Source organism: Sander vitreus, chromosome 7 (assembly GCF_031162955.1).
Source record: "Sander vitreus isolate 19-12246 chromosome 7, sanVit1, whole genome shotgun sequence".
NCBI lineage: Eukaryota > Metazoa > Chordata > Actinopteri > Perciformes > Percidae > Sander > Sander vitreus.
In genome coordinates this window covers 31,367,676-31,439,764 of record NC_135861.1, presented here as the reverse complement: position 1 = coordinate 31,439,764, position 72,089 = coordinate 31,367,676, and the positions used below count along the sequence as shown (strand labels likewise).

The 72,089-nt window shown below is 41.9% G+C and overlaps 2 protein-coding genes and 1 long non-coding RNA gene across 4 annotated transcripts in view; 1 reads left to right on the top strand and 2 right to left on the bottom strand.

Moving 5' to 3' along the window:
* The window catches only part of dedd (death effector domain containing), a 35,754-nt gene extending 27,067 nt beyond the window's left edge, over positions 1 to 8,687 (bottom strand). Inside the window, exons 1-2 of one of the 2 annotated variants that reach the window (XM_078255916.1) lie at positions 8,359 to 8,687; positions 446 to 1,083 (exon numbers count right to left, since the gene is read on the bottom strand). In XM_078255916.1, the coding sequence (XP_078112042.1) occupies positions 446 to 1,010 (565 nt within the window). In that variant the 5' untranslated portion in view covers positions 1,011 to 1,083; positions 8,359 to 8,687. Of the gene's footprint in view, positions 1 to 445; positions 1,084 to 5,610; positions 5,693 to 8,358 lie in introns of those variants that run through there. The other variant, XM_078255915.1, reaches the window with a different exon arrangement.
* A 16,396-nt stretch (positions 8,688 to 25,083) lies between these two features.
* LOC144521364 (uncharacterized) lies at positions 25,084 to 29,302 on the top strand. Its single transcript, XR_013502303.1, has 2 exons — positions 25,084 to 25,241; positions 25,950 to 29,302. It is a non-coding gene; the product is annotated as an uncharacterized LOC144521364 (long non-coding RNA).
* Positions 27,781 to 44,654, bottom strand: efhd2 (EF-hand domain family, member D2). Its single transcript, XM_078255914.1, has 4 exons — positions 44,048 to 44,654; positions 36,148 to 36,295; positions 35,920 to 36,054; positions 27,781 to 31,114 (listed from the first exon to the last, which is right to left on the bottom strand). The coding sequence occupies exons 1-4, from the start codon at positions 44,332 to 44,334 to the stop codon at positions 30,983 to 30,985; spliced, it is 702 nt and encodes a 233-aa protein (XP_078112040.1). The 5' UTR covers positions 44,335 to 44,654; the 3' UTR covers positions 27,781 to 30,982.
* Between the last annotated feature and the right edge of the window lie 27,435 nt (positions 44,655 to 72,089).

The window sequence follows — 72,089 nt, the reverse complement described above, 5'->3', positions numbered from 1 at the left end:
TGGTGGTACTAGATGGGTGGAACCTCTCCTGCACAATGTTTGACCTGGTATTAAGCCTTGTTTTTTTATTATGTGTCATTTAACTAAACTGACTTAACTTTTATAGCCCCCCTCATAGCTTACTTACTAGGTCCAGACAGCATGCACATTTATTTATTCACTTATTTTAATTTGGGCAGGTATTAGGTATGCATCTCCATATTGATTAAACTATGTTTAATTTTGGTTTATATCAATAAACTTGGATTTACTGAGCAGTTTTAAATCTGGATTTACTCATTTTAAACCTAGTTTTGCTTAACTTTGATTAGAATGTATCTTAAATTATTCCCAAAGAAATCTAGACTATCCTTTAATAAGAGTAATACATTTAAACCAACCTGTCAATTATTAAATATGTATTTAATGTCTGGTGTAAACATAGTGATGACACTGCATTACTCACCAGCCTGCCGTTTTCTGAGTGTGACATAAGGCAATAGGTCATGGCGGGTGATAATCCTTAAAAGCTGGAGAACGTGTCGAAAGTTAGTCTCATCACAGCGACCCTGGCGCTCTAGCGCCAGCAGGAAATCCCTTCCACTCCTGATGCCGCCACGCTCATACTCATCAATCACGTCAACAAACAGGAACGACAGTACCCTGACATCCCGATGGGTTAGCTGGGCTCCAACTATGTCAAACATGCGGTGAAGAGAGTACAGCCCATGGGAGTTGTCCACTGCTTCCTCAGGCCACGGCTCAAAGCCCCCATCTCTTCTGGACAAGCTTGAGTTGGTGCAGGAGGAAGAGACGTTTCTGTTGGCCACCTCCCCACTGGCTGCTGCCACAGCGGAGGAGCCCGGCCTGCCTGTCAGAGCTCTGGGATCAAGAGGCCCAGCAGTTGCACTGCTCTGACTCGAGTCCAGCTGATTGTCCTGAATGTGAGGCCGGGCCTGCTGAGCAGAGGAGTTCTGGGCAAGCTGGGGAGGAATAACAGCATTTGGAAGCTGTGGCTGCTGTGATGTCATCTCAGCCCGATGATGAAAAGGGATGCTTGAATCCCTGCAACTCCTGCTGTCTTCCTCTGCTCCAGTTGATAAACTATGTACAGAGAGTGAGAGATCACATATAATATTATATCATGTATATCATTTTAGACCAAGCGATTTTACCATCAGTTGCCATCATCATTTATCAATAACCAACAACATACAACTGCAAACACCTGTAGGATTTCCCAGCTTATTATAGTGGAGGTCAGCCACCTCTGCTAACGTCAGAAAATACAATTATTTTTTCCATTAAATAAAACATTCAGAAAAACAGAACAGAGCCTCAACATAACACAGTCATGGTCATTTAATGGAGGAACTGTGTAGGGTTGAGTAGTATCACAAAATATACTGTAGCTTAGTTTCCATCCACACATTTTTATGCAAATTAAGTAATATTGAATGAAAAATGCCTTACGTAAACAGTAAAATTCAATTGAATTTCATAAATATCGACACAAAGTTTATACATTCGATCTTATCGGATTTGCTCTTAATCGGTAAACAGCTTTAGACTTAAACACTGATGGAAATGTCATTTACTGAATAAATAATGAATTTTAGGTCATGTTATGGTTGCAACACCATAAAACCAAGAAGAGTAAGTTTTAGGTAATTTCCGCTACGTAGGCTATTTCCGCTTTCTTTGCAGACATGGCGGGTGTCAACAAAGACAGATATACATTAAGTGGAAGAACGAAGACTGTTTTAATTTAATTTACGAGCGAAATATAACAGCTATTTTAGATAGCAAAAATCGAAGAAATGCCATAATTTATCAAGAACTCGTGAAGGAAATGGCCAGCAAAGGTTAAGACAAGCCGTGGGGCGTCCTCCGGAGTAAATGGAAGGCAATTCGCAGTGGTGCCATCGTAACTTTATTGGCTTCTAATATTAACAGCTCAGGTATGATATCACGTTATCGTTCTCATTTACAACTTTGAGGAACGCATTAAGCATTGATCAAACGCATATCACCTGGCTGTACGTCATTTAATGTTTGAATCTTGTCCATTTTAGCCAAGACTTCCACTATTCCACTTCTACGATGAGTAACAGAGCAATAATGAGGGAGAAGGTACAGAGTCTACAGGTATTTAAATAAAGATTATTTTCCAAATTCATGTTTCAAGTGTGAGTGAATGCATTGTTTGTTGTCACAAACTGCTACACAATACCGTTTTTAAAAATGTGGTGTAGCTTTAACCCACTGTACTGAAAATCGCTTGAGGTTTAGACTGGGCTGGCCCCTTACAGATGACAATACAATTGTCTGCATTATTGTCTACAACACAATCACTACACCAGGGTTTCTGCTATATATCCTTCAGTTGTTTATGAAAAGTCATAAAGTCGTAATTACACGACTCTGCAGAGCCGTCTGCTCTACTGAAGTCAAGCGAACAGTAATCCTCTCTCTCTCCCCTTTGAGGGTGAGCAACTGGAACAGTGACAGGACGTCATCTCTCGCGAAGTCATGGCAATCAAATAAACTCCTAAATAAACTCCTCAGGCAGAGTGACAAACAGCGACGAAAGCCGCAACATGAAAACCGCAATCACACGTGAAATATGACAGCTACAGTATATTGGAAAATAGTGTTGTGGACACTGAATTTGATGAATTTACTCTTTATCAGACCCCAGATGAGACAAGAAGCTAACGTTAGCGAACCCTGCGGTCCCTCTGCATCTGACTCCCCGCTGCAGGCAACGTTAATACAGTGTGGAACAGGAGGGCAATGGCTCACCACATCTGGTGCAAGGGACGGGCCAAAACACAACAGGTCAAATGTTGTCTTGGTCATCCAAAAACGCTTCAACCAAAGGGTTTCCGTGAAGTGTCTCTGAACCACGATCTCCAGGAACTGTTCTTTCGTTCCCACATCACAGGCCACATCGCTATACCAATTTGACCGCATAACAGCGTGACTTGAGCATGTGTGCTTCTCCCAGGAAATTTTGAGCATCAAAGACATTTTCTGCATTCTGATCATTTATAGGCACCCATTTATGGTGAAAACTTCTTCATGTCATCAAAACACAAAATGTTGGTGGCAGGTAACAATTAAAAAAATATAAAAATATATGCAGTAAGGGGGCTTTTCACATCAGGGACCTTGCCTGGATCCAACTACACGTGACTCCAAAGTCCTGTTTGTTTTATTAATTTGAACAGGGTTGACAGTAACTTTTTTCCCAAGGAGCTTTTGCTCCTAAATTGAAAAATGTAGTGACTTTTAAGTGACTTACATAAAGTAACTGCTATTACTGTTAGGGTTGGATACCGAGACCCGGTGCTAGTATGTCCCTGGTGCCTAAACGACCTGTATCTACTGGACCGAACAGCAATGCGGATTTCTGTGCCGCGGCAATGCCTGCGCTACTCTCTGATGCTACGAAACGGACGTAACAGGCAACAGAAGCATCGCTGCACGTGGTGTTAGTTAACACTACACTTGGCAGCATGTAACGTTAACCTACAGTTGGCTAGTAGCTGGGTTAAACACGGTAAAAATGCTGACAGATAAACAGTGAAATTGTGACTATTTCACTGTAGAGGATTTCAACACCGGGACATACAACAGTGCAGCTGCCATTGTCAGAAATACAACACAGGCGTGCATTCACTTGAAACTGGTAAGCCTCATGGTGCATTTAAAGTAAACCCTTTTCCCATCTAGTGGTTGTTTTTGTTGTTTAACAGCAATTTACTGGTGAAATAAGTTATTGTTATAAGTTACTATCACATTATTAATAAATCATTCACTTTTGACCATATGGCCTTAGAAATAAACAAGTAATTCTTTAATGTTGCCAACTGTCGTTCAGTGCTCTACTTTTTATTTATTTATTTTAAATCAAAGTATCAGTTCAGGCACCGTTTACGATACCCAACGATACCTAACCCTAATTACTATTGTAGCTAATTTGTACAATAATACAATTGTGTTATGAATACAAAACGTTATGAAATGCACTGTATTCTACTTTGAAATACATTGTATTGATCAATAAATGTTCAGTGATGTTGAATATAGCCTACAGTAGTAGTGTAACGAACCACCCCTATGGTTCATGCATGTGAACTGTGGATTAATTACAAAGTTTAACTATCATAGTGTAAAACTAACTGCCGCTGTTACGTGAATGGGGTGCAGCAGAGTCCCTTTTGCAGCGGGACAACGTCACCTCTCAGCTTGTTTAGGGAGGCAATGCTGATGGGCGAACCTGTGATTTTCATGTGTACTCCAGTACAGCAGAGCGTTCAGGTCCAGTCAAAACAATGCAGCTTAGCTGGCTTATCCGTATGCTGCAGACTGAAAGTGGCAGAGTAATGCTTTGGACCTTCAGTAGTGGCTGCAGCAACTCAAACCCTGCCAGACCGGAGCTGCTGCCTGCTCTCCTCATTCACCAGGAGTTAGCTAGTAATATAAGCATATGTCATGGTGCCTCCGCCTCCACCGGGCAGCAGCTCTGGTCTCCTCTCCTCCCGGCGAAGTAGTTTCCTAGAGGCTGGGAGTGAAGCAGAGGGACCGCGGGGTGCGCTAATAATTACTAGCTAATGTAAGATAACAGCAAAATAAGCTTCCCCAGTGCTGGGTGCCAAAATACACAATATTGATTCATGATAACAATCATCCATATTGGGAGTTTACAAAGAGGGAGTGAAGGCAGCAGTGAAGCTATAGCCTTAGTCTGGCCTTTCAACATAAATTAAAACAAGCATTACTGTAGAATAACTATGAATTACTAGAGTGCAAATCCAACTAAATTAATTGAACTCATATTTGTAGATGCAGAATAGTATTTTTGTTTGTTGTTTGGATGAATCATTACAAAGTATATTTGATTAATAAATTAACAATTTGGAAAAGTTTTTTTCCCTCTTTTTTTTCCAGGGCCAGTAAAAATATACAAGGGGCCAATAAAACCCTGATCTACTGGCCTGAGGGGCCAGTGGGGAAAAAATGTTAAGTTGGACTCTATATAAGAGTATAACACGATTAAAAATAAAAAATTTAAAATAAAAAATCAACATTCAACAAAAATTCAGCAATATTACATTAGTTAGAGGGTCTGAATATCGGTTTTGATTATTTTTCGATTAATCATCCACCTCTAGCATGGACAGCGTGGTCACAACTTGATCTGGCTGCCTCCTGTTTTTAAAAGACTGTTTGCTATATGAGTTCTTTTCATGCCATGCCTACTAGGGCTGCACGATATGAGGAAATATGCGATATGCAAAATGTTGTTAAATATTGCAATAACATTACTACGTGAGATGAATAAACAGATACTAAAGTGCACACTTCTGTTGCTTTCAGTTTTCTGCTCAAATACAGCAAATTGCTTGTTGAATTTAAAATAATTTTCAACACTTTTATCGAACAAATTGAACATTAAATTAAATATGAAAGGCACCACTAAAAAAAAGGTGCAATAGCTTGTTTGCTAAGAGTCGGGTCGGGACTCCAACTTTAACACACTGACAACATTGTATTCAGAATATAAAATATTTTTATTGCACTTTTTAATGTGTGATTGTGTAAAGGTGCTCACGAGATACCAACCTTTCGTGAACTTGTGAATTTCGCCAGCCGTCTTCTCTCGTTTTCATGGAGACAGACGCTGTTTGCACAGAGGGGAGGGGCTGTGTGTGTGTAGCCTATGTGAGAGAGACGCGTGAGTGACTGCGTTTTGACGGTGTACAGAAACGATCATAGACTTCAGTGGTAGCAGCTCGCTATAGCCATTGCAAGTTTGCGGGTGCGGTAAACATTTTCGTGGTAAGAACGAGCTCTACCAAGGGAGACTTTGTTGTTACACTTAGGATTGTGGGTAGTGTAGTACTTCTCGACATGGCAAATGAAACATGTTTTTCTTAAAACAAGGTTGATTTCATACGGACTTCTAGCTTCTACAGGCGCATTAACCATAGTTTCACGATCTCACAGCTTGTTGTCAGTCTCCCTTGGATGATTTAGACATTATAGCTAATAATCAAAATCCTTATGGAGAATATAAATAGGATTTTTACTTCCAGAACCACCCTGTAGGTCGCTCATTAAACCGTAACACCGGTGTAAATCCGGTGTTAACCCAGTGTCAACCTGGTGTGACTGTTTGGTTAAGGGATTGTTTAATAATGGAACATCAAACATCTGAGAAACCCAATAAATGATAGAAAAAGAAACCCTGAGAATACTGTCACGTTTGACTGGAAGTGCACCACAAGAATAAAAAGGCATGGCAGAAATGGAATTAGTGAGGTAGAAATCGGTCAATCCAGTCTTACGCTCGACATTGATATTTAGTCACAACGTTAGACTGTCACTTTATCAACGCCACATCCACTTTGCTCATGAAGAACACACGGGGCAAAAATGCAATTATCAACACATGAAATCACCATTATCATCATAAGGCCGTTTGGACTACAATCTATCTAATAAATCGGGAAGCCTGTGTGTGTGTGTGTGTGTGTGTGTGTGTGTGTGTGTGTGTGTGTGTGTGTGTGTGGTCTGTCTTTGAAATATCTCACGTTCATCCAATCTACTTCACACTTGGTTTCCTGGGTACCCAATGAACTTGGGGTTTGGATTTTCAAGCATTTTGGACAGAATTGGATATTAAAAAACTGTGAATAAAACTAAACGGCTGAACAATAAAGTTGACGTTAACAAAAACAAACAGGCTGTTGACACGCTCTGTACAGCGCAATCATGTAATGCTGCTACCAACGTTACATGATTGCTGGATATACCAAGCAAAATAATGCTGGCTTTTTCATGTATATCCTTCACAATTAAAGCCCAGCTTAAATTCACTCAGAGCATTTTGTTAAGAGGACACTCAATAAAAAGCCATTTGCCAACACTAAATATAAAAAAAAAAAAAAGCCAGACACTTTATCGTATTAAATTGCTGTGAGCTGTACATTAACCACTTCTAAATAGAGGCAGAACATGACCTAATCTTGGATCTTCCTCCACAGCGCTGTGCAGATAGTAGGTTTGGCAATGCAAGACTATCTCGGAGCTGACCGGGCAAAGACAGCAGTTTTCATCAGACTCACCCTGGGTCGGGTTAATTAAGTGTGCTGCTAACTAATAACACTATTAACATTACTGTCTGCAAATTACCGCCGCTAATCAAATTCATTCTTCAACGTTAACAGTCAAGCCACTAAGCCTGTTTGGAAATGAACACCTCTGCTGAAGTGTTAAATTTGTTAACGATAATACGAGACAACACCGCCATCATTAAACGCTGACTGTGGCGATATCAACATGCAATATCGTTGACGAAAAAGAAACTAAAATGTAGTTGTACAAAAACTCCCAGTATTTGCATTGCATTGTCTTCCACCTTTTCTTTCCGCCCCCTCTGTCTCTCTCCACACACACACACACACACACACACACACACACACACACACACACACACACGAGGCCGGCAGAATGCGAGTCTGTCTCTGTACTTGATCCGGTTCTGGTGCTTGATTAAGCAGCTTTTTGCTGATTGGCTCTCATAACGGGCCGGATGGGTAAGCGCACTGCCATGAGTCCAAATTCTGAATCTGCAACGTTCTCTGTCAGGTAAATGTAGTAGTATAATGTCTTCCTCTGATGTAGACGTACACTGTAAGTCATTAGTAGGCTATACAGTGGAGTTGCATAGTAAGTGGTTTGGGGTCCTTCTGTAAGTCATTTTGGGGTTCAATTTGGTTCTGGAGAATGCTACAAACAGCAATACCACAGGCCAAGCAATCGGCCCCTTCCAAACAGGCACACTTTGTACGGGCACTGTACTAGTTTATAACGACAGCTAATGCTATATTAGTTAACTAAAACAATGTTTATAAAAACAACAGCCGAATCTTTGTAACAACAACGCTGCCACTTCAATAACTGTTGTGGAGACGGTTTCTATTGTAGACAAAACAAACCATCAAACCGACATAACATATCCAGCTGTAACAACTAGCTGGGTGCCTAATTGAAGTTAGCTAGCAAGCTAGCTAACGATAGCAAGATGTTGATATATAAAGGTGCACAATCGGACGGGAAACTGGTCCGTGTTTTGCTATTTGCGACTAAAAAGCTGAACATTTGTTACGGTAACGTTACAGTAACGTAAATCATATCCCTTTGATTAGCGTCTTGGTTTGTTGTGATTGCTCATCGCTAGCCTTAGTCCACGTTTGCTGTCATCGTTAACGTTACCAAAACTAACTTCTATAACGCAACAGCCACACGAAGCAGTCAGCAATCAAAACGACATATATAGCTAATTATACAACAATAACTTTACATTACCTCCTGTCCTTATGGATATTCCTGACGAGTCCGACACAATCACAGTTCGGTAACGTTAGGCAGCTAAAGCGAAGTTAGCCTCCCAGTGCTAATAGCACAGCAAAGCTTCTTTCAGGTCAGAAAACGATTTCGTTTAATTGTTATGATCGACTACACGATAACTGCTTAACAGATATGTTTCCTGTCTCTTGGTGTGCGGCACGACTTATTTCAGGCCAGACATTAGAGTTCGTTTCATGGTTTTGGTCCTCAAACTGACTTCATAGGAAAAATAAGCAGACAGTTTTCGTTCTTCGGCCAAAATGAAAGAACTTCCAGTTCACAGTGCTTCTTCTTCTTCTTCTTCTACTACTACTTCCGTCATCTTCTTTAAGGTTTATTGGCGGTTGGCAAACAACGATTTGGTGACTTACCGCCACCAACTGGTATGTGAGCTATGTCCCAATTCAGCGGCTGCAGCCTTTTTTTTGTCTTCAAAAAACTTTATTATTCAAGTAAAGATACAAAAATACCATGAAAACATTAAATGCATACATACAGACATGAACAAAAAGGGGTGAATGGAATTTACATTAAAGAGGTTGTAAGGCATTATAAATGTTCAGAGTCCGGATGGCTTTCTTATTTGTCAGTCCTTTTAAAGTTTTAAAATATAATTTCATGTCACTTTTAAATTGGTGAATATTTGGTTTTCTTTCTGACCATTTGCATTTATATATATGACATTTTCTAAATAAAATTAAAAGATTCAAGATGAAAACATGGCATTTATCCAAATCAATTTCTTCATAGTAAAAAATAATATCTCTACTTTGTAATTTTATCTTAGAGCCACACAATACATGAAATTCATTCTCAACATCAATCCAGAACAATCTGACATTCACAAAACAAATGTGCCATTGTCTCTGTGAAAACACCACAAAATATGCAGGATTCGGAAAGATAAGATTTATATTTCTTTAAGATTTGAGTTGTTGGGTAGATGCAATGGACAATTTTGAAATATAATTCATTAACTTTATTACTAATAACATATTTATTATAATAGGTCCAAATCAATCACCAATTGATATTCCCAAAGCGGTTATTCCAATTGTGTTTGCATCGAACAACTGTGGAGCAATGTGTCAAGCACACCCAAACAAATGGTAATAATTTTAAGTGGTGACAGTATTATTACTAGTAACAATGATAATGATGATAAAAAACAACAACAACAACAAAAGAAAACCTGGAGTTCCAGTCAAGCTCAGCAAAGTCAGGAAGTTAAGGCAGTAGTAGTAGTGGCAGGGTGAAGTGAGTTACTTCCTATTGTAACACCAATGGAAGAGGTTGCCCAGCAGGCTGAAGCCAATTTGTAAGGTTTTTTAATTATTTGTACTCACCTTTAAAGTCTCGGCTTAAATCCTTTTTAACTCAAATGGTCAAGGTCTCATGATTAATGACATACATGGATCACTTTTAATTTGAGTTATGGAAGGAGTAGCGCATGGACAGTTGAGAAAAAAGGGAAGCGACATTTAGTCTCAAGTACACAAGTAGATTGAGTCACTGCCTCGAGCATTACAGAAATAAATAAAAATAAACTGGCCTTACATACGCCACGCCTGGGTAACACAAACACCGGCTACCGCCGCAAAGAAAACAGCGGTCTGTGGTTAATTACCGGTCATAAAGCAGTCTGTCGGGGTGGAGGAAAGGATTAAAGAACTTTAGAGGAAAGAAAACAAGCACCTGCACTACCATATGGGTTGACTTACACTGTAACTATGGCGCAAAAGTGAACGTACCCTAATTACACTTAAAAAAGTCACAGCAGAGAGCTTCAGGTGAGCATGTCCGGGTGATATTTGGTCAGGTAGTGCTCTGCCAACACCGGGGAGGTGAAGATACGTCTGCCCTTTGGGAGGTCCAGGACCAGGTTGGTTGGATGAAGCAGCCTGAAGGAGATGGTTTTCTCGTGCAGCTTCTTCTTCAGCGGCGTGAAGGCTTATTCTTTTTTGGTAGAGAGTTGTGGACATATCCCTGAAGATCATGATAGTAGAACTGCCATACTGCAGTGATCTTTTCTTCCGTGCCATCCAATATCCAATCACTCCTTCTCGTGGCTGCCTGCATGTGCACTTTCCCTGGCCTCATGGCTGCAACTTGTGCTCTTTTCATCTACTCTATAACATAAAAAGGGGACAAAAAGGTTGTATTTTCTTTGTGCGTAGCTCAGGGCGAAGGACAGCAGTTTGGCATACTGAGGGAAAGCAGACCTGCTCTTCAGCACTTGGGCCCAAAGTTCACCTACAGGTGTATGTCGCCAGATTTGGCAAGACATCTTTCAGAGCACAATTTTCGTTGTAGAGCTCATCCATGTCGAGATCCTCATCCATCTGAAGGGCGGATACTGCTGTGGTCAATTGTCGGTAGCTGATGTCTTGTTTTTCCTTGAGGTTCAAACACTGGATGTTGAACAGGCGCCCAGTTTCGGAGAAATTGAACCATTTCTCAAGGTATTGCTCCGCGGTATCGTAGAAGCTGATGAATTCTCCACGGAGCCTGTCAACCCTCAGAGTAACAGAGGAGACAAAGACACAGTCAACTTTTGCTCAGAAGAAAGCATCTTTTTTGCACTGCTGGAGTTTGGTTCGGAGGCCGTTCATCAGCACATACACTTCAACTGAGGTGAGACTGTCACTCTCAAGACTCAGCACAGCACCAGAGAAAATCTTTAGAATATTTTGCCAGAAGAAGAGAGTGGCCTCCAGCTCGCTGCATTCGTCTTCCTCTCCATGCTCGTTACTCCGGAGCGCATCCCAGATGACAGCGACATCCCCAGCGACAAGAAATAGCTCTGCACAGATGACCAGGTGTTGATAAGTCTGTCAATTGCAGGGAGTAGGCTCAACCAGCGTGTCTGGACGTGGTGCAACAAGGTAAGGTACTCCATGTCAGCAAATTCAAACATTTCTTTGACGGTGGCAACTCTCTTGGCAGAACAGCTGAAATGATTGAATGATTTAATCACTATAGACTCAACATCTGTTTTCAGTACATTGCTGGCACGTTTTACTGCATTATGTATTATGTGAGTTGGGCAGTTTGCAGGCAGGATCTTGCTGTTGTGTTGTTTTAGATTTTGGGAAATGGAGTGTTTTCTGCCGTAATTCACAGCCGCATTGTCAGCTGAGAAGGCCGAGACGTTATGGATGCTGAGTTTGTGTTCTGCTAACTTCTGCAGTAAGGTTGCTGTGACAGCATCTGTGCTCTCGGCTGCCTGCTCAAAGAAATCCAGAACCCTGTTTTGGATGCCTTGCTCGGGGGTCCTGTGTTGGTCTGTACAGTTGTGCTGTTAGTTATATGTAGTTTGCTGCTAGCATGCAGCCTGACGTTTGAAATACCAAACTCCTTCCTACATACATTGCAAAACGCTTTGTTTGCATCGCGTAAAACTGCAGTAATCCAGGGGTATTTCCCTACCCAGTCCTCCCTGTACCTGCAGAAACGTTTTTGCTTTTTAGCTACGTGTTAATCTTGATCGGGTCCCGAGAAACCAGCCTCCATTCGCGCCTATAGTAGGGCCTACGTACTGTTGCAGCCAATGAGCAGCCGATGGGAGCTGGCTGCAGGACGACTCAATCACCATAAACATGTTTTTAATGTTCTATCAGACTATAACAGTAGTTATATTTTTTTTTAGTAAAAAAAAACAAAACTACTCGAGAGTCTGCTTATGAGACTTTGCTCTAATTTTCAGGACAATTAGGGCTGGATTTGGGGACTGTCCCGAATTTTTCGGGACGTCTGGTCACCCTACCTACGCCACCATCTTGCCCCTCCAACATTTTATTTCTTTCCCTACAACGTTAATGCCTTGAAAGTTCTCATTATACAAATGTAGGGCCATTACTTGCATTACTAAGAGAAACAAGAACGAGGCTGCAGGATCTCTTTACAGGCTTTACAGTATCAAAGGCTGTATATACGTCTATGAATCAAATGTAACTGTTGTCTGTTATGTAATCCTTATAGTCAATCAAATCTAAAATCAAACGAATATCAGAATCAGAATCAGCTTTATTGGCCAGGTTTGCGCAAACAAACAAGGAATTTGACTCTGGTTAATCTTTGCTCACAAAGTACAACACTCACTTAAAATATAACATAAGAATAAAAACAGAAAGGACCGTAACAAATATAAGAAATATAAAAATATATTTATATTTTATATATATATTATTGCCTTCCTTGCATAAATCCAGACTGGCAGTCATCTATAATTGTGTCTAGAAATGCCTTGAGTCTTTGTTACACCCTGAGAGATAGTTGGTGGAAGTTTGCCAACGTCTATAGCCTCTCTGAAAACGTATAGTAAAAATTCAGAAATATAATCTTGAAATACCTTGTAAAATTCATCAGTGAGGCCATCATTACCTGGGGCTTTATTATCTTTCAGTTTACTAATATTCTTTTTTAATTCATAGAGTGACAGCGCTTGATCACAGATGTCTTTTTGAGTTTGGTCAATACCTTGGCCTAATATGTTATAGAGATGAAAAAATGTGATGTGTAACGACTGCCATTTTGCTTGGAATACAATTTTTTATAAAATTCTGCACCCTGTACTAAATATTGATTGAAACATTTTCCAACTCAGATTGTAATTCAGTTAACTTATTGATATCTGTTTGAGACATATTGTCTTTTTAATAAATAGAAATTATATTTGTGTGAATGCTGAGCATTCACAGTATTGTTATCCGATTCTTTATTCTTCAACTTTCTTTGGTCGCCTCTAACTTCTGCATACTTTCAGCTACAAAAAACATTCAAATATCAAAATGTTCAGCTCTTTAAGCACATGATGGGACTTATTTGTTCTGCTGTTTATACTTAATAAAATATAAGTTTTTTAATGAGGGCAGGCTTCAAATCCTCTTCTATTTCAAAATGCTACTCCTACTTCATACTTTCACCTACAGACACCAATCAAACTTTAAACCAGTCACAAAAACTTCAGCTATTTGGCTCTATCTCAGCAGTTTGATATATTTAATAGTTTTTGTGAAAATTAAGTTTAAGTTTAGTGTTCCTTTCAGGAAGTTTAAAATGGGTGTGACTTACAGTGGGTGATGTCATCGCTAGAGCACGGAGCCTTTAAAGAAATCATCTTAGTCCCTTCTCTATAACTTGCTCTCACGTCCATAATTTTTTCTTGTCATACAACATATATACATCAAAACGTAGGTTAGCTTGTCTACTTTTTAGCCAATGTGCTCATGTACAGTGGGGAGAACAAGTATTCGATACACTGGCGATTTTGCAGGTTTTCCCACTTACAAAGCATGTAGAAGTCTGTAATTTTTATCATAGGTACTCTTCAATTGTGAGTGACAACAAAAATCCAGAAAATCACATTGTATGATTTTTAAGTAATTAATTTGCATTTTATTGCATGACATAAGTATTTGATACATCAGAAAAGCAGAACTTTATATTTGGTACAGAAACCTTTGTTTGCAATTACAGAGATCATACATTTCCTGTAGTTCTTGACCAGGTTTGCACACACTGCAGCAGGGATTTTGGCCCACTCCTGCATACAGACCTTCTCCAGATCCTTCAGGTTTCGGGGCTGTCGCTGGGCAATACGGACTTTCAGCTCCAAAGATTTTCTATTGGGTTCAGGTCTGGAGACTGGCTAGGCCACTCCAGGACCTTGAGATGCTTCTTACGGAGCCACTCCTTAGTTGCCCTGGCTGTGTGTTTCAGGTCGTTGTCATGCTGGAAGACCCAGCCATGACCCATCTTCAATGCTCTTACTGAGGGAAGGAGGTTATTGGCCAAGATCTCGCGATACATGGCCCCATCTATCCTCCCCTCAATACGGTGCAGTCCTCCTGTCCCCTTTGCAGAAAAGCAGCCCCAAAGAATGATGTTTCCACCTCCATGCTTCACGGTTGGGATGGTGTTCTTGGGCTTGTACTCATCCTTCGTCTTCCTCCAAACACGGCAAGTGGAGTTTAGACCAAAAAGCTCTATTTTTGTCTCATCAGACCACATGACCTTCTCCCATTCCTCCTCTGGATCATGCAGATGGTCATTGGCAAACTTCAGACGGGCCTGGACATGCGCTGGCTTGAGCAGGGGGACCTTGCGTGCGCTGCAGGATTTTAATCCATGATAGCGTAGTGTGTTACTAATGGTTTTCTTTGAGACTGTGGTCCCAGCTCTCTTCTGGTCATTGACCAGGTCCTGCTGTGTAGTTCTGGGCTGATCCCTCACCTTCCTCATGATCATTGCTGCCCCACGAGGTGAGATCTTGCATGGAGCCCCAGACCAAGGGAGATTGACCATCATCTTGAACTTCTTCCATTTTCTAATAATTGCGCCAACCTTCTCACCAAGCTGCTTGCCTATTGTCCTGTAGCCCATCCCAGCCTTGTGCAGGTCTACAATTTTATCCCTGATGTCCTTACACAGCTCTCTGGTCTTGGCCATTGTGGAGAGGTTGGAGTCTGTTTGATTGAGTGTGTGGACAGGTGTCTTTTATACAGGTAACAAGTTCAAACAGGTGCAGTTAATACAGGTAATGAGTAGAGAACAGGAGGGCTTCTTAAAGAAAAACTAACGGGTCTGTGAGAGCCGGAATTCTTACTGGTTGGTAGGTGATCAAATACTTATGTCATGCAATAAAATGCTAATTAATTATTTAAAAATCATACAATGTGATTTTCTGGATTTTTGTTTTATATTCTGTCTCTCACAGTTGAAGTGTACCTATGATAAAAATTACAGACCTCTACATGCTATGTAAGTAGGAAAACCTGCAAAATTGGCAGTGTATCGAATACTTGTTCTCCCCACTGTAAGCAATAGGACTTTTTTGAATTGCTGATATGCCCACATTTTAAAAATTTTCCACGTTAATTTTATATCGATACGTTCCCAAAGGACTTGCGGCACTGAAGATGAGGTCATTTCACTTATGCCACCTATAGTTTAGGCTGTCTGAGCCTTTCTTTTACAGGTCGCTCTCAGTGTCCCTTAACGGCAGCAGTCTGACACAGATGATAGGTCGTTAGCTGATTACAAACATCAGAGATCAAAGCGATTTCCTCTGTGTTTACAAACGTAGCCACTGATTAGTAAGCATGATGCAGCATTTTCACCAGACAGTCAAATTCCAACTACAGACAGTAATATGTTGTTTGCTTGCCACTGCTGTGCCACTGTTGTAACAACTACAACTTTCATAAAATATGGCTATTATTCAACTTTTAAAGATATATTAATTAAAACAATTATCACTTTTCCGTATTTCTTACAACTTCACCTTCTTCTTACACATTTTAACCAGCAATCCAGTTTAGCTTTAGCATTAGCTTTTCAAAAAACTTTTAACTATTCGTCTTTTTTATACTAATGATGTTATTCAACTTGTCAATGAAATTCATACCAATTCAAACAATTCAACTAGTTTTCAACTATTCTCACTTCTTCAACTTCTTCTTACAGATTTAAGCTATTAATCCAGTTTAGCTTTAGCAATTTAGCTATTCAGCATTTACACGTATTTTCTGCAGGAAATGCATTTTCTATTTTTTCTTCTTTTTTCTTCTATTTTTTCTTCTTTCTTCTTCTCTTTCTTCTCTCCAATTTTTATTAATTGTTTTCTCTGGTTTTTCTTTAAAGATTTGATCACATAAATGTGTATTGTTCAATTTCCAGAAATTTGGATTACATCTAATTAACTGGTTATTTGTATGCAATGTTAAATATATAATTTGGTGATCAGTGAAGATTGAAGTTTGTATTTTTACATATTTTACTTTATTAATTAATTTGATATAAGCCAAAAGTCAATCCTGGATCTTTTTGATAAATCTTTGTTATTCCAAGTGAACTGGATTTGATCTGGATTATTCCAGATCAAATATGTCTTCATATGTCTCCATATGTCACAACTATTAAGATGCAAGCATAAGTTATTCAATTCTCCATATGTGCCTTTTAAAGATCTTTGAGGGTGGCAATCTTTTGTGGGATTGCTGATATTATTTCAATCCCCTCTAAATATTAGTTTAGCATCTATGAAGGTATTCAGTAAAGTATACATTTCATTTTCAAATTCCTCAAATAAAATTGTGTTTCTTTGGCTGTTATTATAACCATATATGTTACCCAGAATGAAAATATAAATAAACATAAATTAAAAAAACTAAAATAATCCACCTTCCAGAATTATGAGCAACTGTTTTAAAGTGCCCATATTATGAAAAAAACACCTTTTCTTGGATTTGGGGTGTTCTTTTGTGTTTCTGGTGCTTCCACACGCATACAAACTTTGAAAAAAATCCATCCATGCTGTTTTGAGTGAGATACGGTTTCTGAATGTGTCCTGCCTTCAGTCTCCGGGTGAGCTGTTCAAAATCGGCACGGAAACGAGTTGGCTAACCGCAACCGTTAGCTCGTAGCGTTAGCGTTAGCATGCTACCTCGTTCTCCATAGCAAAGTACTGCTACAACACACACAAGTTCACCATAATCTACAAAAGAACTACTTACATGTGCACCCTCATTTAGAAGTCTCCCAGCTGATCCTGCCTTGTAACTGACCGAAGTTAGAGAAACAGCCTTTCTTTTACTGTCTATGGAGCTAGCTAGCTGATATGATCTACATCTGAGCTACCGCACATGTGTGAGTGCAATCAAAGATAGTACAGAAGAAGAAGAAGAAGAAAAGAGGTCTCACTCTGTAGCTAAAACAGAGACCAGCTGAAAAGAGGATCTGCAGCAGTGAGAGAGAGCGGTGCAGTACAACAAAAATATGGTGTTTTTTGAAAATTAAACCATGTAAACCTATTCTGGTACAACCTTAAAATACAATTATGAACCTGAAAATGAGCATAATATGGGCGCTTTAAGTACTTTTCCCTGAAAGGCTCCATTCAGAATTGCTACTCCAGCAGAGTTATTATTACCATAAGCCATCCATATGTTATCTCCCCATTGACTTTTCCAAAAATTGAAATTTGAAGCTAAGGCATGCGTTTCCTTCGGAGGCTGCATTCGTAGACCGATTGCGTCAAACCGTGCGACGAAGGCTGTCCCATTTCATTTAATTTCGAAGGCTCCTTCAAATGCTGTCCACAAATGTGGCCTCCTTTTACAGAATTCGGAGGACCCAACTGTTGTATCCATAGAAATAAAATGAATAGAAAGGCCATTTCCATTCAAATCAACGTAGCAGAATGGTCAGAGCAGCAGCCATTTTTATATGTACCATTGCAATAGTGACGTATAAACTTCCGATAATAAGCCGACTTCTGGCAAGTCGCGGAGCTGAGGTTTTGCAGTAACCGACAAACAAGCAGTGGAGTAGTAACATTACTAGGCAGAGAGCCAGCCGCTAAATAAGTCAAATTAACTTAATGCTTCGTTCACACAAAGCACATTGCTATCACCACGAGTGACAGCTTTATTTGGCTCGTTTTCTGTGAACGATGTGGCGAGGGGGTAACGTTAAGGCGGAGTTAGCAAGCTAAAGTTAGTAGTAGTAACTAACACGGGCTGGCTGGCTTGCTGATTCCGCCGTGCATTTATGCTGCATCGGTTATAGAGAATGAGCTTGAGTTAAAGTTGAGTTGAGGGTCCGCTGACCCACTGCCGCTGGGTCTAACGTTAGCGGCCCGCTGACTCACTACCGCTGGGTCTAACTTTCCCTCCTCACTCCCTGCAACTCCGGAGAACATATCCTCAAGCGAGCTGTGTCTCTATGACAACTAGCAACAATTTGTATCCTTCGCAGCCCCAGGATTCCCAGCATTCATTTCCGTCTGCTATTTCATTATTCAATTGTCTTTTAGACGAGAAATTAACTGTGTAGATGTCGAATATAGGCAGTGTTCTAAAAAATGTATGGCAAATTAAAAATTTGCTCCAAATTTGCATTGGAGTGTTGCTAGAAGCTCCATGAACTGCCTGACGCCAGCTAGCTCTGCAGGAATATCGTTATAGCTAGATATCTGAGGGGCTAACGTTAGTTAGCTCTGCAGGGGTATCTATATCTCTGGCCAGCCAGTCATGCCCAAAGACCCCGCTGTGAGCTGACTGGAGCTCTGAGTCTCAGAGACAAGAGATGTTCACATTTCACATGTAGGCTACATGAGGGTTTATTATTTTTTCCTCTCTCTTTGAGACACTTGACCAAATGGTAAAATACAAAGAACAACTTCTGGCTCTATTTCGGTGCTGTAGTTAACGTTTTGATCACTTATCAGCTATAGCTGTCAAATTTGCTAGGCGACATGAGCAGCGCCTCAACGCAAAATGAAAATGCTCTGCAGACCAGACCGTCTCATTTCGGAGATCGCTCAGCCTTCGTGGGCTTCCAAGGCTGCGGCCTCCGAAGGCGGCAGCCCCTGAATTGGGACATAGCGGTGGTCTTCTTCTTTTTCTTCTTTTAATGGCAACTTGCAACCAGTCGTGCATTATCGCCACCTACTGTATCCATTTACATATGCCTTACAATCTTGTTGTTAGTCCAGTTTCTTGTAAGTGAATATACGTTTTAACACCATCTTTCTAGAGTTATTTGCAAAGATTATTTTAAAGTCCATGTGCTGAATTTCTTCACGTTCCAGTCCATCCTTTAAAAACATCAGTTGAGTATTTAGGGCATATGAGAATAACATGTTCCACAGTCTCCTTTTGATTACAGGCATCACAATTTCCAGTGGGATGTTTCCCAATAAGGTGCAGAGATGCACTTAACTTTGTGTGTCCCAGTCTCATTCTGCTAAACAGGCACTGTTCTCTTCTATTCTTTTCCATTACACTTTTCTAGTAGTCTTTGCCACTGTATCTTTATTTTGCTCCATACGAAAGCTTTAAACTCTGCTTTGTTTATTGATATTGCCACCTCTACACTATTTGCTTTTAATACATTTTTAGCCAGAGTGTCTACTATCTCCTTTTCCCCGGATGCCTATGTGTTCTGGTACCAAATACAAATACAAACTTAATATCTATTCCCAGTCTACTGATTCTAAGGATAAAAATCAAAAAAATCCATCCATCCATCCATCTTCGTCCGCTTATCTGGTATCGGGTCGCGGGGGTAGCAGCTCCAGCAGGGGACCCCAAACTTCCTTTTCCCGAGCCACATTAACCAGCTCCGACTGGGGGATCCCGAGGCGTTCCCAGGTGAGGTTGGAGATATAATCCCTCCACCTAGTCCTGGGTCTTCCCCGAGGTCTCCTCCCAGCTGGACGTACCTGGAACAGCTCCCTAGGGAGGCGCCTCCATCGGTTTCCTGCTGAGAACCATGGTCTCCGATTTAGAGGTGCTGATCCTCATCCCAGCCGCTTCACACTCGGCTGCGAACCGATCCAGTGAGTGCTGAAGGTCACAGGCCGATGATGCCATCAGGACCACATCATCTGCAAAAAGCAGCGATGAGATCCCCAGCCCACCGAACTGCAACCCCTCTCCACCCCGACTACGCCTCGATATCCTGTCCATAAATACTACAAACAGGATTGGTGACAAAGCGCAGCCATGGCGGAGGCCAACTCTCACCTGAAACGAGTCCGACTTACTGCCAAGAACCTGGACACAGCTCTCGCTTTGGTCGTACAGAGATTGGATGGCCCTGAGAAGGGACCCCCTCACCCCGTACTCCCGCAGCACCTCCCACAGCATCTCCCGGGGCACCCAGTCACACGCCTTCTCCAGATCCACAAAACACATGTAGACCGGTTGGGCATACTCCCAGGCTCCCTCCAGGATCCTTGCGAGAGTAAAGCTCTGGTCCGTTGTTCCACGACCAGGACGGAATCCGCATTGTTCCTCTTCAACCTGAGGTTCAACTATCGACCGAACCCTCCTTTCCAGCACCTTGGAGTAGACTTTACCGGGGAAGCTGAGAAGTGTGATACCCCTGTAATTGGCACACACCCTCTGGTCCCCCTTTTTAAAAAGGGGAACCACCATCCCGGTCTGCCACTCCTTAGGCACCGTCCCAGACTTCCACGCAATGTTGAAGAGGCGTGTCAACCAAGACAACCCCTCCACACCCAGAGCTTTAAGCATTTCTGGACGGATCTCATCAATCCCTGGGGCTTTGCCACTGTGGAGTTGTTTAACTACCTCAGCAACTTCCAGGGAAATTGACGACAATCCGCCATCATCCTCCAGCTCTGCCTTTACCATAGAGGGCGTATTAGTTGGATTTAGGAGTTCCTCAAAGTGCTCCTTCCACCGCTCTATTACCTCCTCAGTTGAGGTCAACAGCGTCCCATCCTTACTGTACACAGCTTGGATGGTTCCCCACTTCCCCCTCCTGAGGTGGCGAACGGTTTTCCAGAATCACCTTGGTGCCGACCGAAAGTCCTTCAGTCTTCTCCGAACTTCTCCCACACCCGCTGCTTTGCCTCTTTCACGGCAGAGGCTGCAGCCCTTCGGGCCTTTCGGGCCCTTCGGTACCTTGCAACTGCCTCTGGAGTCCTCTGGGATAACATATCCCGGAAAGACTCCTTCTTCAGTCGGACGGCTTCCCTGACCACCGGTGTCCACCACGGTGTTCGTAGGTTACCGCCCCTTGAGGCACCTAAGACCCTAAGACCACAGCTCCTCGACGCAGCTTCAGCAATGGAAACTTTGAATATTGTCCACTCGGGTTCAATGCCCCCAGCCTCCACAGGGATGCACGAAAAGCTCCGCCGGAGGTGTGAGTTGAAAGTCTGTCGGACAGGGGCCTCCTCCAGACGTTCCCAATTTACCCGCACTACCCGTTTGGGCTTACCAGGTCTGTCTAGAGTCTTCCTCCACCCCCTGACCCAACTCACCACCAGATGGTGATCGGTTGACAGCGCCGCCCCTCTCTTCACCCGAGTGTCCAAAACATACGGCCTCAGATCAGATGAAACGATTATAAAATCGATCATTGACCTTTGGCCTAGGGTGCTCTGGTACCAAGTACACTTATGAGCATCCCTATGTTCGAACATGGTGTTCGTTATAGACAATCCATGACTAGCACAGAAGTCCAACAACAAACAACCACTCTGGTTTAGATCAGGGAGGCCGTTCCTCCCAATCACGCCTCTCCATGTGTCTCCATCATTGCCCACATGCGTGTTGAAGTCCCCCAGCAGAACTATGGAGTCCCCTACTGGAGCCCCATGCAGGACTCCACTCAAGGTCTCCAAGAAGGCTGAATACTCCGAACTCTTGTTTGGTGCATATGCACAAACAACAGTCAGAGTTTTCCCCCCCCCACAACCCGCAGGCGTAGGGAGACGACCCTCTCGTCCACCGGGTTAAACTCCAACGTAGCGGTGCTCAGCCGGGGGCTTGTGAGTATCCCCACACCCGCCCGGCTCCTCACACCCTGGGCGAAGAAAAGAGTCCAACCCCTATCCAGGAGTATGGTTCCAGAACCGAGACTGTGCGTAGAGGTAAGCCCCACCAGATCTAACCGGTAGCTCTCCACCTCCCGCACAAGTTCCAGATCCTTCCCCCACAGAGAGGTGACATTCCACGTCCCCAGAGCCAGCATCTGCTGCCCGGGTCTGGTCCGTCGAGGCCCCTGACCTTCACTGCCACCCGTGTGGCAGCGCATCCAACCCCAGCGGTTCCTCCCACAGGTGGTGGGCCCATGGGATGGAGAAATGTATGCCACGTAGCTTTTTCGGGCTGTGCCCAGCCGGGCTCCGTGGCAAACCCGGCCACCAGACGCTCGCTGACGAGCCCTCCATCTGGGCCTGGCTCCAGACAGGGGCCCCGGACTTCCTCCGGGCAGGGTCACTCCATCTCTTCCACGGTCACTCATAGCGTTTTTGAACCATTCTTTGTCTGGCCCCTCACCTGAGACCACTTTGCCTTGGGAGACCCTACCAGGAGCACAAAGCTCCAGACAACACAGCCCTCAGGTTCATAGGGACACACAAACCTCTCCACCACGATAAGGTGATGGTTCCCGGAGAGGAATCTAAAAAATGTCATATAGAATGTCCTCTCTGCATCTTGGTGAAGTATGCTTGAGACTAGCCAGGGCTGCACTTGAATCTGAACATATTAGCATTCTTATAGGTTTAAATTCCTATATCCACTGTAGAGTAAATGAAATTGCCATCATTTCAGCTGTATACACGTATATAAATGGCTCAATCACAGTTATACCCAGGTCAACTGTGTGTTTGAATGGGGTAACCCTTTTCGATCTACTCGGCTTTGCAACCCATGTCGCCAGGTGGGTTTGATCAGGGTAGACTAGGGTCAATTTCTATGTGAATTGCGCACGACCTGGGTCGCTAACAGCTGGGGCGGGACAAATTATGTGATTGGTTGGAAATGCCAGTGGGGCAATCGTCACAGGTCGGCGCCTATGTTCGCCACACACTTTGAAAACATTTTTTTTGTCTCACTGTGCTTTACACTGAGTTTTCACCATAGACTGTATAAAACTAGGATGTTCACAGGCAGCTTCAATAACAGCAGAGCGGAGTGGTTCAATTTCAATTCATTCAAAATAGTCTGCTGGCAGTGGGTTCCCGGATGTTCACTACTCTGCCTTTTGCAGAGCAGTAGCGGAGTTTAACAGGCAAAACCGCGTTAGAACGTAAACTTGTGAAAATAAGTTTTGCTAATTCTCTCTGCACCGCAGCTCTTACTCCCTCTCTCTGGCAGGAGACACTGCAGTTCAGTGCGGCTGCTGTGTCGTACTCATCTTTCTCCTTTTTTCTCTATCTTTTTTAAAAATGAGTCGTGAAGCCAACAGCAACGCCCAACTTTACTTTTAATGAAATCAAACAAAGAAATGTTCTCCCCTCTTCTTAACATAGATTCTGGAATGACCTACTTCCTTTTCCAGCTGCTGCAATAAATATGCAGAGGAGAAGAAATCACTCTGCACAAAATCATCTGAGAAGTATTTGATGTTATTTATTTGTGCTTTAGAACATAATCACAGTGAAACAATCATAAAGTAAGCTTTATTTATCTATTTGTACAATGACAGATTCAGGTAGCTACAAAACAGTTCTGCTGGTATATAGCTGGACGGGAGTATGTGATGTTAGCTGTTCACTGAATATGATGTGAAAGCCCCGCCCATTTCTAGCACTTAAGGTAATAGACCTCAACAGTCCTGCCCACAGCCGGTTCCGGAAGTTAGAATACAATACAATTTCTCCATTGACAATTGGAGTATAAGCCATAAAATCGTAACCGTCGATGGTAGACTTAAAACCAGCTACGACATGACTAAGCAATTGTATATGCTCATAGAGACACCAAAGGTTCATGGGGCACCAACCTTGTATTGAGATAAGTCTTTTATTCGCGATGTCTTGGATAAGTACTTCATTACCCGCAAACCTGAACAATCCCACAATCCCACAGTGATGCCTCTGATTGGTGGAACTCATGTAACTGTCTTAAACCCTGCGAAAGTCCGTGAGAGTCTTTGCTGCTGTACTGTGTAGGCTACTGTAACGTTACTGTCTACTGTACGATCTTTAAGAAAAAGAAGGAAAAAAAACCTGTGTTGCGTTTCTGCACGGTACACTTATCAGTGCAATCATGATCTCCTTGGCTGCCATGATGGCTTTTTTCAAGGATGAGAACAGGAATGTCCAAAGGGGTGAAAACCACTTTAAAATAGGGTCACCTTATTGAATGTAGTGTGTCCGAGGGTCAGCTTGTGGGTTTTGTAAGGGCCAGCATGAGGGACAAGACCTACAAACTGGTGAGTTTTGCAGGGAGGTTGGTAACGTTAATTAGAGGTTAGTTAACATTATCAGTTCACTTTAGCTAGGCTACTGTAGCCTTCATACTGTATGAGTCATATCAATCATTACACGATTACTACTGAAAGAACTGCTATTAACTGTACATTCACTATATCAAAATCACTATGTTTGGAGGGAAAAGTGCGCAAGGCTGTTGTCGAATTGGAAGTTGTTCAAGAGGCTCTTTCGCGGTTGTCTTCGACTATATATTATTCAGTGGTGCGCGGTGGTTTATGGGATGAGTAGTTCCTTCACTCGGAAATGAAAATATGTACACAGTCTTGTACCTTTGACTTTTTTGGGATTTTCTGTTCGTTTTTTTCACTCGAAATTATACGTTGTATGCTTATGAGTCACGTCGTAGCTGGTTAGCCTAAGGCATGGTCTAAAACTCTTTATATACAGATTTTTCCAGACATCAATGAGAGAAATGAATGGGAAACTTACTTCCGGAACCTAAAGTCTCTCAGAGGAGGGGCGGGACTGTTGAGCGCACCCAACAGTCTTCACTCGGAATATGTCATGAGTCAGGGAAATGTGCCATTTTACTTCTCAAACTATAATGTTATGTTAGGCCGGTATACTCTCTTGTAAATGTAAATGGACTGCATTTATATAGCTGCATTTAACTTGTGTCACATTAGTGTATTTTTTGCTAGGACGAAGTTGCTAGTTAATGTAAGGTGTACATTAGTACAGTGTAATTGACATTTGAGTGAATTTCTAAAAAATATATATTTTACAATGTTTATACAGTTAACTTCTTACATATTTGTGTTTACACAGTCAGTATATGCATATTTACACGTTTAATTATTTACATCAGCCGTTATGAATCTACCTTTGGGGTTTTCCTCACATTTACCTTAGTCTCAGTTCTGCTAGCGTCTGATTGGTTAGTTTGGATACACGTGAGTAAGAAACAAGGAAGTGTGGGAGAACAGTAAAGTGCTGCTTAAGAAAGTTATCCGTCCCCATCCAGCTGTTTCTTATCTTTAATAGTGATCCAACCACCAGTTCTCTATTGTATTGAGACTATCTCTCCACCATTACATACAGTATTCCATATGTACGGGGATGATCCCCCTGAGGTCAGGTACGTGGATACTTCTTAATATGCACGTGAATGACTTCATCGTCATGTTTGCCTCTTCATTCTAAACTTTACTCAGTATATTGATATCAGGAATATGATTTGTTTTATTGAGAAGAGGTCAGGGAAATATTATGACATTGCTAATGTTGGTTGGCAGTAACAACCTGCTGGTAGTAACAAGTTGTAAATTATGCTAAGGCTTTTTACTAAAAAAGTAACTACGTAACGTTTACTCTGAGTATATTTTAAATTACTGTAGCATATATGGGTTCTTCATTAATTTACATTAATTTATACATTATCAATAGACTCATAGAATGCCTGTCTATGTAAAAGAGTTGTGTAATGTTTTAAACAAAGATTCAAGGCACCACTCACAAAGAGAATACTGATAACATTTGCCTTAGTTCAGTTTCATAATTTGGAGGTATCTCGCTACAGAGATAAAGCACACAAAAAGAATTTATTCATCTATTGGATACAAACTACTAAACAATTACATAATAAGCAATGAATAAAACAGGAATGTATCCATCTCTGTACCACAGAACTATCACGTTGATGAAAACAAAAAATGAAGCAGCTATGCAGAAACAAATTGACCAATTTAAGGGAGATTTTACACAATAAAAGCCCTATATTCACCCTTTCTAAACAACCCAGTGAGCATCAACCCTTTTATGAGTAAAACAGCGTTTGTCTTACTAGGAAGCAGGCATGGCTGGAAGGATGAAAGACAGCACGGAGCGAATAATGAAGGGAAGCAGCGGTGGTTGTTGCCGCGGTGATGGAACTTGACCTCTGGCGATTTCCCTCGCAGCAACTCTGCTTGGTCATTTCGTTCTCTCTGCAGATGAAAAGTTGGATCACCGCCAGATGGTGATCGTCGTGTTGGTGCTGGTTTGTCGTGTTCCGATACTTTGGGGCGAGTGAGAACGAGAGTGTGGCCGACCCACCCAGTCGTGAAAAACTGGCCACTATTGCTGCTCTACGAAATTAAGTCACCCAGATTAAAGATGATCATCTGCACCACTATGGACACCCGTATACAGACCGTATACACCATGTTTAGGGATGAACTGGCTACAACCACAAAGAAGTACAGATGTCAATTACAGCCCTCGAGGCAACTACTGCCCCACATGGAAACACTATCAAAGAGTTGCAAAACATACACTGTTCCGATGATGTTGCCACACTTCAACGCTAGGTCATTCACCTAAACTCTGAAGTGGAGAAGCTGACTGAAAAACGGCAAGACTTGGAGGGACACTTGAGAAGACAAAACATTAGGACCATCGGAATCCCCGAGGGGATAGAGGGACCCAGGCCAAGGGACTTCATTGCCGGGCTTTTACAAAGTGTGCTGTCCCTGGATGAGAAGCCTCTCATTGACAGAGCACACCGGGCACCCCGAAAATTACCCGAAACCTCATGAGCTGCCCAGGCCCTTTGTTCTGAGATTGCAATACTACCATGTGCTAAAGGATATCTTACACAAAGCCACAGTGGCGAAACAGCTCCACCATAATGGCAAGAGGATCCAAATATTCCTCCACTACCCACCCGCTGTGGCTAAGCGGAAGGCGCTACTCAGTCCCACCCGGGAACTACTACGGGACCAGCCTGGCATCAGATATGGTCTACTCTTTCCAGCAAGGCTTCTGGTGACCCACAATAGTACGCAGACCTCATTCATAGATCCCAAAAAAAGCCCAGGAATTTGCAGAACGTCACAGTGTCAGGCTCCTCTATATCGCCTCAGGCAGACAATTAACTCACTGGCTGTGTGTATGTGAACACAGGGGGGGGGAGTTAATGAACACAGATAAGTGGCGGTGTGCTAATGTTACCGGCTAACCAGCTGGTATGGTGATTGACTGCACAAACGGTTGTCCTTTTCGGATGTTTAATCAACAGGATTCCATAAATAAACTACACAGATTCCCGTTGTAACAGTGCACCTGCAGAGGACAAAAGCAAATTGCTGGGTTTCAGGGGGATAACGCTTGTTCTTTTTTTGATGTAGTTAACACAAAGACAGTGGTGACACAATCTATGGGCAATTTATTGTGACAAAAGGATACATACTATTGGAAATCAACATAAGGTGTATTACAGTTTTTCAACATACCATAACTAAAAAAAACAAGGGAAAATAAAAATTAAACCATAGGAGGAAAACCTTCTCATATTAGTTTTAAAAATCCCCTCCCTGATTGTTATCCAGCCCAGAGACCCCCAAATCCCCTCCATGTCTCTCAGTGGCAAAGAATTGTAGTAGAAAAAAATGCATCCATGCCACTTCAGCCTAGAATATTCATGAGAGTAGTATGATGGAATGCTGTACCAAGAATGAAAAGAAAATGCTGACAATGGCCAACAGCTATCTAAATAACAATTAAGATATAATTTCCATTCACATTGATGTTGCTGTAGAGTGCAATTCCACTGGACTGAGCATAATGACAGTAGCTTAAACATTTGGCACTATTCTGGTAACAATAAGGACATTACGGAATGATTTGGGAGAATTCAGTTGAGGTATTCATGAAATTCTTTATTATATAGGTCATATTTAATGGAATGACGTTTAAAATAAATGAAACTTGTTTCCTGTTACCCCTCCATTACATAATACAGTGTTGGCATAATCCTGGACACAATCAATGGAGAACCACCAAGGAGACTTAATCATTTGTTTTTGTTTTTCATTTTCCAAAAGAAATGGGGCTTCTTTTGAATATTGAGGGAAATTTGGAAAAAAATCAGTAGCACAAAAATCAACACAAAAATCCAAATATTACAGCTACCAGTGTTTTGTTACAGCAGGCAACAACAGTTATTCATTTCACATGGAAAAACATGATACATCTGACAAAAATCACAACTACTCACTGACCACCCTTTACACAAGACGTTTGAACCCTGAAATCCCCAAAGTTCCTCCTAGCTCACTAACGAAGTTGCAAAAGATTTCCATACTGTGATAAAATATTTGTTTGAACATTCATGGGAAAGCATTCATGAAGAACATTTCAGTCACAATGTGCTGTGAAGTGCTGGCATGCATCAACAAACGGCACCATAACACTATCAACACTATGGGAGCTTGCATATTATTTTACACAGTACTAACAAATGTTTCTACAAAATGGCTCCAAAGCAAACATTCATTGATAACAAATCTGCCCTAAAACTAATTTAAATTGCACTGTGCCATGACACATTAAAGATATTAGATTTAGTTTATTTAAAGTGATAATCCTGAAGATCACACAAAAGTGTGAAATTTGTCAGGTGTGTTTGACAGGTTTGATGAATGCTTTAAATATATGCAGGACAAGGGCATATAGTTGAATTACATCATCCATAAGAATATTTTTCGGATACATGACCTACAAAGTGCTTCACTGTAATACATCACAGATGTAAACATTTGCATTACTTCAGTTGCCCAGTGTTCCCCTGCTAGTCCATTTTTGTTCAGAAATAATCCATGAAATAAATGCATATGTGAAAGAGACCATTTATCTCTACAGCTAATAAGTAGCTAATTCAGGTAGAGTTACAATCAAACCAACACTAATTAACACTGTAATGTGTAAAGAATCTTTTTTGAAATCAGTGATGTTACTGCAAGACTTTTCATTAAATGCACTCTGGTTACTGACCTACTGCATGCCCTGTCAGTAACTGAGACTATTTGTTGTTCCCTTTATTACAAAAATGGAGGAAGCTAGCGAGCCACAGTGAACAAGTAATCATGACACCAAACCATTTGAGTAGTAATGTGAAAAAGCATTTTGGATTTAACATCAGAGATGGAATAATTGTGGATAAAGGTGAGGCTGTTTGCTCCCTTTTAAAAATGCACCTGCCTTGCAGTAACATTACCATGACAACAAATGTGAAGTCAACAGGTTTCACACATACTAAGGAAATGAATGAAGAAACGTCCCTTTAACCTAGTTTATGATTAGAATATATTGGTTGCATTACAATCAATTCAAACGTGTTTGTGACTTGTGGGTATTTGTACTTGTTCATTTGTTTGTACTTCATTTTTTGAAAAAGCAGCTAGTGGTGAAACAATGAAATAAACAAGGCATTAATAATATAATGGTAATAAAATGGTAAAAGAGCTGATAGCATAGGAATAACGGCTAAAACTAGAAAAAGAAGACCCACATTTAAAAAATATATATTTTAAAGCTGTGCTTAAGAGGGCCCATACAAAACATGGTGCTGAAGAATAACCACCACCACAACCATCCCAAACCACATACCAAAATCTACTCAAAACCCACCCAAACCCATTGTAGAAAAATACAGAGCCGACAATAAAAACAAAGAGCTCAGCTATTTGTTCATCATTAAACACTAACTTGTGTCACGGTGGATTTAATATGAGTTCTAGAATGAGTGGTCAAATATATCTTAGACAAGCTGACATACAGAGTAGCCAAGAGAGTGGAAAAAGTGCATTTATCACTAGTCTTATTTTGATTATTTTGGCCACAGTTTATAAAAGACACAACACACAGCAAATGTCTGTGCGTATTTTGTGTCAGGTACAGGTTAGACATTTATGTAGGCCGACTAGAGTGACAAATCCATGAGTTTGACACCAAAACACTGCATAGCAATTTATATTACTTAATATTACTATGAGGCAGGATTTCACTACTCTGCAAAGTTATGACACTGACAATCATTTCTACCATTTTTTGCTGGAGCTGAACCCCCACTGTGGTGATCCAGAGAGCCACAGAGTTGACATTTGGGTAAAAAGCAGCTATCAGAGACACCGTGATGGATGACAAATACTGTAAGAATCATTCATTAATTTAGCTCAGCATAGACTGCTCTATTGGTAATCCTGCTACAGTTGCACTAAACCTGTATTGAACTTGTATTTTTGATGTTTGAGAGTGTTACTGAGCTACAGAGCTAAAAAGAAAAAAATACAAAAAAGACAATTCTAGACGGATTAAATCAATTATTCTTTAAAGGTTATCTGCATAAGCAGTAGGGCTGGGTATCACCAGTAATTTCCTGAATCGATTCAATTCTGATTCACAGTACCGATTTGATTTCCAATTGATTTGATTTCATTAAATATCGATTTGATTAGGGATATTTCAGTTACGATACCAATTTTGCTTGGATGTACAAAAAGATTTTCAGATGCTGTAAATTGTACAAGGAACCCTCTAACCTGGTGCATTAATTAAAATATTAATTTAGTCTTTAAGAATTTACCCCAAAGCCATTACATAGAGGCAGAAAAAAAACGTGTGCTTTCTTTAGTGCAGAGGGTGTGATGCAGAGACCATATACCTAAAGCCCTACATGGCCTAAATGGCCATGCCAGTTTTTTGTCCTTGCCAAAATCTCACCTACCTTTGGAGGATTCCTTAGATTGTCTAGTTTCATTTGATACCAATGTTTTCAGTCTACTTTTAAAACGGAGCCTCTTAAAAGATCAATCTCGGGAATTTTCTCACACTGAATTGGAAAATCGATTTTTTTTAAACACAGCCCTAATAAGCAGTGCCAATTTACTATAATGTACAAAATATATCTTGGAATAGTGACCAGCATGTTGGGCACCTTGAGCCTGTGTTTGCCTCGGGACTACCACTGACATACATGGAGCATTCAAACACACACATTGACAAACTGACAGCATTAGTGCAGCACAGAAAGCGACAGGTCCTGAGAGGAGATGGAGGCGGTCACTTGAAGGCTGACTGCAGGTCTTTGAAAGCAGCGCGTCTCTGTTTCTGGTCCTCGGCCTGCTTCTTCTTGGCCTCCTGCTCCTGGCGGATTTCCGCCTCAAAACGGTTGGACTCATTGATGGCCTGGACCTGTCAAACAACAAATCATACACCTTACAGGTGATGGAGTGGATCTCCACAGAAAAGAGTTGAGAATTTAAACTGAATTTGAATTACCTTTGACAACAGCATTTAATATATAGACAATATCACTTTAGTCACAGAATACTACAACTACTAATAACAATAATAATAATACTAGAATTGCAAGCAGTTATGACGGGGTCCAAGCCTCCCCGGTGCAAGCCGACCACGGCACGAGTCGCCCCCATGACGACCCGCGGTGCATGCGAAAGCAGAACCCAAAGTGTGACGTTGGGGAGGCAAACGTCAGGACATATCGCAAGGTGTGAGCTGCAAAGTCTGTAGTACATAGCCATTGCAAATTTTCCATTTACAGTACATTGATTGAGTTACAGGCCAAAACGTGTCTACGTTGATTATAGCACCCCCTAATGGCCAATATTTACCAAATTTTGTACAGAGCCTCAGAGCAGCATGCTGAACAAGCATGATTTATGTTGATAGCAATTACTACGGCAGAGAAATTGCAATTGCAAATGTTCCATTTACATGCATTGAGTTATTGGGAAGTGGTGGCCTAAAGGTTAGAGAAGCGAGCTTGTGACCGGGGGGCCGTCAGTTCAATCCCCAGCCCGACAGGATATAATCTGGGTGGGGAAAGTGAAAGAGCAGCGCTTACACCTCTCTCATTACCACCACTGAGGTGCCCTTGAGCAAGGCCCTTAACCCCAAATCGCTCCAGTGGAGCTGCTCAGTGGCCAGCAGATCAGACTGTGGTTGTACTGGGCAGTTTCCAGGTATGAATGTGTGAATGTGATCAGGGCGTTCCTGAATAAATAAAGGTTAATAAAATAAAATAAATTGGCAAAATGCATCTACAAAAAGCGCCTCAGAGTGGGATGTTGAACAATATTACCAGGTTTTGCTCCGATACCTATTAATTTGGCCAAGATATGCTAAAGTTTGTGTTTTGTGGCTAGCTATGGAAATTAGTTTGGTTGTAAATTGCATACTTTAACATAGCAAAATTCTTTTGACAACTTTTGGTCAGGTCCATCTGGAGATGCTACCTACCACGATTTAAGGCGCACGTGATTTTCTAATGTCCGAAGTGGAATGTGGGAGTTATAGGCAAAAACACGTTTGACATCATTACAGTGCCACCTAGTGGTCCATATGTGTAATTTTTGGTATGTGAGGTCCATTGTACATCTACACAGATAACTTTTTGTCAGGTCGGTGTGGAGATGCTACATACCAAGTTTTGTGCAGATCGGTCACACAGTCTAGGAGTTAGAAAAAGTAGGTTTACGATAAATGGCATGGAAATGGACGTGACCTATATCAGGAGATTCAGTTGAATTCAGGGAACGCGTGGATATGGCATATGTATTTTTAATGTGCGATGAACAGTATGGGAGTTATAGGGCCAAACGCGTATCTCTCCTATAGTGCAATCCTAGTGGTGCACAAATCTTGTTCGAGGTCCTTGCAGGGATCTGGACCACGGCACCCCCCACTATGTACGGTTTAGGCTGTAGCATCAGTTTTAGGCGGAGAAAAATAATAATAATCCTTAGGAAAGCAATATGGTTCCACAGCTCCGCTGGACCCCTTAACTAAAGCTTCAAGCAGCATTGGACGGGTCCACGCGCCTCTGAGCGCGTCGGGGTTACTGGCGGACGCCGCTCCTTGCGACTGTGCAATTTTTTTCATTTTGTAGGGGGTGCTAGCGAGCCATTTCTGTGCGCCTATTATGGAAACCCTTAAAATACATACATTTTCACCAGAAAATTGTGTGAGTTTTTGAGTATGTTAAGCCCCTCAAAAAGGCGATTCATTTGCAGAAAAGAAGGAATAATAATAATTCCTTTAATTTCAATAGGGCCTTCGCCGCTGTCGGCGCTCTGGCCCTAATAATAATGGACTTTCTTTGTCTGGTTGGGGATTGTTATTCTTCTTGATTTATACACACATATCAAAAGTTGAGAGATGTCAGATCAATGAGTCGCATCAAGAGCACCTCAGCAGTGCCCAGGAGGTGAATTGACACCTCTCCAGCTACCAGTCCACCTGGTCCATCCAGGACTTGAACAGGCTACCCTCCAGTTTTAAAGCCAAGTCCGTACAGACTGAGCTACTGGCGCATGTATCAGATATTTCTTAATTCAACTCAACATTATTTTTTAAACTGTGTTTAGGAAAACGTGTTTGTGTGCATTCTCGGGCTGTCAAACGATTACATTTTCTTAATCGCGATTAATCGTTGAATTTCTATAGTTAATCACAATTAATCGCATGTTTTATCACATGATTAAAATTCTATTATAGTTCGAGTATAGTGTTAACTAGCATCACATGCAGCAATGTTTCTGTTGCCTGTAACGTCTGTTTCAGAGCATCAGAGAGAAGTGCAGGCATATCAGTGGCACCAGAATGAAATGAATGAAATCCGCGTTGCTATTCCTGCAGCAGCAGGATGCGTTACGAGGAAGTACGGCAAAATAGTAGCCTGTTAGGCACGACGCAAAGCCGAGTGAAGTGAAAATAAATTAATAAATGGCAGCATGCGATTAATACGCTAAAAAAATTAACGCATTATGCTCGACCCTTAATCGCATAGCGATTAACGCGTTAATGCTGACAGTCCTAGTGCATTCATGTCCCAAGTACTGCTTGTTCGCAACAGCCCCAGAGTTTTCTCGCCTCGCAGATTTCCTTGGGTTGGGGTAGCACATAAATCGTGGTTGCAGCTGCTGCCGTGGTCCTGCTCGACGCCCTGCATTGCTACTACTATTATTTCTAGTCATAGTTCTATTATCTTTATTGTTAGTATAATTGCCACTGTTCATCATGCTATAATTATTATGAATCATATTTCTGTATATGTGCCCTAACCGACAGTGGCAGATGGCCGCCCACCAAGAGTCAGGGTCGGTCCGAGGTTTCCGCTTGTAAGGAAGTTTTTCCTCGCCGCTGTCACACCAAATGCTTGCTCTTGGGGGGGAATTGTTGGGTCTTTTCTATCTAATTCTATCTATAAAGTGTCCTGAGATAACTCCTGTTATGATTTGACACTATAAATAAAATTGATTTGAACTGAAATCGAATTAATATATTAACCCTGACCCTATATATGACATGAATGGTTGTCTGGTTGTCTGTCTCGATGTGTCAGCCCTGTGATTGACTGTTGACCCAATGTATGGTGTGACTGGCTCCAGCCGCGCCCGAGACCCTCCAAGATAACAGGTAGTTAATGGATACATTGGATTAGCCCTTTGCCAAAATCGTGGAAATAAAAGTGAAAACCAGGCAATACCAATCTAGGGTTCAGATCTTTTAGTTTAGATCAGTGTGACATAGTACACATTGACAAAACAGTGACAAAGGTATAGACAATACAAACATGTTAATGTGTGTACTGTCTATACCTTTGTCACAAGTCAATGAAACAGGTTATGATTTGAAGGATGAGAGAAAAATAAATAAATATAATTAAAAAAAATGGTAAATAAGTCCCTCTAAATTCCAAAATTAAATCAGACATTTCTAGATGGAACCAACTACCAACTAACTGTTGTACAAGAAGTCTTGGGGTTCATATTACTCAGGACCTAACATGGTCGCTCCATATCACCTCCCTAGTGAAGAAGGCCCATCAGCGTCTCCACCATCTAAGACGCCTGAGAGACTTTAAGCACCCCGTCAGGGTGCTCAGGAACTTCTACACCTGCACCATAGAGAGCATCCTGCCTGGGAGCATCACTACCTGGATGGGCAGCAGCACCCAAAAAGACTATCCGGCCCTTAGGAGGGTGGTCTGCTCGGCTATTTTCTATTCTCTTACTCTATTGTGTTGTATATAATTATTTTTATGGATTTTATTGTTATTGTTGAGCCGGAACATGTACACAAAGAATTTCACTGCACATTTTACTGTGTATGATTGTGTATGTGACAAATAAATTTGAATTTGAAGTGGTGTGCAAAAACGCTAAGACATATAATGGCAGGGAAAACACTGCATTTATTATTTGATTATATTTTGTATTGATAATCTAAATATGCAAAGTAATTAGAGCTGTCAAATAAAGTGTAGTGGAGTAAAGACTACAATATTTGCCTCTGAGATGTAGTGGAGTATAGTATTAAGTAGCATTAAATAGAAATACTCAAGTACTTCAAAATTGAATAGTGCAGTACTTGAGTAAATGTACTTAGTTACATTTGAGAATGCTGTAGTGGTAATAGTTCTCTCTTATTTATTACTTGAAGGCTTCAGATGTTACTGGTTTAATTTGATGCGCTTCCTGCCACTTAAATGCAGCAACGCTGTCGAGGTAGACAGGGCTTAAGCAAGGTGCGTAGATCTACGACCATATTCAGTTTATGAAAACACTGGTTTATTATTCTTTATATATATTTTATTATACGTTATATTGTTTTGAAAACCTCTCTTTATTGGAGAACGTATTGGTAGTAGTTTGTCTATTTTATTTATTACAATTAATTTAAAAGTTTGTTTAAAAATTGTAAACTGATTTTTATTTACATAAGTTCATAAAAACAAGCAAATTTTTTTTGCTTCTTCACTTTACTTGTCGGGAGTTTTGCATTTTTTCTCTTACTGTATATAATGAACCGAACCGTGACTTCAAAACCGAGGTACGTACCGTTACACCCCTAATTTGAACCCTAATATGAAATATGACACAGTTTCTCTTTTTTGAAACACTTGTGTTAGTGTATTGACTGTAAAAAATGTAATTTACTGTGTTGTTGTACAAGAAGTCCCTACTACTACTTACTTTGGCTTCAAAGAAAGTCTTGGCTCCCTTGACCCCCTCTGTGGAAACGTCGATTTCAGAGAGGCGAGCGAGGACACTGAGGCCGCTGTCCTCTGCCAGCTCTCCTGCTGCTGCCTTTTTGAAGATGAGCAGGAACTAAGGAGGACAGGAAGAACAGAAATACATGGATGTAGACAGAAGGAATATCACATCCTCTGACTGATTCTAATTAGCTTTTTTCTGTTTCACCTCTCTGAAGCTAAGCTTGTTGTCCAGGTCCTCGTCCACCTCTTTGATCATGTTCTTCAAGCCGATATGGGTCTGTGGAGCTCCGAGCTTCTCCATCATCAGCTTCAGCTCCATCAGGTCAATGTAGTTGTCTTTCCCAGCATCGAACCTTGACAGAGTAGACAACTGGTTTGTTACAGCTCCGCTACAGAGCTGAAGGAAAATACACACCTCCCACCAAGTGCATGCTGTGCAACTTTTAAGCCTTGCATAAAGTTTTGGTTTTATTTATCCAGGTTTTGAGGTGTCTGTTTACAATATCAGTCTTCTGCCTGTAGCCCATTATAATGACTAGGGCTGCAACTAACGATTATTTTAATGGTTGATTAATCTGTCGAAGATTTTCTCGATTAATTATTATTGTTATAAGTGTTAATATGAAAGATTTTGGTTTGTTTGCCAAAGCCCAAGATGAGATCCTAAAATGTCTTGTTTTGTCCACAACCCTTAATATTCAGTTTACTAACATAGGAGTAAAGAAAATTAAAAAATAATTAAAGATCTTTTTCTTTTTTCATAAAAAATGACAAGGAAAATAACAAATGTACCGAATCGAACGTTCTCTGCGACATGTTTTCATGCTAATCGAATGTGTCTCTATCTTTAAACAAGCTACAGCAAACGGGTGGTTAGCTGCTAACGCTACCTTTCGGGGAGATGGTAAATCGCTATTTTATACCACTAACCAGGCTCAATATAGCACCACACTTCAACGGTAGCATAATGACGGTCCCTACGTGTAAACCAAAGCATTGAGACCTTTGTAAGTGTACAGACAGTTTATTAAAAAGATAGATTATAAAGACAGTAGCGTTCATATTTACATGCGGGCGCCAGTCATGAGCAGTCGAACGACGAACGCCATGCAACCAGTAACCAGTAACATAGCTCAAACAGAGCATCTGTGATTCAACTGCGTATGACTGTTTTCCAAGATGGGCAATTGTCCATCTTGTATTTACCTTCCCAAAAGTGCTCATTTTGCCACTGACAGGCTCTGGCTTTTTAAAAATAGTACGAATGTCCCTTAAATAACCCCAAATATCACGTTGTTTCATCATACTGATGTAGCTTTAACACTTACATACTTATCATACATTAAATAGCCACACAATGCAAAGTTTATGATGCATTTTTCCCACTAAGTCATTATTTGGAAAATACACCTCACCCTTTTTAAAGGGGAAAGTAATAATTTCCTGCAAACTTGATGAATGGAATATTGAATAATCATTTTTGATTGTTCAATGGTCTTAAAAAGTCCAGCCTGACTTTGGACAGTAAAATTAGCGCTAGCTTTACAGCGGAGTGTTCAGGCCAAGTCAAAACAATGCAGCTTAGAGCCAATGTGTACAATATAGCGGCTGTGGATGAGAGGAAAGTTGACTGCCTTTTCCTTTCGTGCCTGCTAAAACTTCTTTGGTGGGGTGTGAAAAATGCACATAGGCATTTACTTTGTGTAGATGGCCGTGGGGGAGGTTTTTTGGACTAGCCACTGCAGCACACAACACGGTGCTCTGAAGCTGCAGGTTGGTGACAGGTCGATTCCACATTTGTGTGTGTGCGCGCAGTTTTTGTTATCTTGTGGGGAAGTTTAGTTTTCGTTGTCCAGCGGGGAACTTAATGTCAAATAGTGATTGTCAGAGAGTGACTTTACTTAAACATTGCTTGTATGTGAAAACCTACTGGCAATAAACCTGATTTTTATTATAAACCAACCAGCTTTTGATAGGGGTGGTACGGTTCACAAAACCCACAGTTCAGTTCGTATCACGGTTTTAGGGTCACGGTTTTCGGTTCTGTACGGTTCTTGTTATTTTTTCTTTTAATCTTTAACACTCCAGAAATATACTTCAGCATATATATATATATATATATATATATATATATATATATATATAGATAGAGCTTAATTATCCACAATGTAGGATACAGTATTAAATAATTATATAGTTATATCATGCACAAACTGAATTTGACTTGACTTTAAGCACATTATTGGGACCATCTCTGAGGAAAGCTAGGTGAGATTTTGATACAGCAAGAGGGAAGACATTGATGATTTCAACATGCTTAAAACAGTAAAGTAAAAGTACTTATTAGACTTATCATTGCACTTACAATAACGAGCGTAGCTGTCAGGTCCTCCTGTATACGTCTCATCTCCGTTTTTTCCTGCATCCACTGTGTGTGTGTGTGTGTGTGTGTGTGTGTGCGCGCGCGCGCGCCAGTCGCGGGGAGAACTGAGCAGCCCCGCCCGCTGCAGAGACCCGACAGGATCTAAACTGCAGCCGCTTCAGCGACTTTAGAGTGAAAAAACGTTACAGTACATTGATGTTAAAATGTATACAGGTTGGCAGGACGGTCTGAAATGTTTTTTCATGAACCGTACCACCCCTAGCTTTTGATAAGACTTGCCCAGACCAGACAATCTTTTTATTGATTATTGATTTATTGATAGTTTATGTTTAGTGATTATGGACACACTTAATTCCCCACCATACTTAACAATTCCACAGATAGCTTTGCACATTAGATTGATTTCAACTCACAAAAGAAATGCTTAAACTGCAGATGTCTTATTGGGACTGAACCCTGTGAAGATGGCTGTGTATTCGTAAGTAGTGCATTTAAAACTCTCTGGACAGGCCTGTACATGACAGCAAACTGAAGAATCTTGGCAGAGCATGACAAAGAAACAGCCAGATGTCATGCACATGCACATTCAGAAATGGAAACAAAGTATTATTACTGTCAGTGCAAAAATTAAAAACAAACATGAGGTAATTGGTCAGTGGTCACTTTACTGTCATTAAAGCATCAGGACAAGTAAACAACATGTGCTTCTCATACTCTGCCTTAGAGCACATCCCCCTGTAGGGCACTGGAAGGCTCTGACGATCAACGGCCGGTTGGGCCTCCTTGATCCGTTACCCTGACCGAACCACATCTGTACAGCCTCTTTGGTATTGAAACTGTTCCAAGCTTGGGGAACTCTTGTAGTTTACCTGGCAGAGTGTGCACCCCATGTAGCAAGGCTCATGTAGCAGCTCTTTGCTGCATATCATCCCCCTCTCTCTCCCACTTTCCTGCCTGAATCTGTCCTATCAAATAAAGCCCAAAAAACCTCTTCCAAGCTAGATCCCTTCATACTTATTCTAATGAGGTCGTTCACTGTGTCTAAATGCAGGGACCCTCTCACATCAGATTTAATCCTCTTCAGATAGATGCTAATACTTTAAGGTACTGGCCCCATGGGCTACCAAGCCCCTAAATTGGTGGCCCAAATGTAAACACATCCTTCCTTAACTGCGACATTTCCATAAATGAAGACTTAATTTAGCCTATAGTTATTTAAATTGCAAAATATTTAAATTTCAAATAAAAAAACTCAAGTTCTTTGTAAACTACTGTATAGTCTCTGTTTTGACCCCCCAATGCAAATAAATAAGTGAATGCACAGGCAATTAAGTGATATCCCAGCAGTTGAAATAACATCCATCTGAATAAATAAAATCTGAGACCAAGCCAACACTAGGGTTGGGCATTGTTTGTATTTTAACAATTCTGATTCCAATTCCGATTCTTCCTTTTAATTCCGGTTCTTATCGATTCTCGATTGCGATTCTTTGAGGGGTGGAGTTGAAACGTAGCCTGGATGCTAGCCGAACTTAGCCCCGCCCACAACATTTGAGGTTGGGAAGTTCGGTCTGGACTTGATCCATTGGGAGCAACTATGCTCGAACCAGAGCTGTTCAGACCAATCAAATTGTCAGGACGGGCTTTATACGATGATGGACAGATGATTAACAGTAACGTCACACACACACACACACACACACACGCTGCTTTCTAATCTGTGGGTAACACTGAAATTCATTTACATCGCGTCTGTTATAGAAGATATCGACAGCGCATTCATTTTAAAATGCTCAACTGGACCGTCTCACCTCGACTCAAACCAGCTGATGGTGTCGCTGCAACTCAGCTGTTATAGCTCCGCCATTATATGGTCGTGCGAGATAGAGAGTGACTGAAGAGAGAGAGCGCCCAGCAGCGTTAGAACAAAGCCGTGAATCAGAGAAATAAAACGTGTTTTCACCGATTCATCACTAGAAATGCAACTGTAGCAAGCATCTCACTATTACTAACGTTATCCACATTCATATTTAGACATTTATTTTGCTATGGAGACGATACACCGTCTCGTCTCAATGGTGGTGTTGAGTTATGTTGACAGTTGAGTTCCGTTGCTCCGATTGGTTGTAGGTCTATCCAATGAGTGCAGAGGAATTCTCTGTCCTGGTTCGGTTGAAACACGCCCCATAATCACAACCCAGACTCACATTCTGACTAGAATCTGAGTATGACGATGTCAGGCTTGTTGAAACGAGTCACATGCTTATTTCACAAATAAGAGGAAAGTTTTATTTTGATTCAATGGTGGTTTGCAGTTTTACTGGGCTTTTTCAACGTTAAATGAAGCCACACTAGAGCTCCGCTTACTGTGCTCCATGGCAGCAACACAACAAGCGCCTGGCCACTATCGAAACCAAAACTTGTGCATGTTAAATTTGGAACCGATGATTGAATTTGAATCCAAGCGATTCCAATAAAGAAATGATTCCGATGGAATTGTAATTTTTCGAACAATTCCAAGTAGGGCCGAACGATTAAATCGCATTTGCAATAATATCGCGATATGTTAAAACGCAAAGGCTGTGATTTGTTTGTTGTACAATGGCCTCAGGCTCGACAGAAACTTTAGTCCAAAATAGGAACAGTATGTCACTTGACTATTTTGGTTTAAAAAAAGAAGATGATGCGCAGCTTCAGGTATTGTGAAAAACCTGTCTTGCTAACGTTGCTACCTCACGGGGTAACACTACGAACCTGTATCAGCACTTAAAAAAAAAAAAAACTCAAAGCCATCTACGACATGCATGGCTAAAATGGCGAACACCAGTTTGTCAAGTAAGCAAAATATACACCCAACAGGCATCACTCACCGAAATGTTTGAAAGCGTAACGTTAACTCCATATGAACGTACTTTAAAAATGGAACAAGGAAATTACTCAAGCGGTAACGGAGTTTATCGCCAAAGACATGATGCCCCTTTCATGAAACCATATGAGGGTTTCTGCCACGGAGTCAGAGAGTGATGGAGTCTGGAGATGTTTTTAAGATGAAAAAAGGTGGATTTGGTGATAGATTTGATGCGAGTATGAAGTACACTGACTGGAACTGGATCGGAGCAGGAGTTGCTAATGGTGAGAAATTAGGATCACAATGGTTGGTAGTGCCACACTGTACTTTAGTCTGCGTTGTGTGTTGCTGTTACTGACTAGAGATAATTACAATTCATATTTAGATATTAATGTTCAGACAGTGATTACATGTAACTTTGAGTTACCTAAATATTTTCAAGGAGGTACAGGCAGATATTTCTCTCCTTTTATTTTCTGCATTTTTGTTTTGTTACTGACAGTAATATATGGACTGGAGATCAGTAATAAATAAATATATATCTCATACACACTATATTTTTACTTATTTAACTGTCTAGTAAAGTTCAAAGAGTGTTTAAAAAGTGCGATCCACATTTCTACATTACATACATTACATATGTTTATTACAGTAAATAATAATCTAAATACTACTAAGTGTGGTAAAGCCACGTATTTGTTTTTATATTTCTGCAATCTGCACTTCAGTTCGTGTGATTTGTTTCTGACTTTCATATGAATGTTTGACAATGAATGGAAAGCACGGAAATAATGCTTGGCAGTGGACCAGACATTAAAGTTGACCAGTAAAAGAGCAGTGTGCATCTAGATGACTAGAAACATTGGAGATTCAGCCATGGCTTACATGTTTGAGCCTCACGCCAGGTTAAGACAAGTGGCGGCGATATTGGCCACTCTGCGACACAGCCCCCTGCTCGGGCAGCCCGCTTGCTGAGCTCGGCAAGTTTGCGGCCTGCAGTTATAGTCAAGGTCAAATATTTTAGGGGAACTAAACATAAGAAAACTCAATTTTTCAGTGGAGAGGGACTTTAATGTCAACCCTCCTAACCCCAAAATCTGCCAGCGGGTTTGAAAATGCAAACAACAGCGCCAAACCACAGCGCAGCCTAGTGTTAAACAGAAAAGTACTAATACCACACTGTAAAAACACTCTGTTACAAGTACAAGTCCTGCAGTGAAAATGTTACTCAAGTAAAAGTATGTATCATCAGGAAAATGATCTTAAAGTATTAAAAGTAAAAGTACTCAATGCAAAACTAGTAACTAAAGCTGTCAGGATAATGTAGTGGAGTAAAAAGTACAATATTTCTCTCTGAAATGTAGCGGATTAGAAGTAGAAAGTGGCATGAAAAGAAAAGACTCAAGTAGAGTACCTCAACATTTGGACTTAAGTACAGTACTTGAGCAAAACGTACTTAGTTTACATTCCAAAACGTCCCAAAAGTTTGTAAAAATGTAAATAATTCTTTGTGTGAATGATGTATAAATATAAAAAATATGTTTTCCTGTATTGTATATACATGTCTACACTTAGGGAAATGTTATATTATCTGATACAACTGTTTTTCTTAATACATTATCAAATACATTTAACTTACGTTTTTCCTTTTTTTTATGCCATTATAACTTTGTTATGCTGCTTAAAAGACATTTAGCTATTCCTACTTCTGGCCATGGTTGTGCTTTTTAATTTGAGATACCAGACTTGCAGACAGAGTGAAAAATTAGCTCACAGTGAGTAATAATGTGATAGGAGCAAAAAACACTCCAAAACGGCTTGGTTTTCAGAGGGTTAGTGCACATTTGATATTGTTTTAATATGTTTACATAAGGCATTGACTATGTTATTATTTTAATGTTTGCTGCAAACAAAAAAATGCATAGTGCAGCTCATTTTATTTGTTGTTTTCAATATAAAACTTAGTGTAATCAGTTAAGTGTATTAGAGCTGAAAAGATTAATCAATTAGCTATTGATCGCCAACTATTTTGGTATAGGCTAGGGCTGGGCGATATGGAGAAAATCAAATATTACAAAATTTTTGACCAAATACCTTGATAGCAATACCGCAACGATATTGTAGTGTTGACTATTGGTGCTTTCACAAAATATTTACACAATGAGCTTTTTGATAAATAATCATCAGTAATGTGGAAATAATGACTAAGTGGGTAAAGGCAAATAATAGAACAGTTACAACAGTCTGGTAAGTTCAGAAAATGACATTACTGTAATGCAGCCTTTAAAACCAGGAAAAGACAACACTTATGCCATATTACGATATCAAAAATCTAAAACGATATCTAGTCTCATATCACGATAGATAGAATATCAATATATTGCCCAGCTCTTATTTAGGCCTATATAAAAAAGTAAAAAAAAAATCTCTGATTCCAGCTTCAATGTAAAACATTTCTCATTTCTTCCACTTCTCTGTGACAGTAAACTAAATATTTTTGAGTTGTGGACAAAACAAGCCATTTTTTTCAGACCAAACATCTAATCCATTAATCGAGAAAATAATCAAAATTAATCAACAATGAAAATAATCGTTAGTTTCAGCCCTACATTATATGTTTTAGTACTTTTTGAACATTTTGTAAACCAAACTGAAATCATCGTTTTATTAAGAAGTGGCCTAACGTAGCTATACGTCAGCAACCTGCTAACTCAACTTCCTTATATGAGCATTCTTAAACTACTTCCCTGTTAGGCCTATTGTTATATCAAATTTTAAAAGGTAACTAACCTGAAGCTGGAGGCATGTTTAAGAGTTACCCTCTTCTGTCATTAGCTACGTTATCGGTGTTCATCCAGAATATCACACACTCACGTTTTGAACATCCTTTCCATGTCTTTGATCTGGTTTCGGGAGAACTCTTTGAACTCGGTGTATGGGTTGAAGACCTTCATGCTAGGCTGGCAGTGCTCACCCTGCCCCTCGTTCAGCTCTTCTCTCCGGATCAGCTTAGCGCCGAGCTCAGAGTCGGCATTGGCCGTACTCGGTTTGTCTTCCGACCCATTCTGGTACCCGCTGACGTCCACAGCAACAGGATCCTCGGCTCCTTCTTCGATCTGGAGCCGACGACTGAGCTTGGACGAAAGTTCGTCTGTGGCCATTTTCAAATTAAATGGCTAATAATCAAAAGATAGCGTTGTCTTACGTTACCTTACTATCTACACTAACGTTACAGAAGAAGGCGTCAGCGCACAGCCTTAAAGACAGCCTTCTGTCCTGTTATCCCGCCCCCGTCCTCGCCCTATAGACTCTGTAGGGGTGTTTCTGGCAAGAGCCGAAGCAAATTAATCACAAATATACTTATCTAACTTTTTTGTTTCCAGGCCTCGAGCTCCAAGTTCAGACAAATAGCCTTCCTCCAACTTAGGATGTTGTCAGAAACAGTTTAGAATTCTTCTTCTTCTTCTTCTTCTTCTTCTTCTTCTTCTTCTTCTTCTTCTTCTTCTTCTTCTGGTTTTAAGGCGGTTGGCAACTAACTTTAATGGTGCATTACCGCCACCAGCTGGACTGGGATGTGGTACTGGCGTCTAACCTTTCCAAGTATGAAGCAAGCAAATAAACTAAACAAACAAACAAGCAAATACCAAAAAAGAAAATTAAATTCTTTTAATTAGTCCTATATTCCTCAGGAAGCTAAATACATATTTAAAACAGATTTCACCTGAACTTCTTTGTAGAATGTCCTCTAAGTTTAACCTTAACTGTTTTCCTTGCAATTGTGAGATTAATCTTTGTCTTTCTTCCTGATATTTAGGAAAGTGTAGGATGCTTCTTTTGATAAAGTATTAATTAATCTTGTGTGTCCATACCTCATTCTTGAAAATACATCCTCCTCCTCCTTGCTTCTGTTCATACTTCTGCTCTTTCCCACTGTATTCTGGATATTCTAGAACTGTTTGCCATTTCCTCTTAACTATGTTTTTAACCATACTTTTGATTTCTGCTTTGCTATAATTGACCTCAATATCTATGCTGGAATTTCCAGCTGCTTACTCATTTCCTACAACTCCTATATGAGCTGGTACCCATACAAGAGTTATCTTGGTTCCTGACTTTAACAGACTGTTTGCAGCTTGTACTATTTCACATACAATATCCTGCCTTGATTTTGACTGAAAAGTTTTGATGCTGATCAAAGCTGAGCTGGAATCTGAAGCAATTCCTGCCTTCCTTGACCTATTGACTTCCACCCATAGCAGAGCCAGCCACACAGCGACCAACTCCACTGTGTAAACTGTTAAATCATCACTGATTCTTTTACCTATTTTTAACTTTTAACTTTGGGATGACATAAGCAACTGAGATCTGGAGACTGGCTAGGCCACTCCAGGACCTTGAAATGCTTCTTACGAAGCCACTCCTTCGTTGCCCGGGCGGTGTGTTTGGGATCATTGTCATGCTGAAAGACCCAACCACGTTTCATCTTCAATGCCCTTGCTGATGGAAGGAGGTTTTCACTCAAAATCTCACGATACATGGCCCCATTCATTCTTTCCTTTACACGGATCAGTTGTCCTGGTCCCTTTGCAGAAAAACAGCCCCAAAGCATGATGTTTCCACCCCCATGCTTCACAGTAGGTATGGTGTTCTTTGGATGCAACTCAGCATTCTTTCCCCTCCAAACACGACGAGTTGAGTTTTTACCAAAAAGTTCTATTTTGGTTTCATCTGACCATATGACATTCTCCCAATCCTCTTCTGGATCACCCAAATGCTCTCCAGCAAACTCCGGACGGGCCTGGACATGTACTGGCTTAAGCAGGGGGACACGTCTGGCACTGCAGGATTTGAGTCCCTGGCGGCGTAGTGTGTTACTGATGGTAGCCTTTGTTACTTTGGTCCCAGCTCTCTGCAGGTCATTCACTAGGTCGAGGTTCTGGACAGGTGGCTTTTATACTGATAACAAGTTCAAACAGGTGCCATTAATACAGGTAACGAAGGGAGGACAGAGGAGCCTCTTAAATAAGAAGTTACAGGTCTGTGAGAGCCAGAAATCTTGCTTGTTTGTAGGTGACCAAATACTTATTTTCCCGAGGAATTTGCAATTAAATTAATTAAAAATCCTACAGTGTGATTTTCTGGATTTCGTTTTCTCATTTTGTCTCTCATAGTTGAAGTGTACCTATGATGAAAATTACAGGCCTCTCTCATCTTTTTAAGTGGAAGAACTTGCACAATTGGTGGCTGACTAAATACTTTTTTGCCCCACTGTATATAGTTATATCCTCTTTATACCTCTCAATTAAATAGCTCTGCACCCTATATTTGTCCATGTCATTTCCTTGCTTTTCTTCTAACAACCCCACATCAATGGACACTTCTTTAAAAACCCATGGTGGAGCAGCTGGGAAAGGTACAGTAGGACTTATTTTTAATTCATTAAATCCCATTTAATTTACTTTATCATTGATCACCCAACCAAAACTTCTGACTTAAGCATTTCCACACTCTTGGCATTGCTTCAAAACTGATTGACTCATATGATTTTCATTATGAACCCTCAAGTTTGCCCAATACACAAGGGACATTTCTCAATCTGTGTTCTTCTATTGACTTGTGTTCTTGTGTCCCTTTGAAACGTCATCTTGTGTTGCCAAAGTACTGTCCCAATACAGAAGTTCGCATTTCACCAAGAACAGTTAAGATTCTCGAAATGTTCTTGACACACCCATTTTGACATCCCATCCTGATGTTTCTTCTTCTTTTTTGTGGTTTATTGCCGGTTGGCACATGATTTGGCGCATTACCACCACCAACTGATATGGAGTGTGGATCAGAATATCGATTCACTCAAAACAAAAAAAATTTTTTTTTAAAATACATAAACTCATACCTTGACAATCATATTATTTTGTCTAAGATCTTAAAAATAATAGTACTTGTTAACTTATTTTGTAAAATATCTATTAAATGTACTTTTCACTTTTTTTAGTTAGTTTTTTTTAGCAATTCATTTTTAGTTAATTGCCTTTTCTCATCATCATATTCCTGACAGTAAAGTATAATATGCTCTATCATTTTTTCTTGCCCACAGTGATCACATCTTCATGTATTGGGTTTAGCTATTTTCAACAGTGTGCTGTTTAATCCAGTGGGTCCAAACCTTAGCCTTGATATTATTGTCTCTTCTCTCCTGCTCCTTTCTGCTCATTCTCATATCTCATTTCTCCCGTGCACTTTCCTTTGAATTCTGTAAAACCATCCTCTTTTTCTCTCCTTCCATTGCTTTTGCCACCTTTCCTTCAATCTCTGTTTAATAATGCTTTTAACTTCTGTTTTGCTGACACTAACTGCCAAATCAATGTAACTATTTTTGTGACATCCTTTACAGCCTAATCTGCTGTTTTTAATTTAAAAAATTAAATTTGATCTTTAACCTGTTTTTTCAATTTTCTGTTTTTTATTCAGAGGATCAGAAATTGAGAAAATTACAAAATTGCGTCTGAGCTCCAATTATTCAATACTGCAATGGTATTCTCTCCCTCTACTTTGCGGAATATGCAGGTCATTAACTGCATATGGACCAAAAAACAACAACTTTTGACTTCGGGGTCAGAGGTGCTTGCAACTGACGGTTTCGAGTTGGGGGCGGGGCGTAGCTAGGCGGAATGAGGGAGAGAATACCATTGCAGTATTGAATAATTGGAGCCCAGATGCAATTTTGTAATTTTCTAAATTTCTGATCCTCTGAATAAAAACAGAAAATTGGAAAAAAAAGTTTAAAGATCCAATTTTTTAATTTGTCAAGGTGGAAAAAAAATTAAGAATTGGATATTTGAACCCATTTTTCGGTTTTTCCAAATGTCCGTTTGTGCTTAGAAAATGTAACTGATAAGTGTTACACTGACCTGCATGACCCCAGGGAATTATAGAACAATTACTTTGACATCCAACATCTGCAAAATAATGGAGAAAATACTAAATGAAAGGTTGATATATTATATAGAAAATAAAGGATATATATCCAAAATATCAGAGTGGCTTTAGGAGAGGAAGAAATAATTTGGACCCAGCTTCATGTTTAGAGCATGAAATTGAAAAAACACAGATAAACAGAGAGTGTGTAGTGGCTGTATTCTTTATGTAGAGAAGGCATATGATATGATATGATATGGGGAGAAGGATTATTGATCAGACTTTAAAATTAGGGATCAAAGGTTGAGCGTATAAATGGGTTAAGGACTTTATATTAGGAAGATCAATACAGGTCAGAATAGAAACGACCTGGCTGCCTGGGTAGTTCACCTGGTAGAGCAGGCGCCCATATACAGAGGTGTACTCCTCGACGCAGCGGTCCTTTGCTGCATGTCATTCCCCCTCACCCTCCCCTTTCATGTCTTCAGCTGTCCTGTATGAATGAAGGCCTAAAATGCCCCAAAAAAGAATCTTGTAAAAAAAGAATAGGAAAGAGCTATTCAGAAAAAATTGTTGTTGAAAAGGGAACACCTCAAGGTAGCATAGTAAGCCCTTTATTATTTTTCCATAATGATAGATGATGTTTTTAAGGACATAGGGAATGGCTTGGGCTGTTTTTTTGCGGATGATGGGGCAATTTGGAAGAGGGGAAGAAATGTGAATTTCATTGTAACGAAACTGCAGGAGGCGATTATGAAAATAAAAGAGTGGTCATATAAATGTAGATTTAATTTTTTTTAGTTGATAAGACAAAGATAATATTCTTCACAACGAAAATAATTGGTAATGAGGCAAGGCTTAAATTGTATGATCAAGAATTGGAGTGAGTAAAATACTTAAAGTTTTCAGGATTATGGATTGATGAAGGAGTTACGTGGCCTGTACAGATTCAGAAAATAGTGGGCAAATGTTAGAAAGTATTTAATGTAATGAGGTGTTTAGTTGAAAGTGAATGGTGGGGTGGATATAATTGCTTTGAAGGCCATATACAGTGCATTAACTGGATCAGTGCAAGATTAGGGTTTATGGTTCAGCAGCAAGCACATCTCTCAAAACGTTAGACACAATTCAATATCTGGCTGGAATTGAGAAGGATAAAATGATCAATGAACTATTGGATCAGTTAACAGGGCCATAATCAAGATCACCTAACAAGACACTTTAAAATGTTGTTGGGGAAAAAGAAAAGAGAGAAACAAAAAGCTGGGGATGGTCAGTGACACAGAAAGAATAGTTTCCTCAGATTTTGAAATTTAAAAAGCCATTGGAAACAAAGTTTCTAAAAGGGAGGGTGTTCCAGCGGGATGGGGCTGCAACACTAAAGGCTGTGTCTCCGAAGGTACAGATTCTGGTGTGGGGAATGGAGAGCAGGCCAGCATCTGAGGACCACCGGTTTTGGGGTGGGGTGTATGGATGGAGGAGAAAGAGGATTTTATATTTGATGCAGGACCTGATTGGGAGCCAGTGAAGGTGAATTAGGGTTGGGGGGATGTGCTGCCAGGTCTTGGTAGTGTTAATTTTTTCACCTATTTTTAATTTAGTCTTAGTCTTAGTCTTGTGCCAAATGTCTTTGTAAGTTTTAGTCATATTTAATCATTCACATATCTTTTTTTGTTAGTCAAGTTTTAGTCAACTAAAAGTCTCGTAATTTTAGCCTAGTTTTAGTCAAAAGAGAACTCAGGGTATCTTGGTCAAATTTTAGTCGACTAAAAGTCTCGTCATTTTAGTCGAGTTTTAGTCAAAAGAAAACTCAATATATCTTAGTCAAGTTTTAGTCAAAACATTTTAGTTTGTTTTAAATAACTGAGATTATTTCTGATAACCATTTCAGTCAAATAGTTATAATGACACATTCAGATTTTTTGTCAATATCATTGTACGTAAAATGTGACCAAATATCGAGCCTCTTCCTTATTTTACCAGTAAATTCCTGTTAAATGACAAAAACAACCACTGGATGGGAAAAGGGTATTTAACAATAACTTTGAATGCAGCACGAGGCTGGCGAGGCGAGTTTCAAGTGAACACATCTGTGTTGTTTTTCAGACAGCGGCAGCTACAGACTGTCGTACGTCCTCGCCTCTACAGTGAAATACTGTCACACTTTACACCGTTTAGCTGTCAGCATTTTAACCGTGTTTAATCCAGCTGCTAGCTAATGGTAGGCTAACGTTACCTGCTGTCAAGTGTAGTTTTAACATGCGGCGATGTTTCGGTTGCCTCTAACGTCCGTTTAGGAGCATCAGAGAGAAGCGCAGGCATTTAAGTGGCACCGAAATCCACGTTGCTATTTGGTCCGGTAGATAACGGTCGTTAAGGCACCAGGTCTGTAGTAACCGTAGTAACAGCTGAACATTCGATCTCATGATGAAAAAGTAGAGACAATTGTAGACGAAAATTAAGATAGATTTGATCTTAGTTTTTATTTTATACAAACATTTTAGTTTCGTCTTTTTTCGTCAACAATAATGCATGTTAATTTAGTCTTAGTCAGCGTTTTTGGACAGTGGTGCAGTCTTGTCATCGTCTCGTCTTAGTCATGGAAAAAACATATTGTCTCGGTGTGGGTAAGAATCCTAGCAGCAGAGTTTTGGACATACTGGATACCTGTCTGTTGTGCCTGGTCGATGCATCCACCTATTCTCAGCAGACCTTCACTGTCGATGATTGGCCATAGTTTATGAAGAGGGCTGGTTTTGGGAAGGTCGCAGTTTGACTTAATGCATTTCAGCTCTTTTGAATAGCTTTCATGTTGCACACATTTTCTGATGATGTGCTCTGCCTTAGTGATGTCAGCAACTGACCATCCATTCTTGCACATGTGCCAGCCAACAGAGCTGCCATTGCCTGATGGGAGTGAGAAGCATTGAGCAATGTGACAGAGGTGGGACACAGCTTTGGTGAGTGATCTCCACTTGGAAAAATGCTCAAAACTCTTTGAACCCAGCCTGTATTCAGTAACTTGTGTGGTGAGGCATGTTACCTTGGAACTAATCTCAGCATCAGAATCTGGATCTACAAGGTCATATGTCATCATTTTCAGTGTTGACCTCTGAACGGACTAGCTTGGTCAAGAAAGCTGCTCCAGTCAGCCTATAGTGCCTGCAAGATTGGCAGCTGGAACCCATGATTTGCAGGGTTCAGCTATGAGGGAACATAACTCCACTGCTCTGGCCCTGTTGACTGTTGGATACGTTGTACACAATTACTAACATAGTTCTGTCAGGTCCATAACGTCAAGAACAACACAGACAAGAATTTATTGAATAAATTATGAATTAAATTTGGCAGTATGGTTCTGTTCAGAGGAGTCCCCTGACCTTTCATGAGCACCATGAAAGAGCAGTGAATCAGGGGACAGCAGCAGCAGCAGCATTAGGGGACGCTCACACAGTTTAATATTGGGAGATCTAAACCCCATATGAACAGAGCAGCAACGATGACATAGAAGCAAATGCCACGTTATACACGACAAGGTGGAGCAGGGGAGGAGGTGGGTAGCAAAAAGCGAGCAGCAAGCATTTGGAGCAAACTAAAGCAGCAGTAGGAACAAGCTAAAGCAGCAGCATTTAGGAGCAGCTAAGGCAGCAAGCAGAAGGAGCAAACTGAATCAGCTTAAGTAGCGCGCCCTGTTGAGTGTAGCCATTTAGCAGCAAGGGGAGGGACCAGCTGATGCGCTAATGCAGATCAGCTACTGCAGCTCAGCTGATGCAGATCAGCTGATGAGACCGTGTTGTTGACCAATTAGCGGTTAGCAGCGTCTTGACTACCTGGCTTGCGAGAACTGACGCTGACGCTCAAAATATGTAAACTCTTCCTTTCTCATTGTGTATGTATACTTGACTGCATTCATTTTCAGATCAACCTCTCTGATGACTAGCTCTGAAATCTCAACAGCCAATACAGCAGCACATAACTCTAACCTGGGAAATGTTAGCTCAGGCTGGGGAGAGAGTGTTGTGGTTGTGTATGTTTCTGTTTCCTGTTTTATTTTGGTAGTCTGTTTTCTGTCTTGTCTTGTCTTGTTTTACTTCCTGTCGTTTAGTTTTCCCGCCCTTGTGATTGTCTAATGTGTTCCACCGGTTCCCCAGCCCTGGTGTCACCTGTCCCGTGTTTGCTCGTTACCTTGTGTATTTAGTCACTGGGTATTTCTCAGTCTGTGTTCTTCTTTTGACTTGTGTTTTTGTGTCTCTGTGAAACGTCATCTCGTGTTGCCAAAGTACTGTCCCAATACACAAGTTTGCATTTCACCAAGAACAGTTAAGATTCCCGCAAATGTTCTTGACACGCCCATTTTACCGAGGATGCATTGGTTGGTAACGTGTATGAACTTGGCATCACCCGTATCCCAACATTCATTTCGGCATTCAGTGAGGGTCGGGGTTCCAGTACATAGACAGACCAAAACTAAATTCACTTCTGAGAACATTTTAGGCGAGAAATGAATGGTTTAGATTTCGAATATAGGCAGTCTTGCAAAAATCTTTGCCAAATTGACAATTTGCTCCAAAGTTTTCGGAGATGAGAAGCTCCATAAAGTGACGCGGCAGCCAGCTTGCGCCTGCCGGGGCCGCTAGCTCATTGCTCGGACAGTCACGCTTGGAGACCCCGCTGTAAGCTGGAGGTCTCTCAGACCAGTCTCAAATAAGAGGCTTTTATTTCGCCGTTGACTGATCGTTTGTTTAAATATCACAACACATGTCCATCATAGGATTAACGGGAACCTGTGGTTAACTGCCTTTTCAGAGTTAAACGCCACAAGCACACGCACACACACACAAACACACACACACAGCGCAGCAGGCAGAGGCGGGGGAGGGAGATATACCCGTTTCTCTTTGGGGGACTTGTTTAAATTATGCCATAGATTTAGTATTTAGTTCATATTTTTATATTTTTATATGTGTGTATTTGTTTTCTGATTTATTAGAAGTTGAGTTTCAGTCTGTATGATAAATGAACAGTTGTGCATAAAGTGGTAACATGCTATAACATGTTATGTAGACTAATACAGGTCTCACCAGGACCAAGAAGCGATAAAGCTTCTCGAGGCCAAGACCATAAGAGTAGATGATAATGGACTTATGCGTCATGCCACTCCCCTACTGCGTGTTCCTAACATGCCACAATTGCAAGCACCAAAAGAGGCTGTGCTCCCACAGTTACGCAGTACAGAGGAGACGGTTTAAATCACCCAAGCACATCCCCCACCATATGGTCCAGCACAATGGTAATGACAGAGTTGTTTTCAATTGTTCGTTCCAGTTCCAGGGTGACAGTCTCAACCAGCTCCTCCTCCCTGGTCTTCCCTCCTGGCTGTGCTACTTCGATTCCAGGAGCATGCCGTTGCCATCAGCAGTAATATCCGTGGAATGTTCCACCAGGTCAGACTGCTCCCCGAGGACCAGCCGCTTCTCAGATTCCTATGGCGTGATCTGAAGCGAGAGGAACCTACTACCGTTTACGAATGGAGGGTTCTCCCATTCGGGACAACATGCAGTCCTTGTTGTGCGACATACACATTGCAGAAGCATGTGCTCAGTTTTGCAGTCCTTCTATGTGGACAACTGTCTGCAGAGCTTACCAACAGAAGAAGAAGCACAAATCCTTGTGGATAAGCTTTTAAACTTGCTTGCTGAGGGGGGCTTCGAACTGCAACAGTGGGCAAGCAACAAACCAGCTGTTATCAGTCCCCTCCCAGCTGAAGCCAGATGAGATAGTGCCGATCTTTGGATAGCACAAGGCCAACCAGATGCTCAGGAGTCAACACTGGGATTGCACTCGCACTGCCCCACAGACACCCTATCCTACAAGCTCTGCCTGCCAGTGTTTCCACAGGTCACCATTTACAAAGTTCTGGCCAGCCAATACAACCCCCTTGGATTCATCATCCCTTACACAATGAGCGCCAAGGTTATAGTGCAGTAGCAATGGACTAAGCGATGTGACTGGGACGATCCTAACCTGCCTAAGCTGCTTCTTCAAGCTTGGTAAAGCGAGTTGCCAGACCTGCAACACATTTCTCTACCACGATGCTACACAAGCTCAGAGATAGACCCTGGCAACAGTCGAAGATAAATATAGTTTTATCACAGTTCTGTGATGCGTCTGAGCGTGTCTATGGCTCAGTAGCCTATCTCAGGACTGAGGACCCAAGCGGTCAGGTGAAATCGCCTTTCTAGCTACTCAGTCAAGGGTAGCACCAAAAAAGCAGCAGACCATCCCAAGGCTAGAGCTCTGACTTACAGGAGCCCAATTATCCGCAGTACTCAGCACAGAACCGTCTTTGCCAATCCATCAGGTTGTTTTATAGTCAGACTACACCACCATCCTATTCTGGCTGCAGTCCGACTCATTTCGGTTTAAAGTCTTCGTTGGAACAAGAGAGGCGGAGATTCAAGACTTAACGAACCGGGAGGCATGGCGTTATGTAGACGCTGCCCAAAACCCAGCGGATGATATCACCCAGGGTAAAAGACTGTCGGAGCTTGGATTCCAGCATTGTTGGTATCAGGGCCACTCTTTCCTCTACAGCTCACCAGACCTGTGGCCGCAGAAGGATTTTTTCAGACTGCTTCATTTCATTGTATTTGTAAAAGCGGAAGCTTATTTGATCGACACTAAAGATGACCAACCACAGGCAGCAGGAAGTCAATGCACATTTAAATACTTTTATTATGGTATAAGAAATAGTACATGTTTGTCATAAAGGATAGAATGTTCTGTGTTTAGTTGGCAATAGTGGAAGAAGTATTCATATCATTTACTTATGTCACGCTTCCAGGGATTAAAGGACCCAAATGCAAGGAGAGGCAGGCAGGTAGGAGAAGGTTTGAGCTCGAGGATTATTTGTGGGAAAACTTACAAAATAATGCAGGGAAGAATGCAAAACAAAGGCGACAGGCTAAAACACGCTGACAGGATACAAACACAAACAGACACAAAACAATCTGACAACAGACAAAGGAAACACAGGGGCTAAATAAACTAGGTAACGAGCAAACACTAGACAGGTGACACCAGGGCTGGGGAACAGGTGGAGCACATCAGACAATCACACAGGCGGGAAAACACAGGAAGCAAAACTAGACACGACAAGACAGAAAACAGACTATCACAATAAAACAGGAAACCGAAATATACATAACAGGGAACAGAAATTTACACAATCCACAAAAACAATATACAAAAACATACAGAATATAATAACAGGCAACAGAAATATGACAACCCTAACAGAAATGTCCAAAACCACAATAACTTAGCCTAAAGGTAAAAAAAATAGGTAAGGCTACTAATACCACTCTGTAACAAGTAAAAGTCCTGCATTCCAAATGTTACATACATAAAGTATCTTAGTCTGACCAGGAAAATGTAGGCCACATTCAGAATGTAGTGGAGTAGAAGTAGAAATTGGCATGAAAAAAAAAGACTCAGGTAAAGTACATGTAGGCCTCCATTAAATGTGTACTTATGTACAGTACTTGAGTAGATATACCTACATACCACCACTGTCAGTTGGTAATGGGGGACAAAAAAGTTTTACTGTCAAGTTTGCTGGCTTCAGTATAACCTATACTAACAGCTTTCATTCTCTTTGTAGGCTGAAGATCCACCGGCACCCACGTATACCTGTCTGAATAGCACTGTTCCTGTGTTACGATGTATTTTGATGGGGAACAAAGAACCTCTGCGATTACAGGCTCACTCGTGAGTCCTTGGAGGCCTTGATACGGTGACTAGAACCTGAGAGGAGACAGGCCTGGGGACCCCACATAACTGTATTGGTGACAGTTTACTGGCTGGCACATGGTCTGTCTACAGTGTGGTGTTTTGGGCCTTTCAGGTCCCAAGATCAACTGTGCACAAGGGAGTTGGAGAGATCGCTTCTCTCCGGCATGCAGTGATTAAACTGCCTGCTGCTCCAGAGCTTGAGGAGATTGGGCAGGGCTTCCAGCAGTTGGCCAATAGCCCTATCTTTTTCGAAGTGTGTGGGTGCCATTGATGAGTGCCACAAGACCCCTTCTGGACCCATAGGCCAGGACTACTTAAACAGCAAGTTCTTCCCATCAATACAGCTGCAGGCAGTATGTGATGGAAAGGGTTGGTTCCTCCACACCTTTGTGGGATATCCAGGCTCTGTGAACGACAACCATGTGCTTAAGAACAGCAGCATATTTACAGTGGCTGTATCCTCCTCTAGGGTATTTCATTGAGGGGGATGGTGGCTACCCCTGCATCGTCCAGTCCATAACCATCATCACCCCACATCGGGAGCTACTGCAGGGGAGAGTACAGAGCCGCTTTAACCAACACCATGCCAGAGCCCGCAACATAATAGAGCGGGTGTTTGGAATGATGAAGGTGAGATGGACGTGCCTGCTACACAAGGCTCAGGAGGTGCAGCATTCTTTCGTGCCAGAGGTCATCACTTCATGCTGTGTTCTCCACAATATCTGTTTGGCTGCGGGAGACACCATTAAACCCACTGACGTCGATGAGATGGGAAGGTCCCCACCCTGTCCAGTGAGAGGGGAACGGAGTGGAGTGGTATGGCTGGCTAGATGGACTGGCGGCCCAACTTTCAGCTCCCATTCATCAAACTGGGGAGTTAAATGACCATGATAGTGATTGTTATTTTCCTTAGAATGTTTTGTTTAATCTTTTTGGCAGAAAGGACAACTTCTGAGCGATGCGATGGCCAAATGCATGATTCTGCTCTTTTATTTCTCGTTAATGTTGACCTGATTTCCCATTACACTGTGCTTAGCTTTATTTAGAGCTTTCTTACTTATCGTTACAATCTCAAATGGGCTTTATAGACCCACAGGTCTATATTACACATTGTATTGGATGTTAAAATAGGCCACCACATCTTAATTGTTTGAGAAATGTTCAGTGCAATAAAAGGTATATAACTATGGACTATTCTGACTGATGCACATTATTTCACATCATTCTTACAATGTCACTTATGATTAAAGAGTGTGAGCAACTGTACAGTAACTGTTTGTGATTCTGATATTGACATTGCATTAATTGACACAAGATGCAGGTGTTGCTTATGTGCTGAACTATTTGAGGTTGGGACTGCATAATCTGAAATTATCAATGTGCAATTCACAATGTTGCTGATGTTGTGTTAAGATATGACCATATCACCTCTAATGTCACTGTAATTGTATGTTGCATGAGTGACTTATCTAAAAACCTTGGCTTTGTCATGTCATAGCTTTCTGTTTTAATAAAGATATCCTTGTTATCTCTACAGTAATGAACTGTGTTATATTTGGATTTCAGTTTTTTTTAAAGGGCTGCATGCTTGATTTCTGCTTGCTAAATGCTTTCCATTTTTAATAACAAAACATAAACACAACTCAAATGCAAGTAAGTTAACATAAAGCTATAAAATAAATAACACAAACTAGTCTTTCTTCCGCACCAGCTCCTGAAAGAGGTCCAGGAGCCAGGTGGAGGTTTCCTGCATGGCCTGGTGCTGGCAGTTAAACCCCTCCTCCTCCTTGGCTGCCTCTTCCTCCAGGAACTGCAGGACCTGGGAGCATTTTCTTTTCTTTCTGGGAGAGGGACTGGCAGAGGTGGAAGGCTCAATATCCCTGAGATTACTGTCAGAGCCAGACTCAGTGGACATGTCATCATCCACTGTGTACTGGCTCTGGGCAGACTGGGTTGATAAGCCACTGGATGTTGAGCCATGCACACCTTGTGCCAAATGTTTTTTTTTTTTCATAAAAGAATTATGCTTAGGGCACCAAAATGGCTAGCAGTGGCACTGCAATCAGGTCATTACTCAGGTCAGTCATCAGGTGTTAATTAGTAATTAACATTCATCCAAACAGATCAACTCTTTGTCTCTGTTAATTGATGTAGTTTAAATAAAGAAAACCTAGTGGGAGTAAATGTCTACAATTATTAACAAAATAGTTATTGAGGGAACAAAATAGCAAAATAGTTAGTGGGAGTGGGTGCTTCCTCACGAGAGAGAAACAAGATAAACTATAAAATGTAAAATATATATCAGAAATCAGGATCCGGTCTTTTCGGCTTTGGTGTTTTGGTGCATAGACAATAAATGGTTTACAATATTTCATAAAAACAATCACTGCAGGCTCTGAATGGAAATGAATCTTGTGTGTGTTAAACAAAACCACGAAAATCTGTAAATATTCAAAACAAAGCAAAAAGCAAGTGTAAGTGTGTTATGAGTTATTCTGCCTGTGGGAGGGTTCCAGTCACTTTACATGTTGGGAGATACTTTCATAGCTGCTTTGAAGCCTGTTGTTGCATCGAGTCTTCCAAGAGCAAGAATAGACTGGTTGTCTTCTGTGAATCTAGTAAGGTCAGAAGAAGTCTAGTCAGTAAAATATCATATTTAAAATTTCAGAGTTAGAATCAGCTTTAATATGGGCTCAAATAAGGCTCATTAATAAGTTGAGCATGTCAAAAAGTTTTGTAGCTGTAAAATTATTTTGTAGCTGTGTTTGTAGTGTTTCAGTTCAACAGTTAAGCAATTTAAGTTCTATTTATCAGATCAATCTCAGTTTGCTAATGTTAATGGTGAATCCTCCAGGCACGCTAAGTTAGCCAGGGTGTTCCACAAGGCTGGGTGCTTAGACCAATTCTATTCAGCTTTATGCTTCATGCTTTCTCTGGGCAATATTATATATATATATATATATATATACTCTATTAACTGTCACTGTTATGCAGATGATTCCCAATTATACAGTGGTGTGAAAAAAGTGTTTGCCCCCTTCCTCATTTCCTGTTCCTTTGCATGTTTGTCACACTTAAGTGTTTCGGAACATCAAACCAATTTAAACAAAAGTCAAGGACAACACAAGTAAACACAAAATGCAATTTGTAAATGAAGGTGTTTATTATTAAAGGAGAAAAAAAATCCAAACCATCATGGCCCTGTGTGAAAAAAGTGATTGCCCCCCCTTGTTAAAACATACTATAACTGTGGTTGTCCACACCTGAGTTCAATTTCTCTAGCCACACCCAGGCCTGATTATTGCCACACCTGTTCACAATCAAGGCATCACTTAAATAGGAGCTGCTTGACACAGTAAGGTCCACCAGAAGATCCTTAAAAGCTACACATCATGCCGAGACCCAAAGAAATTCAGGAACAATTGAGAAAGAAAGTAATTGAGATCTATCAGTCTGGAAAGGGTTATAAAGCCATTTCCAAAGCTTTGGGAATCCAGCGAACCACAGTGAGAGCCATTATCCACAAATGGCGAAGACATGGAACAGTGGTGAACCTTCCCAGGAGTGGCCGGCCGCCCAAAATTACCCCCAAGAGCGCAGCGACGACTCATCCAAGAGGTCACAAAAGACCCCACAACAACGTCCAAAGAACTGCAGGCCTCACTTGCCTCAGTTAAGGTCAGCGCTCATGCCTCCACCATCAGGAAAAGACTGGGCAAAAATGGCCTGCATGGCAGAGTTCCAAGGAGAAAACCACTGCTGAGCAAAAAAGAACATCAAAGCTCGTCTCAATTTCTCCAGAACACATCTTGATGATCCCCAAGACTTTTGGGACAACATTCTGTGGACCGATGAGACAAAAAGTGGAACTCTTTGGAAGGTGTGTGTCCAAGTATATCTGGCGTAGAAGGAACACTGCATTTCATAAAAAGAACATTATACCAACTGTAAAATATGGTGGTGGTAGTGTGATGGTCTGGGGCTGTTTTGCTGCTTCAGGACCTGGAAGACTTGCCGTGATAAAAGGAACTATGAATTCTGCTGTCTACCAAGAGATCCTGAAGGAGAATGTCCGACCATCTGTTCGTGTACTCAAGCTGAAACGAACTTGGGTTCTGCAGCAGGACAATGATCCTAAACACACCAGCAAGTCCACCACCGAATGGCTGAAGAAAAACTAAATGAAGACTTTGGAGTGGCCTAGCCAAAGTCCTGACCTGAATCCTATTGAGATGTTGTGGTATGACCTTAAAAAGGCCGTTCATGCTCGAAAACCCTCTAATGTAACTGAATTAGGACAATTCTGCAAAGATGAGTGGGCCAAAATTCCTCCAGGACGCTGTAAAAGCCTCATTGCACGTTATCGCAAACGCTTGGTTGCAGTTGTTGCTGCTAAGGGTGGCCCAACCAGTTATTAGGTTTAGGGGGGCAATCACTTTTTTCACACAGGGCCATGATGGTTTGGATTTTTTTTTCACCTTTAATAATAAACACCTTCATTTACAAATTGCATTTTGTGTTTACTTGTGTTGTCCTTGACTTTTGTTTAAATTGGTTTGATGTTCGAAACACTTAAGTGTGACAAACATGCAAAGGAACAGGAAATGAGGAAGGGGGGCAAACACTTTTTCACACCACTGTATTATTTCTAGTCATAGTTCTATTATCTTTATTGTTACTAAGTAATTGCCATGGCGCATTATGCCAACTGCTATAATTATTATGAATCATATTTCTGTATCAGTGTCTCTGTGTCCCATCAGGCAGCGACAGATGGCCACCATCTTGGGTCTTTGAAAATTATAGTGTGGTCTAGACCTACTCTATCTGTAAAGTGTCCTGAGATAACTCCTGTTGTGATTGGACACTATAAATAAAATTTAATTGAAATTGAATTGAATGTATCACATCATAGTATGTATTGTTAATATGTTGCATTGACTCTTGCATTGTATTACTGGCAATGGCAAATACACAAGGATGATCTGTGTTAATTAGGGCCCGAGTACTTTCAGTGCAAGGCCCTGACGGTGCCTTGCACTGAAAGTGCGAAGGAACCTATTGTTTTTGGTCAGATTATTATTAGGGCCCGAGCACGAAAGTGCGAAGGAACCTATTGTTTTTGGTCACATTATTTTTCCGATTCCTTCGTCGCATTTTTGAGGGGGTTAGAATGCACGAAAACTCACCAAAATTTGCAAACATGTCAAAACTGGTGAAAATTGCAAAGATTCAAAATAATTACTCATAAGCACGAAAAAAACGTGTTTGGCCCTATAACTCCCAAACCGTACATTGCACAATCAAAATCCATATATCTTCGCGTTCCCTGGATCCAGCTGAATCTCCTGATATAGGCTACGCCCATTTCTGCCTAGACTTTTATGCGTGAAAAATTGCGATTTATTGAAAACCTACTTTGCGGAACTCCTCTTAGACCATGCGACCGATCTGCACGAAACTTGGCAGGTAGCATCTCAAGATGGACCTGACAAAAAGTTATCCAAATAATTTTTATAGGATAAAAATTGCACATATTACGCACAAACAAATTTTTGTAGCTAAGTATGAAAACACCAACTTTGCCATATCTCGACCAAAATAATTGCTATCAACGCAAAACTGAAGATTCTTCTTTGCCATGACCCTCTGGAGGTGCCCCACACATTTTACGAAAATTGGCCACTAGGGGGCGCTACAAGTACATAAAGTTTATAGCTCATGAACGGCTCATCCAATTTTTACAAAATTTGATGGGTACCATCTAGGGCCACTCCTGAGGCCACCCCTACAGTAAGGTACTGATTGGTCAAAGTGGGCATGGCCTATGGGACCCTAATTGGTTTAAGCCCTTGGGCACATTTTTGACGGCCTCAATATATACGAAAAAAAACTCCCACATTACACATCGCACATTAGAAATCCTTACATCCACGTCTTCCTTGAATCAAGCTGAATCACATGATATAGGCCACGCCTATTTCCGCTCAAAGGTTTTTTCGCAATATCGCGCAATGCGCAAAACCAACTTTTTCGAACTCATCCTAGGCCGTGCGACGGATCAGCACGAAACCTGGTATCATCTCCAGATGGACCTTACCAAAAGTTACTCAAGGAATTTTGCTACGTTAAAGTATGCGCATTTTCCTAGCTGGCTACCACACACGTATCATATCATATCTCGGCCAAATTAAATGTTATCAGCAACTAACTTGAGATTCTTATTCAACATCCCACTACGATCCTCTGTACTAAATCTGGCGAAGCTCGGCTTTTAGGGTGCGCTATAATCAACGTAGACGAGTTTTGGCCCTTTTACTCAATCTATGTTAATGGCATATTTGCAATGGAAATGTACCACAGACCTTGCAGCTCACACTTCTCAATATTTACTGATGTTTGCCTCCTACGTTACGTTTTGGTTTTCGCTTTTGCGTGCTCCTCTGGTTTTTTACAGCAAACAAACTTCTTAAGCCACCTGACAAAGTTTCCACAACCTTCACAGTAGACAAACGCAACTCTTTTCTCTCACTTTTTCAATCCAAAATCAACACCATTCATAGGCGCCGATGAAAATACTGAGCACCCACGTGTGCCAGACTGCCAGTAGGCTACATTCATTTACAATTAAACGTTGCAGTTGGTGCTAAGTGGAGAGTCTGTCATAGTGTGATTGGTTATGTCAGTGGCATGGGAGTGGTATGGTTGCTCTATAGCACCCCCTAATTGGTTTTAGCACTTGGGCACATTTTTGACAGCCTCAATATATACGAAAACTCACCGAGCTTTGCAAGACTGTATAGCGATTTGGCCCAAACCTGTAAGTGGGCTCCGTAGCGCCCCATAATGCCTGGAAGGCCTTAACTTGGACATAGTTGCTCCAATCTTCACCAGATTTAATACCCATATTGCTCTAATCATTAATTACGCATTTTTCATGTTTTACATTCTTTCGAACTCGTCCTAGGCCGTGATTTCAATCTTCTTGAATCTTTGCAGGAAGTATCTGTTGGCCCTCATGACGAAAAGTTATCCAGAGAATTTTGATAGTTGAACAAATGCGCAAGTTAAAGCCTGCGCATGTCTAAACAGGAAGTTGCGCTATGTTGGCAACAATTATTCCGATTGCCCCGAAATCTGACAAGGTTGTTCGTCATGGCCGGTTTAGCATCTGTGCCAAACTTGGTGTCAATTGGCCATTAGATGGCGCTGTTTGAATTTTTTGTAATTAAGCAAACCTACTCTGTCTAACTACTCCTAGGGTGTGAGTCCGATCGGCACGAAAACTGGCATGTAGACTCGGAGGACCCTTGTGACAAAACATTATCAAAAGAGTTTTAATAGCTAAAACATGCACAAGTTACAGAGGACCAACTTCCTGTAGGTGGGTATCGAAACAAGAACGGTTGTATCTTGCACACGGCTATTCCGATGGACACAAAACTTAAGACAGTTGTTCATCATATGCCAATGAGGCTGTGTGCCAAATATGGCGTCAATCGGCCTTTAGATGTCACTGTTCTAATTTTTTTAATTAATTAGCAAATTCGCTTTGAGCGAAACCTACTTTTTTTTAACTCCTCCTAGAGCGTGAGTCCCATCTGCACAAAAATGTACACGTAAACTCGGTGGACCCTTATGACAAAAAGTTATCAAAAGAATTTTGATAGCTAACACAATGCGCAAGTTACAGAAGACCAACTTCCTATAGGGGGCTGTCGAAACAGGAAGTTGCGTATCTTACCAAGATTTATTCCGATTGACACCAAACATGACACAGTTGTTCCGCATAGGGGCTTGAGCATCCATGCCAAATTTACAGTGAATCGGCCATTAGGTGATGGTGTTGGTTATTAATTATTCACATCGCGATATATGGGAAACCTACTTTGTCTAACTCCTCGTGGGCCGTGAGTCCAATCTTACAAACTTGGATATAGACTCGGTGGACACTCGTGACTAAAAGTTATCAAAAGAATTTTGATAGCTAAAACAATGCGCAAGTTATGGAGGAACAACTTCCTGTAGGTGGCTGTTAAAACATGAACGGTTGTATCTTGGCAAACGTTATTCCGATTTACATGAAACTTAGAATGTGTGGTCTACATGTGATGTTGCATCTGCCAGTAACCCCGATTGCAAGAAGGCAAGGGCCCGTTCATTGCTGCTTGCAGCTTTAATTTTTATTGTTCTTGTGCACAGGAAAAAGGAAACGAGACTCGATTGGGAAGCTGCTGGAATATCCAGAGAGGCCAGATGAAAGTTTCCTGCAGCACTGCAAGGACCTGAAAAAATGGACGCAGATACAACCGCAATGCTTGGACTCATGGAGCGCATGGTCGCGGTGATGGATCCCGCAGATGACTTAACATAAAACACACTTATAATTGATATTGCATGCACTGCACTATAGCACTTTGTGTATTTTATTGTTTTAAAAAAAAATTGTTGTTTAGCATACTAAAAGTAGTTTTAGTATGCTAATCAACAGAGAAACAATGCATGTAATGCAAGTGCTTTTTAAATGTTTAGTCACTTTTATGTACATTAATTATACGCAGCTGCTTATTTAGAAAATCAAAACAAAAAAAACTAACAACTTGGCAAGTAAACATAAAAATGTACAATCTGGTGAAATGAATCCTTGAACAAAAACAGAACAGGTAGAATCACCATCTTCCACACAAATGTTATGAAGAACACAGCATGTCAGCATCATTTTCTTGCTCAGCTCCAGGTTGCAGTAATTTCTTTTTAGGAGGCACTTCCATCTGCTTTGTAGTCTTCCAAAACACATCTCCACAACCGTTGTTCTGTTGTTCACGGGTCAGTCTGCCAGTGTCCGAAAAAGGGCTTTCTAAGCCAATTCTGCATGGCGTAAGCTGGATCACCAATGAGGTAATATCTAACATCACAGCCAAAGATGCTTACTTTGTTTTGGCCTAGTAACTCCCAGTCACTTAGGACTTATCCACACTTACCCACAAATGTGACTGTCTCAGTACTCTTGCGTCATGCACACTACTGGATAGCCAACACATACATCCCAGAAAAGACCTTTGCCATCAACAGAACAACTTGAATGCCATCGTTTCTGGTTGAAATAATCTCTAGGGTACTCCCTGGTGCTATTATTCAGGCATGCAAACCTTTTTTTAACCTATCAACGAAAAGTTCACCTACGTGATTTGTGCAGATCCCATGAGAAAATATTTTGGGGGTCCGGCCACAGTTTTATAATGAACCGAAAATATTTTACATATTGTGTGTGTTTTGTGCCAATGCTTCTTACGCTGCACCAAATAAACGAAGAAGCCCCCACCTCTCTATCCACTTGTTTCTCCGGCAGCCAATGGGTGCTGACATGAAAGAAGGCTACTTCCGCTTTCCAGTACCGTGTTTCCGGTTGAGCGCCTAACCTCTGCTTGCTAGCGTACCATGATGTCGAGAGAGAAGGCAATATTACATTGATGAGAATTAGTTGTGTTTAAGTGTTGTTAAAATGAGCTCAGGATCAACTTGTGCTGGTGTGTTGGTTGCCATAACAATTCAAGAAAATTGAAGATTTTGTCGGAAACTTCTTGCTTCGAACATCAACAACTTCGAAAAAATTGTCCGTGTCCAGCACCCTATGCTTTGCACTCCATGCCAAGGAATGAGGAAGGCAAAACAGTGTGGCTTGCCAGCTTTGAAACTAAAACACACTTTAAAGACCATTTCTTCAATAAAAAACCAACAGAACTGCACCCTGATCCGGAACTTTATCTGGGCTTCGACCGACCACCTCCGAAGAAGAGGAGAAAGCTAGTCCGGCTGACTGTGTTGGAAACGGCTAGCAGCAGCAGAGTTTGCAGCAGCAATTAAGACATTGAAGGCAGACCTCGTAAGTTAAACTGTAACGTTATTCCATGTTTTATGCAGCAAGATACATATAAATACTGGTTATATAATGTTGGGCTGGATAACTTAACTGTTTGTGTGTGGTTCTGAAACTGAAATTACTTTTAATTTAACGTTACCAGTATTTCCATTTCGTGATATGGGAGAACCGGGACGGCTGAAACACTTTTCAGATAAACGCCATTTTAAAAGACATTACAGACATTAGGGTTCTGCTTAAGTACTTCTTACTGTACATGCTGATGTAACGTTAGTTTGGCATATCAGTCTTGTATGAGCTCAAGGAAAATTGCGGTTTCATTCGTCCCGTATTTCATTCATACCGGCTCATCCCTATACTTTCTTCTACACTACATTTCAAAGGCAAATATACTTGTACACCACTACAATTATTTGAGAGCTTTAGTTGGTAGTTACCTTTTCAGTTTTAGATAATTAATACAAAACATATATTTACTGGTCAATTATGACATATACTTCTAGTGTTTACTTTCCTACCGTGTAACTTTGGCAATACTTTTGTTTTGGTCAGACTGCTCAGCGGGCCTGTCCTCAACTGCTTCAGACCAGATCAGCAACTCAAGTTTTGCAACTGCCATTCACCATAGACAGTAAAATAAATGGACACAATATTACACATATACTTTGACGGAGACCAGTGAAGTCACTTTTCCAGTGATGGCTGAGCGTACTGCGCAGCCTCAAACTGCGCTTGACGACGTAGATCAGAATCAGAATCAGCTTTATTTGCCTGGTATGAGGACACATACGAGGAATTTTGCTTTGGATTATACATTGCTCACAATGTGCTTACTCAACAACAAAAACAAACAATATATACACACTATAAACAGAAACAAAATAGACAGGTTGAGGCAGTAGTGCAATGAAGAGTGCAAAGTGTGCAGGAGTAAATTATTTTTGTGATAAATTATTATTATTTTAATTATGGAGCATAGTGCAAAGGATGCTGGAATAAATAAGTATTATGTCATTATATAAGTATTATATTACAATATGAACAGTATGAACAGCTCTGAAATAGAGAATGATGAATAAATAATAAGTGGCACCAGTAAACAGGTGTTGATTAGAGACAGTGTTGCTGGGTTATTGCACAGGAATTGAACCTGACACTGTGAGTCAGAAGTCAGCTGTTCATCAGAGTGATGGCTTGTGGAAAGAAACTGTTCCTGAGTCTGTTGGTTTTGGCGTACAGTGCTCTGTAGCGCCTACCAGAGGGGAGAAGCTGGAACAGGTTGTGTCCGGGTTGAGATTGGTCTGCAGTGTTTCCTGCCCATTTCCTGACTCTGGAAATGTATAAGTCATGAATGGAGGGAAGGTTGGCACCGATGATCTTTTCTGCAGTCCTAACTGTCCGTTGTAGTCTGCTCCTGTCCTTTTTGGTGGCAGATCCAAACCAGACAGTGATGGACGTGCAGAGGACAGACTGGATGATGGCTGTGTAGAAGTGGATCAGCAGCTCCTTAGGCAGGTTGAGCTTCCTGAGCTGGCGCAGGAAGTACATCCTCTGCTGGGCCTTCTTGATGGTGTCAGTGTTGGGCTCCCACTTTAGGTCCTGGGATATAGTGGATCCCAGAAACCTGAAGGATTCCACAGCAGACACAGGGCTGTTGAGTATGGTGATGGGGGGAAGAGGCCTCCAGAAGTCCACGATCATCTCCACAGTTTTGAGCGTGTTAAGCTCAAGGTTGTTCTGACCGGACCAGAGAGCCAGCTGATCAAACTCCCATCTGTAGGCCGACTCATCACCGTCCCGGATGAGGCCGATGACGTTGTGTTGTCAGCGAACTTCAGGAGTTTAACAGATGGGTCTCCTGAGGTGCAGTCATTGGTGTAGAGGGAGGTGACAGCGTGGGGGAGGGGAAAGGTGATTGTCTGAAGTGTGAGTTGGTGAGTTGGTGTGGGGGAGGGGTGTGACTGTGGGCTTTTCAAACCTGCAGTAAAATCCATTCAGCTCGTCAGCTGTCAGTCGTTCAGGACCAGCAGTGTTGGGGGATGGTCTCCTGTAGTTTGAGAGTGTCTGCAGGCCTCTCCACACTGACCAAGGGTCGCTGTTTGTGAAGCAGTTTTCCAGCTTATCAGCATAGCTCCTCTTAGCTACTTTGATCTCTTTGGTCAGTGTGTTCCTGTCCTGGTTATATAGGACTCTGTCGCCACTTCTGAACACCTCCTCTTTGGACTGATGAAGCTGCCTGAGTTTTGCTGTGAACCAGGGTTTTGGTTGTCATATGTGCAGAAGATTTTAGTCGGCACACACGTCCTCACAAAAACTGATGTAAGATGTCACAGTGTCAGTTAATTCGTCCAGATCTGCTGGACGGCTGCAGCCTCAAAAACACTCCAATCAGTACAGTCAAAGCAGGCCTGTAAATCCAGCTTTGACTCGTTGGTCCATCTTTTCACACTCTTTACAACAAGTTTAGCAGATTTTAGTTTCTGCCTGTATGTCGGGACAAGATGAACCAGACAGTGATCAGAGTGTCCCAAAGCTGCACGCGGGACAGAGCGATAGGCGTCCTCCCTTAGATGCATGACCTACCAATACCTACACTCTTCCATGGGTGGGGTCATAAATGACCCCAATTAGAATGAATGCGTTTTATGCTGTAAACTTAAGACATTTCTTTCATTTTGGTTAAAGATGATGACTTTTATTATATTTTGGTCAACAAAAGAATTATTTCATGTTTGACATGTTAATTTTCTCCAGAGCCAGCCTCTGCTGCCCGGGTCTGGTCCGTCGAGGCCCCTGACCTTCACTGCCACCCATGTGGCAGCGCACCCGACCCCAGCGGTTCCTCCCACAGGTGGTGGGCCCATGGGATGGAGGGATGTCCGCCACGTAGCTTTTTCGGGCTGTGCCCGACCGGGCTCCGTGGCAAACCCGGCCACCAGACGCTCGCTGACGAGCCCTCCATCTGGGCCTGGCTCCAGACGGGGGCCCCGGGCTTCCTCCGGGCAGGGTCACTTCATCCCTTCCTCGATTTTTCATAGGATTTTTGAACCATTCTTTGTCTGGCCCCTCACCTTTTAAATTTAATTTATAGGACGTGGAATGTCACCTCTCTGTGGGGGAAGGAGCCGGAACTTGTGCGGGAGGTGGAGCGCTACCGGTTAGATCTGGTGGGGCTTACCTCTACGCACAGTCTTGGTTCTGGAACCATACTCCTGGATAGGGGTTGGACTCTTTTCTTCTCCGGAGTTGCCCAGGGTGTGAGGCGCCGGGCGGGTGTGGGGATACTCACAAGCCCCCGGCTGAGCGCCGCTACGTTGGAGTTTAACCCGGTGGACGAGAGGGTCGCCTCCCTACGCCTGCGGGTTGTGGGGGGGAAAACTCTGACTGTTGTTTGTGCATATGCACCAAACAAGAGTTCAGAGTATTCGGCCTTCTTGGAGACCTTGAGTGGAGTCCTGCATGGGGCTCCAGTTGGGGACTCCATAGTTCTGCTGGGGGACTTCAACGCGCACGTGGGTAATGATGGAGACACATGGAGAGGCGTGATTGGGAGGAACGGCCTCCCTGATCTAAACCAGAGTGGTTGTTTGTTGTTGGACTTCTGTGCTAGTCATGGATTGTCTATAACGAACACCATGTTCGAACATAGGGATGCTCATAAGTGTACTTGGTACCCAGAGCACCCTAGGCCAAAGGTCAATGATCGATTTTATAATCGTTTCATCTGATCTGAAGCCATATGTTTTGGACACTCGGGTGAAGAGAGGGGCGGAGCTGTCAACCGATCACCATCTGGTGGTGAGTTGGGTCAGGGGGTGAGGGGAAGACTCTGGACAGACCTGGTAAGCCCAAAGCGGGTAGTGCGGGTAAATTGGGAACGTCTGGAGGAGGCCCCTGTCCGACAGACTTTCAACTCACACCTCCGGCGGAGCTTTTCGTGCATCCCTGTGGAGGCTGGGGGCATTGAACCCGAGTGGACAATGTTCAAAGTTTCCATTGCTGAAGCTGCGGTGAGGAGCTGTGGTCTTAGGGTCTTAGGTGCCTCAAGGGGCGGTAACCCACGAACACCGTGGTGGACACCGGTGGTCAGGGAAGCCGATCCGACTGAAGAAGGAGTCTTTCCGGGATATGTTATCCCAGACGACTCCGGAGGCAGTTGCAAGGTACCGAAGGGCCCGAAGGGCTGCAGCCTCTGCCGTGAAAGAGGCAAAGCAGCGTGTGTGGGAGAAGTTCGGAGAAGACATGGAGAAGGACTTTCGGTCGGCACCAAGGTGCTTCTGGAAAACCGTTCGCCACCTCAGGAGGGGGAAGCGGGGAACCATCCAAGCTGTGTACAGTAAGGATGGGACGCTGTTGACCTCAACTGAGGAGGTAATAGGGCGGTGGAAGGAGCACTTTGAGGAACTCCTAAATCCGACTAATACGCCCTCTATGGTAGAGGCAGAGCTGGAGGATGAGGGGGGATTGGCATCAATTTCCCTGGTGGAGGTTGCTGAGGTAGTTAAACAACTCCACAGTGGCAAAGCCCCAGGAATTGATGAGATCCGTCCAGAAATGCTTAAAGCTCTGGGTGTGGAGGGGTTGTCTTGGTTGACACGCCTCGTCAACATTGCGTGGAAGTCTGGGGACGGTGCCTAAGGAGTGGCAGACCGGGGTGGTGGTTCCCCCTTTTTAAAAAGGGGGACCAGAGGGTGTGTGCCAATTACAGGGGTATCACACTTCTCAGCCTCCCGGTAAAGTCTACTCCAAGGTGCTGGAAAGGAGGGTTCGGTCGATAGTCGAATCTCAGGTTGAAGAGGAACAATGCGGATTCCGTCCTGGTCGTGGAACAACGGACCAGATCTTTACTCTCGCAAGGATCCTGGAGGGAGCCTGGGAGTATGCCCAACCAGTCTACATGTGTTTTGTGGATCTGGAGAAGGCGTATGACCGGGTGCCCCGGGAGATACTGTGGGAGGTGCTGCGGGAGTACGGGGGTGAGGGGGTCCCTTCTCAGGGCCATCCAATCTCTGTACGACCAAAGCGAGAGCTGTGTCCGGGTTCTCGGCAGTAAGTCGGACTCGTTTCAGGTGAGAGTTGGCCTCCGCCAGGGCTGCGCTTTGTCACCAATCCTGTTTGTAGTATTTATGGACAGGATATCGAGGCGTAGTCAGGGGTGGAGAGGGGTTGCAGTTCGGTGGGCTGGGGATCTCATCGCTGCTTTTTGCAGATGATGTGGTCCTGATGGCATCATCGGCCTGTGACCTTCAGCACTCACTGGATCGGTTCGCAGCCGAGTGTGAAGCGGCTGGGATGAGGATCAGCACCTCTAAATCGGAGGCCATGGTTCTCAGCAGGAAACCGATGGAGTGCCTTCTCCAGGTAGGGAATGAGTCCTTACCCCAAGTGAAGGAGTTCAAGTACCTTGGGGTCTTGTTCGCGAGTGAGGGGACAATGGAGCGGGAGATTGGTCGGAGAATCGGCACAGCAGGTGCGGTATTACATTCAATTTATCGCACCGTTGTGACGAAAAGAGAGCTGAGCCAGAAGGCAAAGCTCTCAATCTACCGGTCAGTTTTTTGTTCCTACCCTCACCTATGGTCATGAAGGCTGGGTCATGACCGAAAGAACAAGATCCAGGGTACAAGCGGCCGAAATGGGTTTCCTCAGGAGGGTAGCTGGCGTCTCCCTTAGAGATAGGGTGAGAAGCTCAGTTATCCGTGAGGAGCTCGGAAGTAGAGCCACTGCTCCTTTGCGTCGAAAGGAGCCAGTTGAGGTGGTTCGGGCATCTGGTAAGGATGCCCCCTGGGCGCCTCCCTAGGGAGGTGTTCCAGGCACGTCCAGCTGGGAGGAGGCCTCGGGGGAGACCCAGGACTAGGTGGAGGGATTATATCTCTAACCTGGCCTGGGAACGCCTCGGGATCCCCCAGTCGGAGCTGGTTAATGTGGCCCGGGAAAGGGAAGTTTGGGGTCCCCTGCTGGAGCTGCTACCCCCGCGACCCGACCCCGGATAAGCGGATGAAGATGGATGGATGGATGGATGTTAACTTATAACTTTTTATTAACATTTTTAATCACAAAACAGCTTTGAGAAAGGTAAAACAAGGTAAACATCCTATGCATGTCAGCACCTCTTCTATTATATTATCAGCGATAAAGAGCCTCCATGCATCTTTTGGTGAGACAGTGGTAAGCCCGGGTGCTGGTCCTGGCCTGCTTCTCACAATATTGTGGCATGATGTTCTGCCCTGGCTAGGAGGTAACTCTGCCCAGTAAGAGCCCTTGCGGCTCATTCTGTTGGACACAATAGTGTTGATTTCTATGTAACCCTGCATTCCTGGGTGGCCT

What these genes read in the sequence shown, in the direction of transcription:
- efhd2 (XM_078255914.1), bottom strand. Translation starts at nt 44,334, where the DNA reads ATGGCCACAGACGAACTTTCGTCCAAGCTCAGTCGTCGGCTCCAGATC. An exon ending in ATGGAAAGGATGTTCAAAAC is followed by an intron (nt 36,296 to 44,047) that starts GTGAGTGTGTGA and finishes TACTCTGTCAAG; the next exon opens with GTTCGATGCTGGGAAAGACA. An exon ending in AGACTTTCTTTGAAGCCAAA is followed by an intron (nt 31,115 to 35,919) that starts GTAAGTAGTAGT and finishes GTTGTTTGACAG; the next exon opens with GTCCAGGCCATCAATGAGTC.